This window comes from Onychomys torridus, chromosome 18 (assembly GCF_903995425.1).
Source record: "Onychomys torridus chromosome 18, mOncTor1.1, whole genome shotgun sequence".
Taxonomy (NCBI): Eukaryota; Metazoa; Chordata; class Mammalia; order Rodentia; family Cricetidae; genus Onychomys; species Onychomys torridus.
The window spans coordinates 65,808,259-65,879,584 of record NC_050460.1 but is presented as its reverse complement, the minus strand read 5'-3'; the positions used below and the strand labels follow the sequence as shown (position 1 = coordinate 65,879,584).

General features: G+C 47.0%; 3 protein-coding genes across 3 annotated transcripts; 1 reads left to right on the top strand and 2 right to left on the bottom strand.

Moving 5' to 3' along the window:
- The first annotated feature begins 7,274 nt into the window (after positions 1-7,274).
- On the top strand, positions 7,275-12,060 carry LOC118569891 (H-2 class II histocompatibility antigen, E-U alpha chain). The gene is made up of 5 exons (XM_036168148.1): positions 7,275-7,385; positions 9,454-9,699; positions 10,160-10,441; positions 10,984-11,152; positions 11,737-12,060. The coding sequence occupies exons 1-4, from the start codon at positions 7,304-7,306 to the stop codon at positions 11,139-11,141; spliced, it is 768 nt and encodes a 255-aa protein (XP_036024041.1). The 5' UTR covers positions 7,275-7,303; the 3' UTR covers positions 11,142-11,152; positions 11,737-12,060.
- A 5,724-nt stretch (positions 12,061-17,784) lies between these two features.
- Positions 17,785-41,849, bottom strand: LOC118570068 (H-2 class II histocompatibility antigen, E-D beta chain-like). The gene is made up of 4 exons (XM_036168443.1): positions 41,753-41,849; positions 23,155-23,421; positions 19,291-19,572; positions 17,785-17,891 (listed from the first exon to the last, which is right to left on the bottom strand). The coding sequence occupies exons 1-4, from the start codon at positions 41,847-41,849 to the stop codon at positions 17,785-17,787; spliced, it is 753 nt and encodes a 250-aa protein (XP_036024336.1).
- Positions 41,850-43,900: 2,051 nt separating this feature from the next.
- Positions 43,901-54,475, bottom strand: LOC118570018 (H-2 class II histocompatibility antigen, I-E beta chain-like). Its single transcript, XM_036168368.1, has 6 exons — positions 54,356-54,475; positions 49,051-49,320; positions 45,630-45,911; positions 44,855-44,965; positions 44,425-44,448; positions 43,901-44,130 (listed from the first exon to the last, which is right to left on the bottom strand). The coding sequence occupies exons 1-6, from the start codon at positions 54,453-54,455 to the stop codon at positions 44,117-44,119; spliced, it is 801 nt and encodes a 266-aa protein (XP_036024261.1). The 5' UTR covers positions 54,456-54,475; the 3' UTR covers positions 43,901-44,116.
- Positions 54,476-71,326: the final 16,851 nt, after the last annotated feature.

Below are 71,326 nucleotides of genomic sequence, written 5' to 3'. Positions count from 1 at the left end.
TTCCCCCAAATCCCATGCCCGTCCTTCACTAGAGACTCTCCAAGCCACTCACCTGTCTCTCTCTCTTTTGGGGTGAACTCGAGGCTGTTGAGTTGTGTTGTCTCACCTAGCCACAGGTGTGTCCCTCATCCACACAGCAGGTGTCTAAAGACAGGTGAGCCCAGGACACGCTGGCTGGAGAGGCAGCTGTGGAGCAGTCGGGGGGAGTGGAGGCATCTTTGGGCTGGGTGAAGGGAGATTTGAGTGTTGCCAACCTGGAGGCAGAGCCAGGTCCCTGAGGTTCACTCTAAAATGAGACTCCAGTCAGAACAACACCCTCACCTCTGGCCCATCGCGATGTGCTGGCTCAAAAACGAAACCCAGAGGACAGGTGGACTTTGACTGGGCTCCGCTCTGATGTTGCTAGACTTCTAGGCACAGCTACTACACTTACCTCGTCAGAACACCAGCGCTCAGGCTGGACCCTGCTCCACATCCTGTTCAGCAGGCAGGACCTACCATCTGATAGCGCCCCACATCATGGCTACCTTTGTCCTGCCTGCCAGCTTGCTGAACATCTACAACTCCCCTTGTAGAACCAAGCTCACCTCGGAACATGGAGTCTGTGGTCCTGCAGCATTGGGAGCATAACTGTCTCTCTATACCCCCTCTTAACCCTGCTGAGGAGAAAACTAGGCAGGGATGTTCCTTCCCTGAGACCAGAGCATCAGGCCAAGGTGTCCTGTGAGCCAATTTACCTTTGCTTTTTCCTTCCTTCCTTCCTTCCTTCCTTCCTTCCTTCCTTTCCTTCTTTCTTTCTTTCTCTTCCTCCCTCCTTCCCTCCCTCCCTCCCTCCCTTCCTCCCTCCCTCCCTCCCTCCCTCTCTCCCTCCCTCCCTTCCTTTCTCACTCTCTCTTTCTGGAAAAAAAGTTCTGTTTTGTGTGTGTTCTTTTTTATACAGGGTTTTTCTGTGTAGTCCTGGCTGTCCTGGTACTCATTCCGTAGACCAGAGATCCACCTGTCTCTGCCTCCCGAGTGCTGGAATTAAAGGTGTGTGCCATTATTGCCTGACTTTGCAATGGTTAGTTTTAATCGTCAGCTGATCCAATGTAGAATCTCCCCTGAAGGGACTCTCCGTGAAGGATTGCATAGATGGGGTTGGTCTGTGGGCAAATCTGTGAGGGAATATCTTAGTCGGGTTAGTAGAGGTGGAAAGACTCAGCCCTGAATGCTGAAGGCACCATTTCATGGACTGAGCTGCATGAGAGTGAAGAGGCAAGGTGAGCTGAAGAGACATTTACAAGAGCAGAGCAGCCATGACGTCACAGGACCTGAGCAGCTATGACATCACAGGACCTGAGCATCCATGACATCACAGGACCTGAGCAGCCATGACATCACAGGAGCAGAGCATCCATGACATCACAGGACCTGAGCATCCATGACATCACAGGACCTGAGCATCCATGACATCACAGGAGCAGAGCAGCCATGACATCACAGGACCAGAGCATCTATGATATCACAGGAGCAGAGCAGCCATGATATCATAGGATCAGAGCATCTATGACATCACAGGAGCAGAGCAGCCATGACATCACAGGACCTGAGCATCCATGACATCACAGGATCAGAGCAGCCATGACATCACAGGATCAGAGCAGCCATGACATCACAGGAGCAGAGCAGCCATGACATCACAGGACCAGAGCATCTATGATATCACAGGAGCAGAGCAGCCATGACATCACAGGACCAGAGCATCTATGACATCACAGGATCAGAGCATCTATGACATCACAGGACCTGAGCAGCCATGACATCACAGGAGCAGAGCAGCCATGACATCACAGGAACAGAGCAGCCATGACATCACAGGACCTGAGCAGCCATGACATCACAGGAGCAGAGCAGCCATGACATCACAGGAGCAGAGCAGCCATGACATCACAGGAGCAGAGCAGCTATGACATCACAGGAGCAGAACATCCATGACATCACAGGAGCAGAACATCCATGACATCACAGGAGCAGAACATCCATGACATCACAGGACCAGAGCAACTGTGACACCTCAGAAATTCTCAGCCAATCCAGCTTTTCTTAGGAAAACCTTTCAGAAGAGACTTACCACTTGAAGTCCTGTAGAACTGAAGAGAGCAGGGGTTGGGGGTGGGGCAAGGGGAAGGGAAGGAAAGAGAGAGAGGAAAGGGAGAGAGGGGAGGGAGAGAGGGAGGGGAGAGAGGAGGGGAGAAAGGAAGGGAGAGAGGAAGAGGTGGAGGGAGGAGGTTAGCAGTACTCGACCCCAGGCATTTAGGCCTCAGCCCGGGCACCCTCGTCTGCCAGCTACAGAGAGAGCTCTTTGCCCTGTTGGGTCCATCAGGGTCCGAACATCCAAAAAAGCTCTGACAAACCAGTTCCTCTGAATGTTTATTTTTTCCTTTATTTATTTATTTATTATATTTGTGTTTTAATTTTACACATCAGCCATGGGTTCCCCTGTCCTCCCCCTCCCACCCCCGCCCCCACCCTTCCCCCAGCCCCTCCCCTCCATTCCCATTTCCTCCAGGGCCAAGACTCCCCTGGGGATTCATTTAAACCTGGTGGATTCAGTACAGGCTGCCTGTACTGAATGTTTAACTTTTTCACTTAAAATTTTAACTTACTTTCAAGTTGACTTTAAGAGATTTTACAAGTATGAAATTATTGTTTTCAACCTACCAATCATTGTTTTCTGAAAGTGACAAAATTGATTTTGCTGCCAAAACAAGAAGATGCCTCCGGGGGACTGGGAGGACTATGGGGTGCTCCCCAATCCTTTAAACTCCCCAGGACCACAGAGACCCAGACCCCAACCGAATGCTTCATTCCTGTTCCAACAACTATGAGCATGCCCATCTACTGGCCACTTGGTGCACACCACCCTGCGAGGTAAGAGCCTGCAGGAGCTCAGGGCTCTTCACTTGCTGGGGTCAGGCTCAGTCAGGCCGTGTGTCCTTCTTGGGTTCCCAGCTCCCCTCACCGACCCGGGAACGTCCAGCCTGAATCTAGAGCTTCAGGGGGAAATGTCGTCTAATGAGTCAGCTGGCCCCCTCTTGCTCTCTCTCACAGCCAACTCACGACTGCCCTGTCTGGAGAAGACGCATTCCCAGAGGAACAGCTGGGCAAGTGTGGCCTTCAACATTTCAGACACCAGGCTCATGTCACACTGGCGATAAGAGGAGCATCCTAGTTGAGAAAAGAAATTGAAAGTAAAGCTTATTGGATACTAGCACCCGAGCATTTGCACCCCGAAACCCACCCCCGTTCTTTTTGGTTCTCTTCCCTTGCTGTCTTGATCTATCTACATGGCCCCTTGGCTCCAACTCTGTGAAATGCACCCAATGATGACAGTTCCACTTGTGACCAGTGGGTGGCGGATTTGTCCAAGACAAGATGCTAGTCTTTCAAGGTGGCCGAAGAGACCCGCATAGTTTGTCTAAGGTCTGAAGAGCTGTGCCCTGAAGACTCACAAAGGCTTTCAACCTATCATTGTATCTAATCGTGTGTGTGTGTGTGTGTGTGTGTGTGTGTGTGTGTGTGTGTGTGTGTGTGTTTTATTTCATAGCAGACTCAATTCCGGGCCTGGCGGTTGAGGGCGGGAGTAAAAATAATGAGCTGCTGCCACCAACTATGGTCAAGTCTCCTAAGGACCCCAGAGGCATTCCAGGTCCAAAGCTTTGTTGTGGGGTGGGGAAGATGGAACTGCAGAGAGGTTGCTTTATCAGCTTCAAAGCTGCTGCCGTGTTTCCTTGCCTGGCACCTTAGAACACACCTCAAAAATGATCACTTCTCTCAGAGTCAGCTGAAATTCTAAGGGTAGATCACTCAGGCATGAGTGCTCCAACCGTCCAAAGGCTTTGGAGGGTCAAGGGCATCGTCAGAAAGGGCTGTGCTGGAAGACTGGGCATGGGTGGCTCACAGTTCACTTAGGGCTGTGGGGGGAGGGGGCTGAAGTATCAGGGATGCTCCAGTATTAGGGTGAAAGTTACTTGTAACTACGTGGAAAACGTAGTAGTCAACAGGGAGAGATGAAAATTACGTCTCCAGAGCTCTAATCCCCTTACTTAGTTCGTACCACTGGAACAGGAAACAACTGGCAACTGTTAAGTTTCATAAATACTCGTGGATTTAACAGACCGCGTCTGGGTCTAATTTAATTCTGCAAATAGGAAAGCCTGATGATTCCACCTAAAGACCCTATAACTGATCAGTTCAGTAACGTGGTTGGACCCAGAACCAACAGACAAAACCACATCAGCAACAGATTTTCTAAAAAGAACTTGGGAAAGGAGTTAAACCTCAATCGTCACGGTTCTCTGCAAACTGAGAGAAACTGAAGAAGCCAGGCTTGTGACCTCCTGTAACCCTGCCTCAGCATGATGAAAACCGTAAGTTCAAAGTTGACCAGGGGTGCAGAGCAAGTCCTAGGCCAGCTAGCCGAGACCCTGTCTTAGCAGTGTACTACGACTTCATGCTGGGGTTATAGTTTGCTGTAGGAGCACATCCCTGTCAGGAGGTGAGGCCCCAAATTTAATCTCTAGTATTAAAAGAAATTAAATGAAAAGAAAAAGAAACCAAAGAAGATACAGAAATAAAAACACTTTCCATGTTCGTTGTTTAGAAGAATTAATATTGTCAAAACATTCTATTAAGGACAATCTAATGATTCAATGTCATCTCCACCAAAAATAACAGTGACATTGTTCACCAAGGTATCAAAATCAATCCTAAAATTTACACAGAATCATGAAACTCCAATAGCTGTGGCACTCTAAAGAAAAAAAGAGCAGATTGGGATGTGATTGGGATGTGATACTGAGCAGCTCAGGGTACAGAGGGCGATGGGGGAAGGGATGCTAAAATGGCAGCTGGGGGTTGGCAGAACTCAGGCCACACAAACCCAGAATGCACTGAAGCCCCAGAATTGACCTGGGGCCATGTGGAAGCACTCTTATGCTCTTATACTCTGTAGGAGAGTGAAGACATGACGGCCAGGTCTGGAGCTAGATGACAATTATATTCACACACATCCAGTAATCTTTATCCAGCTCCCCTTCGCCTCTGAGGCCCTGTTTGGCTCCTGGGGAACGTGTGACAACCAAGTTCTCCCATTTTCTGAACACACATTTTGGAGGGTGGGCCTAAGCTTTGTGGTCTGGGTGGTAGAGAGTATGCTGGACCTGCATCATGCAGTGGGCAGGCTTGGACGTGAGCAGTGGACATGTGACATCCTCACTCTGTTCCTTGTGTCCTATGGCTCTGTGGGAGCTGACATCAACGGGACTTCCCAGAGGCCTCTGACCACTTTAAGTTAAAAGTCCACCCTGACCAATGCTCCGCCAGCTGCAGGGTGTGCTTCTTGTAATCTGCTCGATTCGATTCTGTTTTCTGAAGGAACTATGACTGATTAATGTCACCGAGGAAATGCCATTCAGGTGGCTTCAGAAATCCCCTCGGACACATGGGAAGCTAGAGTTGAGAGAACAGGAAACCATAAACGGTGCTCAAATAGAAACTTCCCCACATCACAGGGAAGGGGAACTGAAAGTCATTTTCTGAAGTCTAGTTTAACAATCTCATGAGCAGAACCAATCAGCAGACGGGAACTGGGCGACATCATATGCTGCTAAGCAGCACCATGTATTTGGAAGGACTTTAAACCTAGTATGCACTTGCCAAGAATATGGCATTACAGAAGCTAGCAAAAGATAGAGGCGAAAATTGTGTTTGGATTTGGCTCTGAGAAAGTTCTGGCCTACATCAGAGAACTGTAGCATCAACCTCTCATCTGGAATGATCCCATGGGATGCTCCTGCCTCCAGGAAAGGGATACCTAACTCTCTGTGGACAGAACTGCACTGTTGGTCTCCTCTTAGTGACCTGGGGTTAATATCAGATGTCCAAAGCCCCTGGCGTGATCAGACCATCGGCAGCCAGAGGATGGCTGCCCTCCTGGTCTGTGGGGGTCTTTGCTCAGGTAGATAGGACCTCACACAACAGTACAAAGATCCACCCTGAGCAGTCTCCATCCGACTGACATTAAACAACTAATTCAGCACCAGGTGGGCAGCCTGGCTGCCCAGCGGATTTTAGTCCTTTCTGTGTGTGACTAAATATTTTTCTGTGTATTAGATGATGTTTTCAGAAATAAGGGATGTGACATCTTTTAACTTTCAGCAGCCTCTATGGAGAGTCTCAGAACACACATTTGGCTCAGGACTTCAATCCTTATAAAACAGGAGAACTTCCACAGCCCGTTGACACAGGGTGGTAAGGCACTGCTTTACCATTCCCAGTGGAATGAGCTGTGCCCAAGCTATTGTTTTTTGTTTGTTTGTTTGTTTGTTTGGTTTTTCAAGACAGGGTTTCTCTGTGTAGCTTTGAGCCTTTCCTGGAACTCGCTTTGTAGCCCAGGCTGGCCTCGAACTCATAGAGATCCGCCTGGCTCTGCCTCTTGAGTGCTGGGATTACAGGCGTGCGCCACCACCGCCCGGCCCAAGCTATTCTTTAAAAGTGATCTGAACACACAAATGAGGCTTCATCCTCAGGTTGCATTCTGGCTAGAGATCCAGGCCATGACATGGCGCTCCAGCTCTTTCTCGTCTTTGGGGCCTTGGGACTCAGTTTATTTCCTGACGTTCTCAGAATACAGTGGATGCCAGTGGTCTTGGATCTCGGGCTGAGCTGACCGTGTTGGGGTTCAGCACACTGGAAATGGAGATGCAGCCAGCAATAGTGGATTCTTGAATGACGTTCCTTCACCAGAATCCAGGCATTCTCCGTGGCCCAGTTGTTCAATTGCTCTTTAGATGATTCAGTGTACTGCAAAAGCAGCCTTCCCAGATGTCATACCCAGAGCTACAATCTATATTTTCACATTAGTGATTTTTAAAAATCTATTCTATCCTCACTAATGTGTTTCAGACAGAATTTAGACTGGGACAGGAGAGTTTGTGTTTGACCGACATTCCCAAACTCTTAAAGTTTTTGTTGTTGTTGTTGTTGTTCAGTTTGTCTAAAGACTCTGCTTTTTGAATAAATGGAGAAATTTCTTCTTGAAGAGAATCATTTCTTGAAACAATAAGTAGAGAATATGATATTAAATAGTGGGCTGCATAGAACCTGTTTGTTGGAGTCCTTTCCCTAGCAACAGATGTGTCAGCCTGAACAATTTTTCTGATTGGCTAAAACTAAAGTGATTGGATTTTAATCCCTTTTTGTTCTTGTTAATTCTGCCTCAGTCTGTGATTGCTTCTGACCCCACCAAACACCCAAGAAGAAAATGGCCACAACTGGAGCCATGGTGTTAAGACTTTTCTTCATGGCTGTCCTGATGGGCCCCCAGAAGTCATGGGCTATCAAAGGTAAGTGCTAAGGGACAGGAGACTATGAGGCTTTGGAGAAAGGTACAATGGGCATCTGTAAGACATGACATGTGCAGTGGGCATCTGTAAGACAGTCTTTGGACTGAGAAGTAAGAATGACAAGCGCCGGTAAGTTCGAATCTGAAGGTTACAAAGCAGTTATAGTTTTGGGGAAATTCTTCCTTCCAAGTGAAGTAAGTCAGACTTAGTTGAGCAAGACAAACCGAGGCCTGTGTGGCTGAGGACTACCATTTCACCAGAGGCCAGACTTTGGCGGCTATGGGGAAGTAGTTTTCCAAAGGCACCAACAAATCATATATCTGGGTTTTAATTTTTTTTAGGGATATAATTAGAAGTCCCACACAATGTTGTGAGGATTAATTGAAAAAAAATATATGAGGAGCCCTGCCTGAGTGCTGTTCTTGGCTGGGTACACGGCAGTTCATTGTTGCCATGTGAACCCTGTTGTATGCCAACCACAGACACTGTATTGAAGATCATTAGAAAGAAAGGTCACCCCCCCCATCCCCAAATCTACCTAGGAGGATGGGCAGGGACCACAGGCACACTGTTATGAAGTGTGTTTAATTCACTGACTCTTGGGGCAGGGGTGGCGACACCATCCCTCTGTGTGACACAGCGGATGCAACAGCAAGTATAGCTTTCTATTGCCCAAGGACTTAGAAAGGCAGATGCTCTTCCTGCGGGGCATCCAGAATATATGTGTGTGCATCGAGGCAACTTTAAAATAAATACCTTGGTCAGACATTAAAATCGTCACCTTATTCCTAAAGACGACAGAGAAGCAACGGTCTCCTCATCTCCCTTGTTGCTGTTTATTCTCTTTGTCAGTTATAATAGACCATGTCACAGAAAAGCTCTGTCACAATCTAAGTAGTGTTTACATCCAGGTCAAGTGTCAAAGCTATACCCTTCTCACAGAGGAAGCCACAGAGTGAGTGTAAGTGGTCCACAATGTTGCAAGTTCTCTGTCTCAACCTCTGGGCACCTCGTCTCTAAGGGTCTATCTAGTCTTTGGTGCTTAAAGCAGTTTCTGCCCACACAATGTCAGCAGTGTTTGTTAGAGGCCTGATGAGGTGCTAAGGAAGTTCCTGTCTCAAACCTGTCCCGGTAGAAGGACTCAGGCAGAGCTGTGCTTGTAAACACACAGGTTAAGTAGATAGAGATCTGCTCTGATCACAGGGTATGCCAAGGGATCAGGTGTCAGGTTCCAGAGTTCCTAATCCATGCTTTCAAATAACTCCTCTCTCTTCAGAGAGTGCTGCATCAGGAGAAAGAGACACTGGTGTGCTGACCTAAGGGGTTTACACCCACACCACAGGGATCCAGGAAAGGTTCTTTCTTATGCAATGCCGCTGGATTCCCAAAGTCATGAAGTCATTAAACACCCACTCAAAACTGTCTTCTGCATCAACCTGCCTCTCCCTCAAGGCTCAGGGGACATTGTAGAAGAGGGGACAGAAAGAATCTAAGGGCCGGAGGATAGAGAGGGCTGCTGTGCAATACCATCTGTCAGACATGACACGGCTGTCCCACACATGAATGAACGTGCAGTGGCTGTGGTTACCTGCACAAGCCAGTTCAACTATCCAGCACGGATGGGGGAGGGGCTCTTGAGGCCCTGCCCCTAGTTGAGGAGCTGTTTACAGTTGATATCAACTGATGGAGAGTTATTTCTTTTTTGGTGTGTGTGTGTGTATGTTGGGAGTGGCCACTGGTAGGTGGCTCATGCTTCAGTGGGTGACCTCATATGCGTGCACGCAGGGACAACATTAATTTGACCTGGTGGGTTAACAAAGAAGACTGTGTCCAAGACTGTGTCTTGCGTCCCTCATCCACTCACCCTCTCTGACACAGCTCCCTTCTTTCTTACCTCCCACTTTGCTCAGCACGGATGTCCATCACCCAGACCCGGTCTCCTAACCTGCACTTCATCCTCTGCTAATGTACTTGTCCAGTCCCAATCCACCACCTTCAACGCAAACACACGTGGGTTTTTCATCCCCTCTCCCATTTTCCTTGCTAACTTCCTTTCCTTTCTTTTCAGAGGAACACACAATCATCCAGGCGGAGTTCTTTCTTTCCCCAGACCAAAAAGGAGAGTATATGTTTGATTTTGATGGTGATGAAATTTTCCATGTGGATACTGAGAAGTCAGAGACCATCTGGAGACTTACAGAGTTTGGACAGTTTGCCAGCTTTGAAGCTCAAGGTGCATTGGCCAATATAGCTGTGGACAGAGCCAACCTGGACATCATGACAAAACGTTCCAACCACACTCCAGATGTCAATGGTACTCACTTTTCCTCCTCCCAGATGTGGGAACTCATAGCTTTAAAACAGATGCCTTGGAAATCTGTCTCAGGGTGTTCTGACTTTCCCTCCTGAAACCTGAGCTTGCTCGGCACAGCAAACCCAATTCTCAGGCCACAGGCCCAGGGATTTTAAAACTTTAGGCCTTTTTTGCTGTTTTAGTTTTGGTTTATTCATCCACAATCACTCACAGAATCATTGCCCTGAGTCTGTCTACACAGGGGAAGTTAGGAACTGGGGTGGGTGTGGGTGGGATGGTGGGTGGGTATCACATACTTCAATACTGACTCCAAAATGTCAGAGCTGGATATTGGATAACATGACTCCTCAGGGCAAAGCTTTAGAGTCCTGAAGCAGAACTGTACCACAGGCCAGCGTGGGGAGGAGAGGAACTCACTGAGAGAATGAAAAGCTGATTTATGTTATGTCTCCTCCCACAGTAGCCCCAGAGGTGACTGTGCTCCCCAACAGACCGGTGAGCCTGGGGGAGCCCAACATCCTCATCTGCTTCGTCGACAAGTTCTCCCCTCCAGTGGTCAATGTCACCTGGCTTCGGAACGGACAGCCCGTCAGCACGGGTGTATCAGAGACAGTGTTTCTACCCAGGGAGGATCACCTCTTCCGAAAATTCCACTATCTGACCTTCCTGCCATCCACCACAGATGTCTATGACTGCATGGTGGAGCACTGGGGTTTGGAGGAGCCTCTGCTCAAGCACTGGGGTATGGCACATCCGTTGGTTCACTTTAAGACTTCCTGCTCTGATGCTGGATTCCGGACCCTTAGCATTCATAGTGTAGGGATGGGAACACAGCTCAGTGGTAGCACACTTGCCTTACATGTGTGGCGCCTCAAGTTCAATTTCCAGAACCAAAAACTAACAGTTTACAGTGTTTTATAACACTGATTGCAGTTCATACGCCTCTGTTCTCTCCCTAATCAGGATCTCACTAACCACTTTTGAGAAAAAAATATGTGTATGGGTGTTTTGCATGTGTGTATGTCTGTACACCATGTAAGTGCCTAGTACCCTCAGAGGTCAGAAAAGGAAGTCAGATCCCCTGCAACTGGAGCTATGGACAGTTGTGAGCTGCCATATGGATGCTGGGAAGTAAACCCAGGTCCTGTGCAAGAGCAACCAGTTCTCTTAAATGCCATTTAAGAGAACTTCCCCAGTCCCAGAACTCACTTTCTTTATTACATTAGTCACCAATGCTACCCCCACCACAGTAATTGACAGCTGCTTTGTTTCATTTTTCCCCAGAGTTTGAAGAGCAAACCCTCCTCCCAGAAACTAAAGAGAACGTGGTGTGTGCTCTTGGGCTATTTGTGGGTCTAGTGGGCATCATTGCCGGGGTTGTCTTCATCATCAAGGGTATACAAAGACGCAATGCTGCAGAACGCCGCCAAGGAGCCCTGTGAGATGCCTGGAGGTAGGTTAGACGTGGTCAGAGACTGACAGATGTGCAGGTATCTGAGGAAAGAAAGCAGAGGCGAGGGTGTGCGGTGTCTTTAAGAAAAGGGTGGGGAAACGGTACCTCTTAATCCCTTTTGTTGGAAGGGATCGAGCCATAGCATTGGCTGGTATCCAAACCTCCATCCAGGGTCTGTGATCCCTTCCACGGCTGCTCCTGGACCACATCTTGAGTCTTAGAAATTTTCTTCGGCTCCCAAGACCATTGACTCATATGAGAACCGTGCATCCTGGTGACTTGGGGAGACTAGTCTCTGAGCATGCAGCAGCCTCTGCTCCAGAGTCTGAAGTTTTTGGATCCATGGCATGAACTGGAAATGAGTAGTATTGATCTTTTAGTCTGAGAGACGCTTCTAAAGGGAGCCATGGGAGAGGCAAGGCATATTGACCTTTGTGCAAAATAGGGTTTGCAGTTCCTGTTGGGAACCCAAATCAACAGTTAAGGACTTTCCCAGAGTCAAATGATCAAGAGGGATGAGGAAGGAAGCGAGGGGCTCCGTACTTGTCCTGAACTCTCTGGTAACCATGTGTGTCCCACCACAGGTGATGCCTTCAATAGGTGCTCAGTGAAGAAACTCGCTGTGACACTGACTGAGGTCCCTTTCCTCAGATGTTCGCCTCCGTGGGGAGATGCACACCTGCAGCTTCCAGCCTTGAGCCTGGAGAATGGCAGCAGCTCTCTGGTCTAATGTCTGTCTGGGGCTGTCTGCCGCCTTCCTGTACCTGTTCTCTATTTTCCATCATTTACAGTCACTATGTAATTCCTGTGACGAATATCATGGAGTTCTTTCTCTTCTGTGGAACTTTCTGAGCACTGCATGGAGGTATCTTCTATCTACCTGTGGCTTGCTGTTTCTCCAAACTGTATTTTTTTTTTCTACAAATAAACATCTTGGATGAGTTGTGAAGTGGTTTTGTGTGTGTGTGTGTGTGTGTGTGTGTGTGTGTGTGTGTGTGTGTGTCTGAGCAAGTTCTTGGCGGGGAGGAGGAGTCTGAGGAACATGTGTGTTCCCTCCAAGTCTGCATGTTGAGTACCTTTTACAAGCTCAGGGGTTAATCAGGAATCCCAGGTTCACCAGGGTTTTAAGTATCTGCGGATGCTTTTACTTGAATTCATGTCCTCACCTAACAAACCCCAGAGCAGGGCTGCTGTACTACAAACTCAGAACCAATGTGGGGGGATGTGTGGGGAGCAGGAGGGGGACATGAAGGTGAATGTGACTCCCTCCCATTTTATCACATGTGAAATTCTCAAAGAAAGTTTAAGGACAACACTAACTGGACTCAGTATATATATATCTATGTGTGTGCATTTGCGTGTGTGTGTGTGTGTGTGTGTGTGTGTGTGTGTGTGTGTGTGTGTGTGTAGAAGTCACAAATACTAGAAGTGGGAGGAAGAGGTTGAGGGATCATAGGAAGAGCTGGAGGAGAGGGGAAGATTGGGAATGATGTAAATACACAGATATAGTATACTTATGTATAAACTCCCCAAATAGATTTTTTAAAAGGAGAGATTCAGAATCAATATTTGGCTCTTGAGATGGCTTTTATCCATATCTTCAGGAAAATAAATCTCAAATCTGAGGGCCAGGCCTCAGATAATGAGTGAGAAAGAGAGAGGGGGACAGTTGTGGGAGCAAACTGAAAAGATCCACACACGTTACAGAGTGCAGCTACTGATCAGTGACCCTTGCTGCAGAGTCCTTTGCATTAGGGGATGGCCAGGAGACGCTGAGGGCCAGGGCGGGATGCTGTGGCTTGAATCTCAGTAGTCTCATGTTTTGGAAACTGTTCTCTGGATGATGGTGGCATTTTGGGAAGTGGACCAGGTGAGTCTGGCCGCAGAAGTAGGTCGCTAGGCTAGGGCTGTTGAAGGCTTCACTCCGTCTGTCCCTTGTTCCAGCCTCACAGACTCTGCTTTCTGGTCTGGTCCATTCAGTTCATTTCTGTTTCTGTAACAAGCACCAGACAAAAGCAGCTGATGGAAGATGGAATTTATTTGTTGACAACTCCAGTTTCTAGCCATTACTGTGGTAAAGTTGGGGCAGAAACATGAAAGTGTTACATCCACTGTTAAGAGCAGAAAGATCAGATGTGTAAAGGAGGTGCTGAACTGTTGAGAGAATGTTAGAAACTTCAATCAAGTGACGATATAAGAATTTGTTTAGGAAGGCCAGAGTGTAATTGATGCAATCCACATTAATTGAAAGATGGAGAAATTTGATCACCTGGATAGACTCAGAAAATAGACTGTGGCAGAATTTAGCATTTGGTCTTAAAGTTGTTTTCTTTTCTTTTTCTTTTTTTAAAAGAATTGATTTCTTAGGAAATCTGTAATAAAAATCAATTTATTTGACCTGGGAAAGACAGCTGTCTTGCTTTGCACATCAGATACTGGGGCAGAGCATTTGAAACTCCCCAAGTGATATCTAGGGCATTATGGTGTTGGGCAGTGAAAAAATGGTAAAATAAATCAACAAAAAGGTATTAGTATGTCAAAGAATACAAAATTTAATTGTTTCATTTTTGATATAACCAGATACTTAGGAAGTAAAAAATAACAGACAAATGCATAGTATTAATAAGAAAATTAAAAATGTAGGGTACAAAGCCATTGTAAAAAAAAATTCTGCCAAAAACAAATGAAAACTAAGTCGAGAAGATGATACTACAAATGCCAAATATTCAGCCAGCACTAATAGCACACCAGGAAGGCTCTCATTTGGAAAACTATAAAGCACCATTGGGAAAAATGGGTACAGGTAAACACATGAAGGGATAGACAGAGACAGTACGACTAAATATATTCAAGATGTTTCCTCTAAATCACTCTGCAAACAGAAACATGCTCCAGAAAACCAGAGTAAGTCTTTACTTATTTGTTTTATTTGCTGGTTTGTGTCTATTTCTTACCTATATTTAGCAATCTGGGGACTCATTAAGTTATATTTAAACTCCACATGTAAGCAGTGAGGTTTCATTAGATAAGAAAATTATTGGGGGAAAGGTCAAGGTGCAGGTGTTGTCAAATGCAACCAATATCACACCCAGAAAATCTACTTTATGCAAATAATACATAATAAGGCTTAAAATATGCATAGCAGAGACCTTGAGTTTGTACTAAAATGAGTCCTTGGTGCTGGCGTGTAAATTCTGCAGTGATCACTGCACTGAGATCGTCTGAGCTGATGGTTCACTTCTTGGGTTTACTTTTGAAACTAACTCTTCAGCTCTGATTGGAACCAAACTTAGTGTCTAACAAGGACTATTGGGGTCCAGCCCCTGGTATCTGAAAGTTTTCCTGTGTCCTGCCTGGTCCACAGCCACTCAGACCCAAATAAACACACACAGGCTTATATTATTTTTAATCTATGGCCATGGCAGGATTCTTGCTAGCTAGCTCTTTTATCTTAAATTAACCCATTCCTATAAATCTATACTTTTGCCATGTGGCTTGTGGCTTATCAGTACCTTTACATCTTGCTTCTCCTGGTGGCTAGCAGCATCTCCCAGCTCTGCCTTTTTTTCTCTCTAGTTAGAATGTCCCACCTAACCATATCCTGCCTCACCATTGACCAAACAGCTTTATTTATCAACCAATCAGAGCAACACATAGTCACAGTATGCAGGATGACATCACCCATCAGCCCCTCCATAGCCCTCTCCCAGGGTCTGTGGAAGAATCTACAACCAGCTGATATATTAATACTTGATGATATTGAATGAATCTATGTACACGAAACTCTTTAATCCATTCACTTTATTTTTCTGAGAGAGTTCTCCCTGTACATGGCTCCTCCTTGGCTCCTTTCTTGCCTGAGTCTCCCCGCGTCTTTCTGCTGTTCCCTCTAAGAGCCATCTTAATCCTTCATCTTAGTTCTGCCCATCCAGCTCTTCCTGGCCTTCCATTTCATCTTCTAGTTCTATTTTCTACTCCTCCAATCTAGTCCCCCCAAGTCTCTGGGGTTTACAGTTATAAACCCATGCAATAGCAATGCTCTGACGAAGGCGAGGTCACCAGGTTTGAATTCTTACAGGGTCATCAAGGAGGATAAGATTTCTTCAGGCAGTGACTCTCAGGCTTTCTTTTACAACCCAAAAAGGGAGTGGTAAAGGAGGAGGTCAACTAAGAGCTAAAATCAGTTAATATATCAGAAAAAAAGAAATTTATGTGCTCAAACTACATTCCTGGAAGTGGTTAAGTAAAATATTAGGAGTCTATAATGTTAGTATAAATCATGAGTAAAATAAAGCTGCACATATATAGGCTTTAACTGTCTCAGTAACACTACTGTGTCGTTTACTGACAGGGCTGGGGTATCTAGGCAGCTGTGTCACAGTTTGATGTACCTGGTATGCAAAAACCCTTTTGTTCTAAGTTAAATGTCAAAAGGGGAGTTCTAAAGGCTGTGTAAGAAAGGGTCTGAGGTGACCTGGGTGGTGTCTTCACATGGATATTTACTTTAACTCAGGGGCTCTATTCTATCTGGTCTTTGGGTGTAGATAGGTGTCTCAGATGCTTTTGTCGGGAGCTAGCTCTGGCCTTGGGTGTAGCGAGAGGAGATATCCGACTCTAACATTAAAAAAGGAGAGACAAAAGACCTGGAGGAAGGAGGTCTTGCCTGAGGCTGTCATCCAAATGCCTGAATTGTGTGTATTCAAGGAGAGGTCACTCCACACTGTTTAGTGGTTCTTAGGGAGAAGAGTCAGTTGGGAAAACTATAAAGGCGCACATGAAATCCATAGCAGAAAACAGCTCATGTATTTACAAAGCCGAGCAACACCAAGGCTCCCTGAGGCTCGGCTTTTTCCTCAGGAAAAGCTCTGCTTCTTCCAGGTATTAGCTTTCGCTATAGTCCGCTGAATCCCTGCGTCACATTCCTGCGACCTGCAGCAAGAGTCTTGCTCTGTGCAGGTCCACAGGGGGGTGGGCATCATCCTGTGAGCCAACCCTCAGGCTTTCTCTAAACTCTTTTCTAGCTGTCATTATGATGTCTGTGAGTCTCTGGCGAGCCACGTGCTGCATCTTAGATAAGAGGCGGGAAGGTCTGGTTACTTTTACAGCCCGAGTCCTGTTGCATACTTTATTATCACACTTGTTTCAACCTCCACGGTTGTTTTGAATGTGTAGGAACTGTCTTTGAATTTTTTAAATTAAAAGTTCAAGCCAGCTGGGTGTGGTGGCATGTAGCTGGAGACCTTCTCTCCAGCCCCGCCAAGCCCTGGCAGTCCGACAACCCACTTATAAAATAAACACACAGATGCTTATATTATTTAAACTGCTTGGCCATTAGCACAGGCCTGTCATTGTCTAGCTCTTATTCTTGCATTCAGCCCATTTCTAATAATCTATACTTTGCCACGTGGTTTGTGGCTTACCCATACCTTACATGGCGGCTGACAGCTCTCTCTGCCTTCCACTTCCCAGAATTCTCTTCTCTGCTTTTCCCACCTATACTTCCTGCCTGGCTACTGGCCAATCAGTGTTTTATTTTAACCAATCAGAGCAACACATTTGACATACAGAACATCCCACAGCAGTGGCACACTTGTTTAATTCCAGCCATCAAGAGACAGAGGCAGGTGGCTCTCTGTGAGTTTGAGGCCAACCTAGTTTACAGGCCAGTCAGGGATATATATGTAATTACAATGTAGAACATCATGTTGATTTACACACACACACACACACACACACACACACACACACACTCACGGGGTGTCTGAATTCAGAATTCAGCATATGCATTACCTCACATACTTGTAACTAAATGAAAGTTATGTTGTGGTGATGTAATCTTTCCTTTCTGTTTTCTACATCTTGTCCTTAAAGCTGCATGCTTATTTGAGGAAATACACGATAAGGGGTAGTGTCACAGGATGGGCTCAGATGCACCAGATAAAGGGCAGGGGAATCCATGGGGGACAGGACAGGGAAGAGGAGAGGACTTCTGTCCTGGAGCTGCAGGCCCAGGCAGGGGCTGAGCAGCCATCAGGGAGCACAGGTCTGCAGGGTCCAGAACCAGGGGGAGCCGGGTCCTGGGGAAGCACTGTCAAAGGAGGAACTGGAGCCATGGAGACAGGGGAGCTCCTTCCTTCAGCCTTGTCACCTCTCCTCAGCTCAGGAGTCCTGCAGAGCACAGGGACAGTGGCCTTTCCAGACCTAACCCTGCAGAGGCTTCTCTCACCACCCCAGGCCTCTCCTGACAGCATGACCTGAGCAGAGGGAACTTCTCAAGCCCCAAGTCAGCGCTGCTTCAGAGCACAGGCCTTCAGTGAGTGCAGGAACAAGGCTCAGTGCAAACCGCCTGGCCAGACCCTGGCAGTGCCCAGAAGCTCTTTCTTCTCTGTGATTCTCAACCTGTTCTTCCAGGCTGGTTAATCGTTCTCTCACCTGCAAATCACTGTCCCTCAGGTTGCACTCTAGCAGCCATAGACTGTTGAGTTCAGAAGTTGCTTAAAGTTTGAGGTCACCTAGGGGATGGCCATCTTCACAGAAGTTCTATTGACTGCCCCATAACTACCCTCAGCAAAGCCACGACTCTCCCCTGAAATGCTATGGAGACTATCGACCACCACCAAGCTCCTTACCTGTCAGTTCCTGAAGTAGATGAACAGCCCCCCTGCAAGGGACAGCAGACCCAGCATGCCAACCACAACTCCACTCAGTGTCTTGCTCTGTGCAGACGTGGACTGAGCCCCTAAGGAGGGAAGCCAGGCGTGGATTTTATTTCAAATTCAACACCCCTCATTGGGGTGCTGATAGTCAGAGCACTAGGGGAGCCAGAACTGGCCACTCCTGGAAAGATATTCCAGAGTCACACAAAGCCGCCTAAGTGGAAGACTGCAGCTGCAGCCATGGATAGGAATGCAGATATCTGCTGTTGCTTTATCATCTACTCCAATCTCATAATGGAACTTGTGACATCATTTCTGTTCGCACAGTGGCAGCAGCCGGTGGCTGGGTAGTGCTGCATATTACACATGCTGGCCAACAATATGGTACCCACAAGTGGTCTCTACAACCAACAGACCAACAGAAGGAGCACATCAGACCGAGACGCCAACTGTGGTGCCGCAGGCATTTTCTGAGGGCACCAGCCACAGACACAGGGTCAGAATGGGACAAGACCAAGAAGAACCAAGAACATCGTGACCCAAACCCAGAGCGGCCTTTGTCTTTATCCTGCTACTGACTCATCTATACTTCACCCTGCACAGCAGCTGCAGGACTCTTGGGTCCCCTGCTGGACTCATCTGCGTATCAAACATCTTCAGGCGTGGAGCCCACCTTCTCCTGCACTTGTGAGATGACATGAACTGGGGCGGCCGCCTGGGGTTCATGAGTGACTTGGTCCAGTATCACCTGTAACAGCTCTGGAGAAAATAGCCTGTTGTGGAGGACATACATCTCACTTAAGAGTCCTCTGCACCGGAGAGAACTGAAGCTGGTGAAATTCATCATCCACTGATTTTGTTGTTGTTGTTTTCAGACAGGGTTTCTCTGTGTAGTCCTGGCCTTCCTGCAATTTGCTCTGTAGCCCTGAACTTGAACTCAGTTCAAGGCTGGCCTTGAACTCAGAGATCTGCCTGCCTCTGCCTCCCGAGTGCTGAGATTAGGATGGCGGGTAAAGCCTGGGCCAGGAGTTCCACTTTACTCTTGATAGCCGCGGTCCTGAGGAGGTGCATCTAATTTTAGTTCCTTTCTGGGGTCATGGCCTAAACCTTAGAGGTACACTTTCTTGCCAGAGAACCTCGCTCCTGCGGTGTGCTGTACCGATGACATTGACACATTTGGCAGAAGGTGCTCGCAACTTTCACCCAATCTTTTGATTATTTTATTTTTCAATGACTTTCTGTTTGGGAACATTTCCACATGGCTCCCTTCTTAATCAGCCAGTATAGTGGGTGTAGACATTGAACTAGGTAAGGAATAAAAGCCAATAACTTGGAAAGTCTATGCATCATTCCCTGTGGAATAAGCCATGCCCTCTACCTGGTGGGCAGGGATTCTCAGGGTCAGAGGGCTGATAGGCTGGGGTAAACCACGCCCCCTCCCCCATTGGCAGGGATTCTCAGGGTCAGGAGCTTCCCACTCACTCCACTCCACTGTGGCAGGGCTGGTCAGGCTGGGATGCTCCACCTGGCAGGTGTAAACATCCCCACTCTGAGGAACCATCTCCAGCATCACCAGGGTCTGGAAGGTCCAGTCTCCATTGGGGATCAGGCCCGTGGACACAACCCCAGTCTTCTCCTCCTGGCCATTCCGGAACCATCTCACTTCAATGTGTCCGGGGTAGAACCCGCTCACAGAGCAGACCAGGAGGTTGTGGTGGTCCAGGGGCCGCGTCTTTGTGGGGTGCACAGTCACCTGGGGCTCAACTAGAGGAGAAAGGGAGGTAAGAATAAGTCATGGGGGCGGAGTGTCCTCCCAGGTTGTCTGTCTGTCTGCCTCCCAAGGCTTCCTGTGACCTGTTGGATCTGAGGAACTCTAAGGTTTTATTTTATAGCTTGAAAAAAAAATTCATTATTGAACTGAAATCTTTTCAGTTTTTCAACTGAAAGCGGTGTGGCTGGATTGTGGGCACAGCACCTCAATGCACGTACACCCCCAAAGAGCTCAGGAATGGTTCTACCCCGGGAAACAGGTGCAGAGAGAGGTGATTCTCCAGTTTGTGAGGAAACAAAAATCTAAAAATTCATTACATTTAGGGCCAGCAAGATAGCTCATCAGGTAAAAGAGATTGCTGCCAAGATGGATGACCTGAGTTCAACTCCCAGGACCCATGTGGTGGAAGGAGAGACTCAGTCCTGCAAGCTGTCTTGTGATCTCCACACACATGACACGGCATTCTTTCCTCTGTCTGTCTCTCTCTCTTTCTCACACACACACAGACACACTATGTGACACTCTCCTTTGCAAAACAAATGTATCTGAAATCAGAATTGTCGTCATTGTACAACTGTGTCTCTTTCTGAGCTGACACTTCAGGCCCAGCTAGGGTCTGGGGCTCACTGTCACCAGGGCTTGGTCTTGGGACAGTCCTTCATACACCAGCCTCTATGGGGCATTTATTTTAAAGGAGGAACCTGGGGAAATGTTTCCTCTCAATCCCGAGAAGTGACACTTCTAGGACTGATTGGCACACACTAATATTTTTTCAGAAATGCTTGTGAATAAAAATGTCTTCAAAGAAAGCAATGAAAAATAAAAATATAAACCCTAAACTGGGGAAATTACCAAAGCAAATGTCAGTGAAGTGTCAGCAGAGAAATTTCATATACAGTCCATGGCTACACAGCCCTGAATAGGTCCCATCTCACCTCAGAAGCTAAGCAAGGGGGCTGGGGAGGTGGCTCAGCAGTTAAAAGCACTTGCTGCTCTTGCAGAGGACCCGAGTTCCTTTCTGGGGGTTCACAACCACTTATAACTCCAGCTCTAGGGGATCCAGCACCCTCTTCTGCTGTGGGATGTTCAAGTATGTCAAATGTGTTGCTCTGATTGGTTAAAATAAAACACTGATTGGCCAGTAGCCAGGCAGGAAGTATAGGTGGGACAAGCAGAGAAGAGAATTCTAGGAAGTGGAAGGCGGAGGGGAGAGAGCTGCCAGCCGCCATGACAAGCGAGATGTAAGGTCGAGGTAAGCCACAAGCCACATGGCAAGTTATAGATGAATAGAAATGGGTTAATTTAAGATATAAGAAATAGATAACAAGAAGCCTGCCACGGCCACACAGTTGATAAATAATATGAACGTTTGAGTGATTATTTTATACGTGGGTTTTGGGACCTTGGGGGCTTGGTGGCACCTGGAGAGAAGCTCTCCAGCTACACTCTTCTGGCCTCTGTGAGCACTGCATTCACATGCACGCATACACATTTACGTGTAATTAAAAATAAAATAAGATATTTTCAAGAAGCTAAGCAGCATCAGGCCTGGTTAAAGTGTGGGTGGGAGATTCTGGAAAACACTGGAATTCAGGGTAGCGGACAATGGGTGAAGCTTAATGTTTTAGTTAGGGTCTCTATTGCCGTGAAGAGACACAGTGGCCATGGCAACTCTTACAAAGTAAAACATTTAATTGGGGTGTCTCACTTATAGTTCAGAGGTTCAGTCCATTATCATCATGGTGGGACATAGTGGCCTGCAGGCAGACATGGTGCTGGAGAAGTAGCTGAGAGTCTACATCTTGCAGGCAACAGGAAGTGTTGTGGCACTAAGGGAAGCTTGAGCACAGGAGACCTCAAAGCCTGCCCCCACAGTGACACACTTCCTCCAACAAGGCCATGCCTCCTAATAGTGCCACTCCCTTTGCGGGCCATTTTCTTTCAAACCATCACACTTAGAACAGGAATGGACTCCTGTGGTGGTATTGTGTTCCCCCAAATATTGTGCACCCTAATAAATTTATCTGGGGTCAGAGAACAGACAACCACTAGATACAGAGCCAAAAATGGTGGCTAGAAAATGGGTCAGAGCAAGCTATAGCAGAAGCTGGGCGGTGGTGGTGTACGCCTTTAATCCCAGCACTTGGGAGACAGAGCTAGGTGGATCTCTGTGAGTTCAAGGATACAGCCAGCATGGAGAGACACGCCTTTAATCCCAGGGAGTGATGGCAGAAAGAGAAAGATATATAAGGCGTGAAGACCAGAAACTAGCAGCATTTGGCTGGTTAAGCTTTTAGGCTTTGGAGCAGCACAGTTCAGCTGAGAACCATTCTGGATGAGGACTCAGAAGCTTCCAGTCTGAGGAAACAAGACCAGCTGAGGAACTGGCAAGGTGAGGAAACTGTGGCTTGTTCTGCTTCTCTGACCTTCCAGCATTCACCCCAAACTGGCCTTAGGTTTGATTTTATTAATAAGAACTTTTAAGATTCCTGCTACAGATTGCCCCCCTCCAATGTGAACCAAGTGACAGAAACACAGAACTGAAAGAAAAGGGCATTATAAATGAAAGAGAGGCATGCTTTTGTATAAGTGTAGTTACGTGTTTTACATAATAAGTTAAACTTGTTCTTACACAATTTCACACAGGTACATAATACATTCTGTTCATCCCCATCCCACTATTTCCCATCACTGCTCCCCGCCATGAGTCTCTCTTTCTTGCACACTTGTGTCTATTTGTTTTGTTCTGAACTATTTGGCAGCACAGAAAACAACAGTCTAACAGAGAGTGTGTGCTAAGCCACCTCAGCTGAGAAGGAATCTGCCACCACTGTATTATTAGCAGTACTATATAAAACAGCAACACAGTACATTAAGAACAAACTTATGCCTTAAAAGTCAGCTTCCCAATCATTTAAAAACTATTTATTTTCATTTGTTTATGTGTGTGTTGTGTTGTGTGTGTGTGACATGTGTGTCAGTGCCTGTGGAGGCCAGAAGAGGCTGTAAGCCCTGGAGCTGGAGTCACAGACATTTGTGAGCAAGCTACCTACTGTGTGTGCTGGAACCTGAACTTGGCTCCTCTGGAAGAGCAGCAAGCATTCTTAACCACTGAGCCATCTTCTTAGACTGTCTAACCATTTCAATGATTTAAATACATACGCTAAGAAAGAAAACAAACAAAAAGAGGAATTTTAAAAAAGATTTTGTTTTTATTTTTAATTATGTGCATAATGAGTGCATGTATATATGTTTCCGTGTGTGAGTGTGTGTGTGTGTGTGTGTGTGTGTGTGTGTGTGTGTGCGCGCGCGCAACACTCATGGGGCTGGTAGAGGGACTCAGATCCCCTGGGGCTAGAGTTACAGGCTTCTGTGAGCTGCAAACGTGGGAACTCAGAACAGTACTTGCTCTGAAACACTGAGCTCTCTGCTTCCCCTGGAGGACCTTTTGACCAACAAGAAGCCTCAAGAAGATCACAAGTGCCTCAGTTTCACACACACACACACACACACACACACACACACACACACACACACACTCTCTTTCACCTGTGCACCTCCAGCCCAATGTTTACCTTTCAACTTCAACAGGAACCACTCAACAAGCGCATAGTTATTTCTGCACCTGTCCACTGAGGCCCGATAGTTGTCCAGGACGTCCTTCTGGCTATTCAAGTCCTCAGCTATGGGCCGCCCCAGCTCAGTCACTGCCAGAAACTTCCCAACGTCACTGTCAAAGTGGGCAAACTCTTCTTGGTTATAGATGAATCTGGTCACACTCCTCACACGCTCTGTCCCATTGAGGTAACGGCACTCAGCCTTCAACTGCAGCAGAAAACGTGCTGTGGGAACAGGAACACACTCCATTACAGCTGTCTGGGAGGAGACTCAGGCAATGCCCCAGGCTGGGGGTCAGCAAAGGGAACTATGACACCTGCAAGGAACTCACCTCCTGCGCCCTCTAATCCCCGACTACCCACACCACAAGTCCATCTTGATCACCTGAGGCAGAGGGAAACTGTTGAGTTTTGTTACTGTGATAAAATATCCTGACAAAGACAACTTAGGGGAGCAGGGGCTTATTTGGATGATAATTTCAGAGTACAGTCTATGACTGCCAGCAAGTCAACACAAGAACTTACAGAATCGTGTCCACAGTCAGGAGCAGAGAGAGAATAAACACGTGGATCCTCATGTTTCTCATCTAGCTTCCTCCTCTCTTATGCTCTTCAGGGACCCTGCCTAGGGAATGGAGCCACCCACAGTGGGCTGAGCCTACCTACATCAACTAACAATCAAGACAGTCCCCTACAGACATGCCCACAGGCCATCCTGATATAGATAATTCCTCACGAGGACTCTCTACCCAGGTGATTAAATTCAAGTTGTGTCAAGTTGAGAGTTAAAACTAAGCAGCACAAAAACAATGCAGGACAGGGAAATCCTTCTGATCCTGCTCCATCCACTACCTGCTGCCCCTTCTCATGACCACAGGTCTTCACCCTCACCTTAAATAGCACTGATCTAGAACAGTCAGTCTATAAAACACCCCCGTGTACTGATCCTGTGTCAGGCTTCCTGCCCCTGGGAACCCTAAGAGGGGAAATTCAGTCTCTCCTTTCTACTCTTGGAGCTTGAAATTGTGCAAGTAAGGGATGAAACTATCCAAGGATGAGAAAATCCCAACAGAGGCATGTCTGTTAACAGAGAGCAACCGGGCAGACGCTAGAGACGCACGCGGCACAGGACGCTAAGGAGTGGCTTCTCAGAAGGGTAAGTTGATGTCAGCTAGAAGAATGAGGGTGGATAAGGGGAAGGAAGCAGGTGTGGCGACAAACGCCCTTGTGAAAAGTCGGAAAGACTTGATGAATTTCAAGGAAACTGAGGACATGGGGCTGAGAACGCGAGGGTCAGAGGCGCTCAGCGATCAGGCTGCAGGGGTCATGGGATCTCAATCGCTTCGAAGACGTGACATCCTGAGCAAAAGGAAACTGTAGGAGGAGGTCTCGGTGGGTCTGCTGTTGTGGAGGAAGAACTGTGGGGCCAGTGGCGGGATGGTGCCGGCTGGCACAGAGGTGAGCGCAGTTGACGGGCGGGCAGAGTTCCTGTTGTTGCCCAACCACGCCCCCCCCCCCCCCCCGCTGTCATTCTTAACAAATGCACAGTGGAGTCAAACGCCATGGCAGTGTGAGGAAGAGTTAGGCAGGGATGTCATGGTGTATTACAACCCCACACACCTCAGGTAAAACTTCCTGGGGAGATACCAGCCAAGAGGCGGTACACGGGGCTTGAGTCTAGCTCAGAGAGGAACTGGGAAGACAAAGGGGAAGCAGTTGAGGGAGAACTCTGAACATCAGCCAATCAGTGACGGGTACTCCAAGCCAAACAGCGAGTTGCCATGGTAACTCAGGAGAAAAAAAAAAACAAAATAACAAAGTGAATCACAACCAGCATGGTGGTGTTGCTTTAGTTTTAGCTGCTTGGGAGGCTGAGGCAGGAGGATGGCAATTCAAGGTCTACCTGGTCTATGTGATGAGTTTGGTGCCAACCATAATAACTTTGCAATAATTTGTTTCAAAACATTTTTTAAAAAATGAAAATATAGGGATGATGTAGCCCAGTGGCAGAGAACTTACCAAGCACCCCAAGGCCATGAGTTCAATCTTACTAGAGAAAAAGAACAAAGGCCAATCTCAGTTCCTTGTTTGGAGGTGGGTGTTAGCTGCTTCTCACTGCTGTAACCAAATAACTAGTTAGAAACAATAGAGTCCTTAGTTTATTCTTAATTTTTATTTTGTTTTGACTTATGACTTGAAAGGATAAAAGATACAGTCTGTCATGGTGGGGAAGGCACAGAGGTGGGAGCACAAGATGGGAGCACCAGACAGGAGCATGAGATAGGAGTACAAGATGGGAGCATGAGACAGGAGCAGGAGGAGGAGCAGGAGGAGGAGCAGGAGGGAGGAGTAGGAGGGAGGAGCAGGAGGAGCAGGAGGGAGGAGCAGGAGGGAGGAGCAGGAGGAGGAGCAGGAGGGAGGAGTAGGAGGGAGGAGCAGGAGGAGGAGGAGGGAGGGGCAGGAGGGAGGAGCAGGAGGAGGAGCAGGAGGGAGGAGCAGAAGGAGGAGCAGGAGGGAGGAGCAGAAGGAGGAGCAGGAGGAGGAGCAGGAGGGAGGAGCAGAAGGAGGAGTAGGAAGGAGGAGCAGGAGGAGGAGGGAGGAGCAGGAGGAGGAGCAGGAGGGAGGAGCAGGAGGAGGGAGGAGCAGGAGGAGGGAGGAGCAGGAGGAGGGAGGAGCAGGAGGAGGGAGGAGCAGGAGGAGGGAGGAGCAGGAGGAGGAGCAGGAGGCAGGAACACCAGACAGCTTGTCACAATGCCTGTGCAGTCAAGTGTAGGAGCCCACAGAGATTCCCTAATAAGACCTTACTCAAGGTCAGAGAATCTGAGCTTGCTTTACCCAGCAGGGCTGCATAATAGGATAGTTTGGCCAGGGGTGTGGTTACCAGGTGTTTTGAAGGCTCTACACTTGGTTGTATATTGTGCTTTGATCTTGAAATCAAAGGTCTTTTGCGTCTCCCCTTGGTAGTATATAAAGGGCCCATTATGAATAAAGTTGGGGCAGCTAGGTATTGACCCAGAGCCCTCCCAAAGCTATCCTGGGTCTCTGTCTTTCTTGCTATCTACATCTATATTTGTGTCTCATACTTCCTCATTTCTCTCTCCTCCTTCCAAGAACCCTTCAACAGGTCAAAGCTGGACTCCCGCCGTCAGGAAGCAGAGAGATATCAGGAGTGGTCCAGCTATAAAGCTGCAAGATCCACTCCCCAGGACTTACTTCCTCCAGCAATGCTCCACCTCCTAAAGGTTCCACAACCTTCAAAAACAACAATACTGCAGGAGACTGAGTGTTCAAACACAGGTGCTGTGGGGAACACTGCACCTTCAGACCACAGCTGGGGAAAGCCCACTGTACGAGAAAAGTAAGCAGGAAAGGACCACCACACCTTGTCATAAACACAGACCAGGGCCTTCACAGCAGGAGAGTGACAGCCCTTTCACACATGACAGTCTGGGAAGCTTGGTGGCCTAATAGTGACTGTTCAGCTCTAGAGAAGGGATTTGCTTTGGTTCATATCATACCAAGAACCCATGCTGGTGCCCAGTCACTGATAGAAGATGTCTTGCAGAGGCTGACAGCCAGCTCCCTGCTACTCTGGCCAGCAGAAGCCTTGTGTTGGTATGCACCTCACCTGTTAGTAGCCCCTTCAGCATCCCACAGGACCAGTTGCTGCCATGGGAACAAACTCACATCCCATCCTACTTGCTCTTCCCGGGCCAGGAAAGGCCTCCCCTCCATCCCACAACATCTGGGGTGTGGCAGCTGGTGCAAAGTGCTGACTGTATTCTCATGTGTCCAGCTGTTTCCTCCTACAGTTGCATGCCTGTGACTCCCAGCATCCCTGATCTCAGATTCATCCAGTCTTAATTGGCCTTGGGAATGTGGCCTCTGCTACAAAAATCCTTGGCATCATTCAAATTGCCCCAAGGCCCGAGGACAGACTCATCCATGTCCTGTAGCTAACAGTGCCACAAGCCCTGTCCTTACCACAGCTCTCCATGGGTTACCACAGGCTCCCTAGGTAATCCACAGACATTCCTTACCTTTCTTTCTTTTTTGTTTTTGTTTTTTTGAAATAGGGTTTCTCTGTGTAGTCCTGGCTGTACTGGAACTTGCTCTGTAGACCAAGCTGGCCTTGAACTCACAGAGATCTGCCTGCCTCTGCCTCCTGAGTTCTGGGATTAAAGGTGTGCAATACCACTGCCCATCTTCCACAGACATTCATATCCATACCCTACAGTTCCAGGATGGCAGAATAGCCCAGGTCTCTGCACTACTGCGTTTTTTTTCCTACCTTTCTGGAGTGTGGATAACCATGCCACAAGCCTGAACATTGTCTTCCTATGGCCTAGGTAATTCAGGAAAGGTCTTCACACCTTAGGACTCTAGATCACAACTTCTGGTGCCCAAATTCCTGATCACAATTTGCTTGTCCCTTCAGACCTACTGGTAGATAACTCCACCAGTGTTGCTGAGAGTGCCCCAAACCTCAGTACCACTGCAGCCACATGACAAAGCACAAAGTCCTGCTCTGTGTTCCACAGCCTTGAGCCTGTGGTTACTGATGCCACGGCCCCCAGAACCATGAGACCGACTATGTTCAGTTCTCAGACCTGCGGAAATACCATTCACAGCTCTACAGCTGTGGCCACTCAACCTTAAGAGCCAGTTGTCTCCATCCTGAGAGTCCTCAGGGGTCTGCTATGTCTGGAGGGTAGGACTGCTGGTGTCATATTCTTTGTGTTGCCTGTACTTGTGCTGAGAGATTTCAAGCCAGTGTCCTTCATGTCTTACACCAACACTGCCATCAGGGCTGGACTTCTGAGTAGACTCAGACACACACCACTGGATTCCAACATCTGCTATAAAGTTGCAAACCTTTATGAATCACTGAAGGTTTCTATTGCTGTGATGGAAAACCATGACCAAAGCAACCTGGGAAGGAAAGGGGTTCTTTGGCTTCTACATCACTGTTAATCTCTGCAGGAAATCAGGACAGGAACTCAAGCAGGGCAGGAACCATAAGGCAGGAGCTGGTGCAGAGGCCATGGCGGAGTGCTGCTTACTGACTTGCTCCTTATGGCTTGCTCAGTCTGCTTTCTTATAGAACCCAGGACCACCAGCCCAAGAATGGCACCACTCACAATGGGCTGGGCCCTTCCCAATCAATCACTAATTAAGGAAATACTCTACAGACTTGCCTACAGTCCAATTTTAAGGAGGCATTTCTCAACTGAGGCTCCCTCCTCTCAGATGACTCTAGCCTGTGTCAAGTTGACATGAGATTAGGCAGGACAGTGCATGCAGATGATGCTTAACCAAAGATGAAGAAATCATGCCAAGTACACTTTTAGTTCTACCACAACCAAGCTCCAAATATCCAATCCATTGACTTTCTATAGTCTATTGTCTTAGTTAGGGTTTCTGTTGCTGAGAAAAGATACCATGACCATGGCAGCTCTTATAAAGAAAAACATTTAATTGGGTGGCTTGCAGTTCAGAGGTTCAGTTCATTATCATCATGATGGGACATATCAGTGTGCAGGCAGACACGGTGCTGGAGCTGAGAATCCTACATCTTGACCAACAGGCAATGGGAAGTGTTCTATCTCACTGAGTGTGGCTTGAGCATAGGAGACCTCAAAGCCCACCCCCACAGTGACACACTTCCTCCAACAAAGCCATACCTCCTAACAGTGCTACTTCCTATGAGTTTATGGGGCCAATTACATCCAAACTACCACACACAACTATCTAAGTGAAAAAAAATACTTATTACAAAATCCAGTAACAGTGGAAGAAGCAAATGTTACACTAGTTGCAAGTGCATGAGAGAGGGGGAGGGAGGGAGGGAGGGAGAGAGAGAGAGAGAGAGAGAGAGAGAGAGAGAGAGAGAAAGAACAAGAACCATGTAAGGAAATGCAATACCTCTAAAATCACAATTCTCCATAAGCAGACATCAGTTTGAAGAAATGTCTGCAATGTCTGAAGAATTCAAAATAATGACACAATTACAAGACACATTCGAATACAAGAAGCTCAAAGAACCCCAACTAGCTCTCACCAAAGTATTCCTTCACTCAAATAAGATTGTTGGAAGTACCGAAAACATAGACTACTACAGCATTCTTAAAGATGGGGCTGAGTCACCAGGAAGAGGGAATACAGTGGGACAAAGAAACACACACACACACACACACACACACACACACACACACACACACACGGTGGTGGTAGGGGAGATGGAGACAGAGACCAAATCAGAGAAAGAGACAGAGACAAAGAGACACACACAGAGAGACAGACAGAGAGAACGAATCCTAGAACAACAGACAAATACCAGTTTATCTAAGGTGAATGCTCATTAGATTTATATCATATGTCTTAGAAGAAACCTTATAGGCCTGAAGAGACTAGGAAAAAATATTGAAGGGAAAAAACTCCCTGTAGTCTAAGACTATTATATACAGAAAAACTGTCCTTGAACTATGAAGGAGAATAAACTATTTCTCAAATAATTAGAAACTGAGGGAGTTTACTTTTGCTGGACCAGCTTTATAAGAAATACTAGAGTGAGTCTGACATTAGAAAGAAAGGATGATAACTGCCGTTATGAAGTGTGGTGATACTTTATTTGTATGTTAATAAATAAAGGTTGCCTGGAGATCAGAGATCATAGCAAGCCACAAACAGAAGTCAGCGGTGGTGACACACACCTTTAATCCCAGTACCAACCATAGAGACCTGGAGGTCTGTATAGACAGGCAGTGACAAGAAAGTGATGTGGCTGGGCTTAGAGATGAAGCATGAATCTTAAGTGTTCTTATTAATGAAACTCAAACCCGAGGCCAGTTATTGGGGTGATTGCTGGAAGATCAGAGACACAGAACAAGCCACAGTTTCCTCACCTCGCCAGTCCCTCAGCTGGTCTTGTTTCCTCAGATTGGAAGCCTCTGAGTCCTCATCCAGAATGGGTCTCAGCTGAACTGCATTGCTCCAAAGCCTAAAAGCTTAACCAGCCAAATGCTTAACTAACTACATGCTTTTCTCCTGAATTTTCTGTTCTCTCTGTCTTTTGGCTTGTTCTGTGTCTCTGATCTTCCAGCAATCACCCCAATAACTGGCCTCAGGTTTGATTTCATTAATAAGAACTTTTAAGATTCCTACTACATCTGACGCCCAACGTTCGTGGTACGAATTCATGAAAAAGCCTCTTGCCTGTGGCCTTGTGAGCCCTAGCTCAGACCCGAGCTACACTCGGCCGGCTGTGGTGGCCCATGCCAGTAGGATTTACTGAAGAAGGCAGAGGCAGGAGGATCCTGAGTTTGAGGCCAGCCCAGGAGGTTTGCTAAGGAGAAGTTTCAGCCCAGGACCCAGCCACAAACGTTTGTGGTGGAACCATGGAGGCAGCGGCTGCTGCTCCAAGTTGCAGGCTGCTTCTCATCGTGTTGGTGACTGTGATGCTGCTGCCTGGGACAAAGGGTTTACTGCTGCTTGTTCAGAGAATTGCCTGGACCATCATGTTACAAGAAAGCATCGACAAAGGTCAGTTTGGAAAAGTTTGGCAAGACAAATGGTGGGGAGAAATTGCTGTGAAGATTTTCTCTTCTAGGGAAGAACATTCATGGTTCCGAGAGACAGACATTTATCAGACTATGATTACTCCAAACCACAGAGGAGGCACAAAAAAAAAAAAAAAAAAAAAGTCTGCAGGGAACCATGACCATACCTAACAGTGACTTTGAAATCTTCAAGAAGATGACAGGATCCCACAACGATAATTGCACATGGACTATGATAAAGCCATTAGCTGATTAACACCATGGAAAGATCGACTTTGGACTACAAACTGCTTAGGACAATTTCAAGATGATTGGCTGAGATGATCCAGCCTGACAGAATACTTGAACAAGGACTTGAAACAAGCCCTGCACTTCCTCATTATGCAGCAGCTGGACAAATGATACAGGACTTGACAATTAACCCAAAAATAGAGTTGAGGTTTAAAAAAAAAAGAAATAAAGAAAGAAAAAGGAGAATATAGATATGAGGTAGATCACTGAATCTATTCTGAGAAAAAAGATAAAGAAATAATAGGATAAATGGGTAGATCATTGAATCTACTCTAAAAAGAGAAAGAGGAAGATATAAAAATGACAAAAGGTAGATTATTGAATCTTTATGAAAAGAAAAGAGAGAGAATATGGATATGATAAGATAAAAAGGGAGATTATGGAATCTACTTTTAAAAAGGAACTATTTGTTTTAAATAGGATAGGTAATGAAATTTTTTTTTGTCTGAGTTTATCAAATGTTACTGGACTGGACATTGTTATATATAGTGGAGTTTTTCACCTGAATCTGTCAAATGTTAATGGACTAGACATCATTAATGTAATCTTGACTGTGAATATTGTATATACCTATTGGATATGATTTCTCTTGTATTAGTTAACCTTTTTAAATTTTAGACAAAAACAGGGGAAATGTGGTGGGTATTGTGTTTCCTGAAATATTGTGTGTTCCCCAAAATAAACATATCTGGAGAGAACAGACAGCCACTAGAACAGAGCCAGAAATGGTGGCTAGAAAATGGGTCAGAGCAAACCATAACAGTAGCATGGGGCCCCACAACGACAATTCCACATGGAAAATAATATCACTAAGCTGACAAACATCATCTACAGATCAGCTTTGGACAACAAAGTGCTTAGAGCAATTCTGAGATGGCTAGCTGAGATGATCCAGTTTCAAAGACTACTTGAATAAGGACTTGAGATAAACCCTGAACTTTGGCATTATGGATAACAAAGAATATAGTTACCTTTCCTAGAATTTGACAATTAACCCAAAATTTTTCTTTTCAGAATAAAGATAACTTCACCCATACCCAGCAGGAAGCAATTTTAAGAATACGACGCCCACATTCCCAAAGGGGTGGTGTGGGGTGGGTGGTTTTTTGGTCTTTTTATGGGTTTTGGGTCTGGGATAGTTTTCATTGTTTAGGAGGGTTGGTTACAAGTTGTTATTAAGGGTTAAGAAAAGGGCTAGGCAAAAGGTGCTTGTTAAAAAAAAAAGAAAAAAGAAAAAGACAATTACTAGTTTTAAATACTTTACATTGGATTGGATTGTTTTATATTGTATACAAATTATTATTATTATTGAGATTGAGATTGTTAGAATATACCATATACGTATTTCTAATCTTGTTTGAGATATTGTATTTATACCATTCATTTAACAATGTAATGCAATTTGCTAATCCTTGAATGTTAGTATTACCAACTATTAGGATATATAGAAATGAAAATTAGTGGTTAGACATTACAATTGAACTTGTAGTCATATTAGGTATGTTTTCAAGATCAAACAGATATATTTTAGATAGACAGGTCATCTTCAAACCCTTCAAAGATCTACAGAATATGGCATTTAAAAATGTTTTAATAACTTAGGAATTTTTCTTTTTTGCTATGAATATGAGACATGTCGGCTCCTGGCAGTACCAATCTACTTCAGAGAAAATATGGGCATTGAAGAAACTGCATATGGAGTTAACTTTCATTGTGGCAAAAGTTAGCCACTGGACAACAAAGTATCCTCGAATCAACTGCTGACAAACAGGACAGACAGGATATGAAACAAAGGACTACTGATTCTTGCCAAAACAAGTGTGGTTGTGGCTTTAACAAAAGGCATCTTCTGAAGCCAGGACAATATGGCACCATCCCTGAATTGAGTGGCCTTTGCAATCTGGGAAAGGTACCGTGCCCGTTTCTTCAAAGGCAGCTGAACAGGGAGTGGGTCAATGGCTTCTGATGTGCAATGGAACAGCAGATGAAACAGCTATTCTTGAAGAATAACTAAGCTCACCCCTCTCAATAGTAGACTGGCATTTAATAGAGGGATGCAGAGAAGAACGGGATGCTGAGATGAAGCCACATATACACAGCTAAGAAAAATGGACAGCTGAATTGAAAAAACATCAATAATTTCCAGAATTTAAAATCCTGACATGACACTAATGGAATTCAGGTGTTTCTGGTACATGGACTGCTCTCACCAAATGTGAGGTCAAACTGTTGACCTTGTATACATCCTAGTTCACAAAAGAGTCTGTCAGATACGCTAAGCCTATATATAGGCTGAAGATGATGCCCCAACACTGTGGAGAAACCTCAGGTGACTGTCCAGGCAGCTGGCTGTTTCTGTCAACTCACATTTTTTTTTTTTTTGGAAGCTGCTTGCATGCACTTCCTGTTTTTATTTTTTATTAGGTAGTATTATTTCCTTCTTGGGTCTCTGAGGGAGTTGAAGATCAGTTAGTTATAGTTATAATTATCTTTGTTAAGGATTTCAGAAAAACTCACTAAGAGCTGTAAGTGTATAAATTTGAAAGATGTTATAAGACAGTTCTGTTAATAATATAAGTTAGGATAGAAAGTGAATCAGGTACATTTTGGACTTACCAAAATAGGATAGATAATGGAATTATTTTCTCTGAATTTGTCAAATGCAAATGGACTAAACATTGTTTAGGTATTTATTGTTTGTATATGTGGTATATATAGTTATTGTACTTTTATATATAGTTTTTCTTATATTAGTTATACCTTTTTTCCTTTTTTTCTTTTGATTAAAATAGAAAAGGGGAAATATAGTGATATTTTATTTGTATTGAAATGTGATTTTATTTGTATGTTAATAAGGTTGCCTTAAAGTCAGAGCAAACCAGAGCAGAAGCCGGGCTGTAGTGGTGCATGCCTTTAATCCCAGCACTTGGGAGGCAGAGCTAGGTAGATCTCTGTGTGTTCAAGGACACAGCCAGCATGGCAGACACACGCCTTTAATCTTAATACCAACCATAGAAGACCTGGAGGTCTGTACAGACAGGCAGTGACGAAGAGGTCATGTGGCTGGGTTTACAACCAATGAGAAAACAGAACAGAAAGTCTATAAATAGACAGGACACACAGAAGTAGGTCTCTTGCGGAGAGGAAGGATAGCAGAAACAGTGAAGGGTAAGGTTTTCCACTCTTGCTCTGACCTTGTGGTTTTAACTCTGCAACTGGCTCTGTGTTTCTTATTTAACAAGATGATTACATCTACATAGAGCCAATGAGAAGGCAGAACAGGGAAGCAATAAAGGTGCAGATTAGACAGGAAGAGGCTGGTTCTATGGCGAGGTGGTGAGCTAAGGTTAGTTGGCAGCTATTTCTCTGATCTCTACAGCTTATACCTCTGTATTTAGCTCTGTATTTCTTATTTAATAAGACTGTTTAGAAATTCGCCTACAATGAAGACATGTGAATACATACAATCAAGTAGGACATGTACATGAAAGAGAATAAAAGCTCTGAAAGAGAGAAAATCGCAGCTACAAAACTAAATATTAAGAGAGCTGGAAAGAAACAAGTAGAAAATACAAACAACACAATGAAAATTGTACAGGGAATTCATACCTCATGATGAGAACCTTAAGTATTGGGTGGGGAAGGTGCCTCAGTAACAGAGTAACACTGAGTAACATCAAGTAACAGTGAGTAATAGCTCCTGCTGGCAAGTCTGATGACCTGACTTTAATCCCCAGTTCGCACATGGTGAAAGGAGAGAATTTACCCTGCAAGTGGTCCTCTGACCTCCGTATGTGCTGTGGCATGCAAAAGAAGAAAAAAAAAGAAGAAAAAAAAAGAAAGAAAAAGAGGAGGGGAGAAGAAGAAAGGAAGGAAGGGAGGGAGGGAGGAAGGAAGGGAGGGAGGAAGGGAGGGAGGGAGGAAGGAAGGCTGGAAGGCAGCCTTGAACATAAATGAATTAAATTCACCAATCAACTGATACAACTGGCTGAAAGGATAAAAAAATAATACTCAAGTGTATACTGTCTACAAGAAACTCATCACATTCACAAACACATATAGAGGCTAGAAATGAAGGCTGGGGAAAGATACATCACACAAATGGAAACTAAAAGTGAGACAAAGTAACAATACTTATACCAGGTTAAGCAGACTTTACACTTTAGAGGGTGAAAGAGACAAAGAAGGCGGTTGCATGTTGATACAATGATAAACTTAACAAAATGACTAAATAGTTATAGACATACATCATGCACCTGACATGGGAACACCACAATATATAAATCAAACATTAACAGGTCTAAAGAGAGAAATAGACTTTAACACAGTAATAAATAGGGTTGTCAATACCCTATTATCAATGACCAGAGAATCATCAAGGAAACTGCTGAGTTAAACTACAAGCTCAGCAAATGGACCTAAGGCACAGTCATAGAACATCCCATCCAAACAGACCTAAGGCACAGTCACAGAGCATCCCATCCAAACAGACCTAAGGCACAGTCACAGAGCATCCCATCCAAACGGACCTAAGGCACAGTCACAGAGCATCCCATCCAAACGGACCTAAGGCACAGTCACAGAGCATCCCATCCAAACGGACCTAAGGCACAGTCACAGAACATCCCATCCAATGGCAGCAGAGCACACAGCTGTCCAGGCAGCGTGCACATTCCCCAGGACAGAGCACATGTTGAACCGTAAATTAAGGCTCAGTAAATTTTGCATCAAAATCAGTTCATGCATCGTCCCAGACCATAATAAAGTAAAACTACAATTAAAAAACAATTAGTAAAGTGGAAACAATACAAACAGGGATGGATTATACAACATGCCCCTAAAAGGCCGACACATAATTGAAGAAACTAAGAAGGAAAATAAAGAACTTTCCAGAAAGAAGCAAAGATAACCACATGACATATTATCTGTGGGTATCAGCAAAAGCTGTTAGGATGGGAAGTTTGGGTGGTTTTTGTTGTTGTTGTTTTAGAGTTATACACCAGAGTATGCTTATTGTACAAAGTGGTGGGTTTCATACAGACATCGATAATCAAGTATAGCATGTACTGCAACCATGTTCATGACCTGTTTCCCTCTTCTGCCTGTCTGCCTCTTTCAGTAACACAGACTTGATACAGATCATAAATTAATAACGTAAAACAAAAATATGTGGCATAAGCAATTGGCAAATCAGACAACTGTTTTTAAAGGGATTATCAAAACTGACAAACCATTAGCTATTCTAACCAAGAAACAAAAAAGAGAAATCCCAAGTCAATACAATTAGAGATTAAGAAAGGGCATTATCAGTTAGCTGTGTAATACAAGGGTTGAGAGACACTGCCTTGAAGAAGTCTATGTCAAACATCAGGCAAGCCTGGAACAGGGGGGTAAGTCCCTGAACAAATACAGCTCTCAGTAACTGAATCAAGAAGAGATATAAAAGCAAAATAGGCTGATCATAAAGGAGACTCTAGGTTTTGATGGTGCTGCCAGATTCCATGGAATATTTTAAGAATTAATTCCCATTGTAGTTACACTCGTCTAAAAACTGAAATGGATAGCTCTTTGTCAACCCTTTCTCAGAGATCAAGCCAAAAATAAACCAGTTATAACCTTTATAAACAAAGGTGCCAATAAAACTCTAGCAAATCATATTCAACAGCACATCAAAAATCCATAGGCCATGTCCAAGTATGATTCATCTTCCAGATGCAAGGATGGTCTGAAATACATAAATAAATAAGTGTGAAATAACACATCAACATGAATGAAGGTTTAAAACAACGTGTCATTTCAGTAGACATAAGGAAAGTGTTTGATAAAATTCATGCTGTTTATGATAAGCAAAGCTCAAAAAAAAAAAAAAGGTGTAGAAGGAGCATACATCAAAATGATAATGACAATATATAAAAAACCACAGTCAATTTCAGAGTGGGTGGAGCTAACGCCATTTCCTCCTGGACCTGGTAAGACATAGGCCATCTATACTCACTGCCCTTGTTCAGTGCATTCCTGGAAGCCTTTGCAAGGGCTATAAAACAATAAAAGCCAGAATTATCCAAATCGGAAGGGAGTTATCCATGTTTGCAAGCACCATGATTTTAATACACAGAAAAACCTAAACGAGCTACGGAAAAGCTGTTTGCTGATACATTCAGTGAAGTCGCAGCACACAAAAGACAGCAGAGCAGCACTTTCTGCAGCAGTCATGAGCCTGCTGAACCCAGGGCTGCAGAGGTGGCTCATCGGTAGGAACATCTTACTGAGGACCTGATTCCCAGCACCCACACGATGGCCCACAACTGTCTGTAACTCCAGTTCTTGGGCATTTGACGCTGTTATCTAGCCTCTGTGGGAACTGCATTCTCATGGTGCACACATACCCATGCAGTTAAACCTCCCATATACATAAAACAATTTTTTTTTTCAAGATAGGGTTTATCTGTGTAGCTCTGGCTAACCTGGAGGTCGATTTATAGACCAGGTTGTCCTGGAAACACAGAGATCCATCTGCCTCTGCCTCCAGCATGCTGAGATTAAAGATGTGTACCACCACTGCCCATAAAACAATCTTTTTAAACGTGAGCACTGGAAAACCAAATAAGCCAATTAAAATACAGGGAAGGGAGCTAAAAAGACACCTCTCAGAAGAAGACATAGGGTGCAAGCGGCCAACAAGCATTTGAGGACTAGTTTCACCAACCATGAAGGAAACCAGAAGCACAGTGGAATATTGTCCCAGCAGGAAGGGTGGCTCAGCAAAAATTAAGAAGCACTGGTGAGGATGAGAGAAAGGGAAAGATCCCACACTGTCAGAAACAAATACTAATACAGACATCACAGTGAACATTGGAGAATCCTCATAAAACTAAATACTTGTGAGTATTTACCCAAAGATGAAATCTTTGTACCCAAAAGAAATCTGAGTCTGTTCGCCGCAGAGATACTCTCCACAGTGAAGTGTGCAGTCAGCCGTGATGCCTACCCATGGATGGATGGATAAAGGAAGTGTGTGTACACAGTGGGATCCTACTCAGCCACGAAGGGAATGAAGTCTCATCACTTGGAGCAACCTGGATGCAACAGGAAGCTCTTACGCTAAATGAAATGAGCCAGACTCGGAAAGACAGACGGGGTCCATATTCCCACTCGCTTGTGAACTGAAAAGTCAACCCAGATGAGGAACAAAGCGGGGAGGCAGAGGGAGTCTGTTGTGGGATATTTTGTTTGTGTTCTAACAAATAAAGCTTGTCTGGAGACCAGAGAGCAGAGCTAACCACCACTTAACCATCGAGGCCAGGCAGTGGTGGCACACACCTCTAGTCCCAGCACTCGGGAGGTGGAGACAGGAATATAAGGTGGATGGAGACAGGATCTTGGCCCCCCTTTGGGTCTGAGGGTTCGTAGAGGTAAGAAGTCACTAGTGGCTTCTCCTTTACTTCTCTGATCTTTCAGTTTTCACCCCGATATCTGACTCCTGGTTTTTATTGATAAGACTAATTAGGATCACACTTCAGTGGTCACTGGAGCCTGGGGATGGTAAAGGAAGGTAGATGACAGAGTTGAAAGGGGACAAAAGGAGGTCAGAGGTCGTTCCTGCTTTTCTACAGCATAGTGGGGTTATTCCAGAGTTAAAGCAAATCCACAGTGCACATCCACACGGCCAGAAGAGTAAGGAATTCAACACACAAACGGCTGGTGCTTGGGAAGATGGCATGCTTAGCATGATTGCCAGCCACTGTACATACACTGATATGTCAGGAGCTGAGAGACAGCTCAATAGTTAAGAGCACTCACTGCTACTACAGAGGACGTAGGTTTGGTTCTCCAAACCTACATCAGGTGGCTCATAACTGCCTGTAAATCCAGCTCCAGGGGATCCAATGTTCTCTTCTAAATTCTGTGGGCACCTTCACACATGTACACACACACACACACACACACACACACACACACACACACACACAATTAAAAGTAATAAAAATAGATCTTAAATATTTATCAACACAATGTAGCCCAGAAAGATACACTGATAACATATTTTAATAAGTTTTCTGTTTGTTTTTTATTGCATCTTATTGTGTGTGTGTGTGTGCGTGTGTGTGTGTGTGTGTGTGTGTGTGTGTGTGCCATGACACACGTGTGCAACCGCAGTTCTCTGCTTTCACCGTGTGGGACTAGACTTCTGACTCAAGTTGTCGGGATGGTGGCAAGCCCTTTGACCCACTAACCCATGTCACTGGCCCTCAGATAAGCTTGTTTTCTTCTGAATTATACATGCTTATTTTTATCCATGTGCATGTGTGTGTGCTGCTTGTCTGTATGTGCACTACTTGTGTGCATTGCCCACAGAAGCCAGGATAGGGTGTTCAGTCTCCTGGATCTGGAGTACAGACTGTTGTGAGCCAGACCATCGGTATAGACCTGCACCCCAAAACTCTCTTTGCCCAGAAGGAATGCTGACACCGACGAGTGAATTCCAGAGCAGACAAAGCTGATCTCACTACCCACAAGTCCCCGAGGCCTTCCTGAAGGAGAGAGGGTTAAAACATATGTGCATACAATTGCTATTCTCTGTCATCCTGTGGTTAGCAGCATAAGCCTGCTCTCACTCTGTCTGGGTGACAGCCTTCTGCGGCCCTTTGCTCAGCACAAGGGTGCAGGACACAGCAAATAGGGAAGTGAGGTGCCCAGCCGAGCGCTTGTTTGCTGTCTGAATTCAGATTTTCAGACTGAGCTTCTCACCTTGTGCTTTACTTAGAAACCCTGACTGATGAGGAAGGGATACACCTGATGTTTCTTCACTTTCTCCCGACCTAGGGCCCCCTGCCCTCCCAGGCCACAGCACAAGGAGGCCCAGGTGTGGCTTACCAGCCAGTCCAGAGGCCACAGCCGCTAACTGCGGAGGCATCAATGAGCTGTTAATGCTGCAGGAACACTGAGAGCGAGGGCTGTCGGCCACGGGGGTTTCCATCCAGATTCACGTGAAGCATGACCCAGGTTTTGTTGCAAGGGCTGGGCCACCACAGAGACCTCACCCAGGCGCCACCTGGGGACCACAGGACTAAGGCCACCACAGAGTCCCCATGAGGCAAAGCCAAGTATATCCATGTGAGAGGTTGATCACGGGCCTAAACAGAGAAGCTGCTTGGTGGGCTGGGGCCGGAAAAGCCATGGAGGAGGCTCCTGATACCTCAAGGGACCACTCCCTCATATTCTGCAGGAAAGAAGGACTCGGGTTTGGAGTCCTGGTGCTCTGCTGTGTGAATGTCCTCTAGTGTTGGAAACACTGTCCCCCTTGCAACAGAGACGAGAAGTAGAACATTTAACAAGTGACCGTGTCATGGGGACTTATTGTAATGAAAGGGATAAGGACTTCGTCGTGGGGTTTGGATCACTACTGTCATTGTGGCCTGTGAGAGCAGCTCCCCCCCCATTTTTGTGTCCTGTGATCATGAAGCAAATATACACACAGTAGCTGTGAGCCCTTGAATACTGTATTTCCTAAACTCTAGAACTGCAGAAATCAGCCTACACACACACACACACACACACACACACACACACACACACACACACACATGCATGTACTCACGCACACACGCACACATGCACATGGACATACATAATATATATATTCATATTTACATCTTGGGTTTTGCATCATGGCACTGGGAAGGGCCAGAGAGGAATTGTAAATACCAACAACTCAACATGGATGATCGAGAACAGACAGCAAGATGAAGGAATCTACAAGATTTGGGGGAACACTGGCAGACCAGTGGCCTTTAGTTGCTGACTGGCTTCTACCCTGGGAGATGTTAACAGCCTTCACGCTGTCTGCACCCTTGCTTGGGGTGCACAGATTGAACCATATGAAATTGTTGATTCTGGCCACTGTTGATATATGAAAATAGAATTTCATATCTAAAACCAGTTGAATCTTCTGCTTTACACTCAGGAAGGAAGGTGGCTGGTGCTGGAGAAGTGGTGTGGGATGGTTCTGAGCTACAGAGGATGCCATCCTGTGCTAGGCTGTCAGAGGAATCGCTCAGTCTTCAAGACACTGAAGAGCACACCATGGATGCTCCTTGTCTAGGAGGATGACTCAAGCATTATGTTCCAGGGTCAGCTCCTGAGTCCCTCCCACAGTAGAGAGGGAACACTGACTACTTCCTATGATAGCACCCCCACCACAGGGGCACAGGGATCATGAACACTGGGGTTCAGGGAGAAGAGAAGATGCCCTTGATCCTTCCTGGGATATTAGCCAGATGTACTAATGCCACAGACCCCAGTGAGGGGACAACACAGTCTTCTAGCATAGTCTCTCAATTCTTCTATATAGCTCATAAAATCTTCAGAGAAATATCCCCTTGTTTCTATCTTAATGTTTTAGAGAGGTTCTGGACAGCTCATTATTTTAACACTCTGATTTCTTCATCTTTTCCAGATCCTAGGAACTGTGATGTCAGGCTGGAGGAGTCTCAAGAGGAAGGATGGGGACAGGACCCATGTGTGATGCCATTCACTGGTCTCAAAGGAGCAAGATCCTTTCATATGGAAATAATTTGAGATGCATGTGATTAAAAGAAGTGGTAAAAAAAAAATGACAAGTTTTAAAAGGCTTAGTGTAGACCAAATGAAGGTAGCTCTCTGACTTCCCCACCCACAGCAGCTCAGCCCCTGAGGTGTGCACTTACGTCGGGGGTCCCTGACCAAAGCCACGGGAGGACTCAGCACCATCAGCATCAGGACCACAGCTGCCACACAGGGGCCTCTGGGGAGCCACAGAGCCATCACGGGAGAGGAGAGGATGGTGGCCAGAGAAGCAGGCCAGCCTGCCTGACTGGGGACTGTGATCAACTCCACCCATTGGTGCTGGGCTGGGTACCTTCAGTGCTGAAGAGCCAATCAGCAGCAGAGGCGGGCAGCATCATCAGGTGGTGGGCAGAGGTTCAGGATGAAGGTCTTTCTGAAGTTTCCAGTTTCCTTTGTTAAGCAGAGGGCTTCAGCTCAGGGTTGTAAAGTTTTGATCAGTTTGCATCTGCAGCACCTGAATGGACACCATGCTGAGCCACCTCTTCTGAGGCAGGTCAGCCTTGACACTGTGCATTAGGACAGTTGAGCCTGTGGGAGTCCAGCCCCTACTGTGACTCCTACAGTGACTTCCCTGTTTGCTGAGGGAATCCCTCTAGTACTTACCCCTCCTACTTTATCCTAAGAAAGGACAGGAGAAGTCTGCTCATGGATGTATTATAAAGTGTTTAATAGATACACTAAACATAAAGTGTGAATGACAGTATATAAACCCAGTCATTTGGGAGATATGAACCATTATATCCTTGCCACCAAAGCTTCGATGATTTGAGGGGACTTTTATCTTCACATGTGTTTACAGTGATGGTGATAATGGTGGTGATGGACACATTAACATGTGGTATGTTTTCATTTTTGTTTTAATTTTATTCATCAGATACTTTTTTTACTGACAGAACTGAACTGGGAGTAGATTTTTCTATCCAATTCAACCTCTTCTTGTTCTTACATTGGTCTTAGGATTCGGGGTCCTGTTTCTGACCTCAGTCCCACTGCACATTAATCAACAGAAACTGGATATCAAATGTGTTTATTGAAATAGATGCATACAGCAGGAATCATGACTCCATCAGTAAGTACAAGTGTGAGGATCTGACCTCAGGGTCCCAACACCCACATAAAGAGCCAGGCCTGAGGTGGTGTGACCTGGAATCCCCCTGCCTGGGAGTCAGAGACAGAAGGATCAACTGGTGCCTTCCAGGTTCAGAGAGACTGTGTCTCAAAAAGAAGGTGGACAGTAACTCAGGAGAACACAAGTGTGAGTCTGCAGCTTCCCCTGCATGTTCACACATGAGCGCATACATGCAAGAAAGAAAATAGATATATATGTTCTAGCATCCTGTAAAAACAACCCTTAAACTCCACATTTCCCCTTTTTCTATTTAGTTTAAAAATTCCATTTAAAAAAATGTGTGTCTGTCTGTCTAGGAGGACAACTCTGGAAAATTGTCCCTCTAACCTTTGTGTGGGCTCCAGGAGTGAGATCAGGTCCATTGGATCACACAGCCTGTGCTTTCATCCACTGAGCCGCGTCCCAGATCCTCACAGGTTTGTTTTCTCTAGAGATTTCTCTAGGAAACATGTTTTCCTCCGGAAGTAACTGACCAGCGTATAAACGTTGAAAGCCATCATGTTGTTTCGTTTCTTTGTTTCATCATAATTGAATTAATTGCTGTATTTAATGGTTTACTTTTTTGCTTTGCTGTTTTGTTTTATTGTGAGTCTATGTGTGGAGGACAGAAGAAAACCTCAGTGACATGAGACTGCCTCATCAGGTGGAACCCCACAGCAGAACCTTCCAGATTCTCAACCAATGCAAACATTTCTCTTCCCATCCAGCTGCTCCACAGACCAAAGGAAGGAGCTCATGGGACTCAGAGCATCGCCCTGACTGTTCTCACCCACACTGTGACAAGGACCCCAGCAGCATCTCCCTCCTCTGACAGTGTCTCACAGATTCCCTTCTTGTGTGCCTGAACGACTGTGTATGATCTGATTGTGTGTTGTCTTTCAAATTCAATCCAATTCAGAAAAATATTCTAATTAACAAGAAATATATAATGCTGAAGTTTTATTTCTTATATACAATCAGCCATGCTTATCCTGTACAAACAGCGTCCTACAGCAGGTCATTCCTTTCTCTTTGCTGTTTCTTCTTAAAAGTCAACGAGGCAGGTGATTTTCATTTTTTGTTTATTTGAGAAAAATGTGAGAAAACATCATGACATCAGCTGGTTCAGAAGCTCCAGACAAGCAGCAGGGAACAAAAAGCAGTGGACAAGGTAGGCAGATGAGGGGACTTCTGTCCTGGAGCTGCAGGCCCAGGCAGGGGCTGAACAAGCCATCAGGGAGCACAGGTCTGCAGGGTCCAGAACCAGGGGGAGCCGGGTCCTGGGGAAGCACTGTCAAAGGAGGAACTGGAGCCATGGAGACAGGGGAGCTCCTTCCTTGAACCTTGTCATCTCTCCTCAGCTCAGGAGTCCTGCAGAGCACAGGGACAGTGGCCTTTCCAGACCTAACCCTGCAGAGGCTTCTCTCACCACCCCAGGCCTCTCCTGACAGCATGACCTGAGCAGAGGGACCTTCTCAAGCCCCAAGTCAGCGCTGCTTCAGAGCACAGGCCTTCAGTGAGTGCAGGAACAAGGCTCAGTGCAAACCGCCTGGCCAGACCCTGGGATCTACACCTTCCCCAGTGTTTCTGTCTGGGGTCCATCACACCCCAGCCCACACTGTAGGGAAAGCAGATCTGTCTCTGAGGGAAGACTGAGGGGGTTACCTGTCGGCTGAAGTCCAGACTGTCCTGGGAAAGAGAACAAAATAGACATGTAAGTGCATGGAGGCAGATATGTCTACAGACGCATGTCCCCAGACTCTGAGCTGCTACCTGAGATTCCTCTGGCACCACAGCCTACAGTAATCAGGGGAGAGGGGAGTGTGGACAGAGAGAGGGGCCCAGGAAGCTTCAGCCACACACCAGCCCAGTGGCTCTTCTTCATTTTTGCTCTGTTCCCAGTTCTCAAGTCAGAATCCCCTTAACTTCCCCATCTCCATATGTTATCACTACTTAGGGTTCAATCCAGTAACAACAGACTGTTGGGTTCAGAGTCCACTGAAACCTTAGGTCACAGGGCTAGTGACATCCCGAGAGCAGAGCCACGGTCTTCCCTGAAATGCTGTGGAGTCTTGGCCCCCACCAGGCTGCTTACCTTTCTGATTCCTGAAGTAGATGAACAGCCCCAGCCCGAGGAAGAGCAGACCCAGCACGAAGCCCCCGACTCCACTCAGCATCTTGTTCTGTGCAGATGTGGACTGTGCCCCTGAGAAAGTAGGTCACATTTAGAGGTTTGCACCCCAAATCCCGTTTCCACTTGAGAACTTGGGATTCAGAGCTTTGAGACCGGGGAAGAAGCAAGTTCTAGAAGAGCTGGACTCGAACCCTCCTGGCGATGTTTGACATCAATCAAACATCAGAGGTTCACAGCATGAAGAGACTTAATATGGCTGCCTGAGCTGAGCTGACAGGAAGCCTCTGAGCTCTGAGACCCCACAGTCCTGAGGGTGACAGACCTAAGCAAAGGCAGAGCTGAGATTGGACGTCCCTAAAGTCAGCCATGACCTGGGCTGCTGCTTGTCACCATGAGCAACAGTGGAAACAACCCAGCCAGAGGCAGAGGCTGCATCCAGGGCCACGCGGTGATGTCACTGGAAGGCTCAGAAGAGTGTGTGGTGGCATAAGTACCTCCCAGGGGGCAACAGTGCTTGTAAAGCATCACACACCTGCCCCTGTGAGCCATGCTGAAGGAGAGGACAGCACAGACCAGTGGAAACAGTGTATGGGCAGACAAAGCTGACAGGCAGGGTAAGCCATGCCCCTCCCTAGTGGGCGGGGATTCACAGGGTCAGAGGGCTGACAGGCAGGGTAAGACAGGATATGAGACTCCCATGGACAGCGATTCACAGGGTCAGGAGCTTCCCACTCACTCCACTCCACTGTGGCAGGGCTGGTCAGGCTGGGATGCTCCACCTGGCAGGTGTAAACATCCCCACTCTGAGGAACCATCTCCAGCATCACCAGGGTCTGGAAGGTCCAGTCTCCATTCCGGATCAGGCCCGTGGACACAACCCCAGTCTTCTCCTCCTGGCCGTTCCGGAACCATCTGACTTCAATGTGTCCAGGGTAGAACCCGCTCACAGAGCAGACCAGGAGGTTGTGGTGGTCCAGGGGCCGCGTCTTTGTGGGGTGCACAGTCACCTGGGGCTCAACTAGAGGAGAAAGGGAGGTGAGAATAAGTCATGAGGGCGGAGTGTCCTCCCAGGTTGTCTGTCTGTCTGCCTCCGTCCACCCAGGGGAGTCCAGACAGGACTAAGAGTCTAACACAGTTGTCCCAGGACTTAGGGTCTGTTGTCACATGTCAGCTGTCAACTCCACTCCCTGGAGGAATCGGCAGCTGGAGGTGAACGTCCTGGCAGGGAGAGAAAGGCTCATCTCCCAGATGTGGTCATTTTCCCAACAGGGGAAGTATACCCGCCTGTCCCTGGGTTCTGTCTCTTCTTGTCTATAGATGGAGACAGGTCTGTGTGAGGCAGGACTCATCTGTTTCTGCCAAACTCTACATAAATCAGCTTTGCCATATCTTGGGTCAATGTTCTCTTCACCTGTTACCTGGGGATTCACAGTCACCTCAGCAGGGGCCTGTCAGTTGTGAGCTGCAGGACTGTGGGCTGTGCTGGGGTTTGCTCCTGACCCTTGCAGAGCAGTGCATGAGCAACTGGGGAGAATCCTCTCTGACCTGAAGAAGCCGGGCCGTTTTCCTCTTGGTTTTGTCTAGACAGCACAGTGTACCAGCCATTCTCATGGCTGCTATTGTCAATCTCTCCTGTCCTTTAAAACTGGTTTAAAGAAGCCTTCCTTTTCTTTTCTTATGTTCAGTTCATTTCTCCACAATCTGCTCAAGCTGTGTCAAGAGACCCTCCCCACCTTGAGATCTGGAAATGGGGTTTTCGACACCACACAAGGTTCTGGATGGTTTTACTTCAACTTTTCACAAGCTGAAGCCATCTGAGGGGACAGAACCTCAGTTTGTCAAATTCAGAACTTTGTCTGGGCAGCCAGTGACATCCTGAGTAACCCAGACATGGCTAAGTATCCAGGAGTGGGTACACAGGTCTGCTGTGGAGTAATGCTCTTATACACTGTAATGATCTGTCACTCGAATTGGTTTAATAAAATGCTAATTGGCCAGTAGTCAGACAGGAAGTGTAGTCAGGGTAACCAGACTAGGAGACTTCTGGGAAGAGGAAGGACAGAGTCAGGAGTCCCCTGGCAGATGAAGAGGAAGCAAGATGAGAATGTCGGACTGAGAAAGGGTATCAAGCCATGTGGCTAAACATAGATAAGAATTAGGGTTAATTTAAGTGTAACAGCTAGTTAGTAATAAGCCCGAGCCATAGACCAAACAGTTTGTAATTCATAGACCAAACAGTTTGTAATTAATATTAAGCCTCTGAGTCAATTATTTGGGAAGCGGCTGCTGGGTGTTTGGGAGTTGCTAATGGGACAGAAACTTCCGCCTGCACAGGTCACATGCCAAGCTGGCTCATTTTATAGAAGGGGCTTGAGTGTCTGGATGTCAGGTGTCCCTGGGGTCCTGGAACCACAGCCTCTGCACACCAGACAGGAGAGCAGATCTAACAAGGGATCATGAGGCAAACATGTCACATGACACAGAGAAAGAACATGGGACCTGTAAACACATCAGCTTCAGGACAGTAATGTGAGCAAATTAATCAAGGAAATGATGAATTAAAGGTGGATCATCCCATAAGGTAAAATATGTAAATAAGGAAACTGACAAACAGCATCAGGGAATTTAGACCTAAGAAGCCTCAGAAAAACCAGAGGCGCCCTTTAATGGGTCAGTGTGTGACTCAGGTGTCACCTCAGAGGGGACAAGGGTCAGTTGAATCTAGAGCCAAATATGTGTAACCTTGGCCCAAGAATACAGAGTAGGATGACCCCAAATTCCATGTTTTGATATGATGATTGCTCTGCGATGTTTCCATAGTAACAGAACAAAGGAGTTGATGAATAAACACTTTCCAAGTGCTTTGTGGAAGCATCAGGTGGGCGGGTCACAGAAAAGTGGGGAACATGGCCATGAGCCTCAGGTACTCTGTGATGATAGTCTTGGCTTTTGAGTGGGGAAACTGTGTATCTGAAAATTCCACACATCCTAAAAGGTTTCACTCAGTAGTCAAGGATGTCAAGGCACAGACAGGGGTGGGCAAAGAATGGCAATTAAGGGGACTAATGATAGGCCAAGTTTAATTATAATTAGGCTGAGGATCTGCAACATTCTAACCTCCTCACATCGCTGAAGCCCTTGTGAGTCCCCAGCCCTATAGAGGTCCAGTTCTTTCTGGAATCTTCCTTCACAGATCACGCCCCCCTCCACACACCCCCCCCAGCTTAGTCTGACTCTGCGTTCTCAGTGAGCTGCGTTTGTGAGCACAGCACACTTTGTTTCACCCCAGGCTGGAGGGAAAGTCCGGGACACCCGGGGACATGAGAGGAGAGGGACCCCCACTCTGGGGTCTGGCTGGAGCCTCCAGCTAACAGAAGCCACTGCTCAAGGCCTTTCTCTTGCCCAGCTGTGACCTGCAGTTTCCCGGGAATCTCACTCACTCCACACCCTCTACAGGGAAGGAACACAGGGCTCGTCCCTCATGACACAGCAGCGGCTCCTGAGTTCACTCCACCCAAGGCACCTGCAGAGCCACCTCCTGGGTCTCTCATCCAATGAGAGGAGAGAAAAGTAGATTTCTCAGAGAAAATTCGAGATGTCACCCGAGAGTCAAAGGCTGTATATGGCTGACGCCAAGACACCCACCCCTCATACACACACACACACACACACACACACACACGAACACATACACACAAACGTGCACACACTCATGCCAATGAACACACACACATGCACATGCACGCACACACCTGCTACATACATGCACACATGCACAGGCACACATACACATGCACACACACATACCTGCTGCACACACATGCACGCACGTATGCATACACATACACATGCAAGCACACACACAAACGTGCACACATGCACACACACACATGCACCCACACACACCTCCTGTACACACACGCATGCACAGATATACACACGCATGCACAGACAGGAACATACACACCAGCTGTACACACACATGCATGCACACATACCCATGCATGCCCACACACGTACACACACACACGCACACTCACACACACTCATGCACGCACATACGCACACATATATGCACCACGCACATGCACACACCCTCCTGCTGCCCCCTCACAGTCCCCCCTCCCCTCCCCCTCCTCACTCCTGTCACTTCTCACCTCTCCGCTGCACAGTGAAGCTCTCCCCGACCCCGTAGTTGTGTCTGCACACAGTGTCCACCTCGGCCCGCCTGCTCTCCAGGAGCTCCTTCTGGCTGTTCCAGTACTTGGCGTCGGGCTGCCCCAGCTCGGTCACCGCAATGTGCTTGCCCACGTCGCTGTCGAAGCGCGCGAACTCCTCCTGGTTGTAGATGAATCTGACCAGAAGCCGCACGCGCTGCGTCCCGTTGTAGAAATGACACTCGAATTTAAATTGTTCCAAGAACCGAGCTGTGGAGACAGGAACGATCTTCTCTGGTGACAAGACGCCGAGTCCCCGCGTCCCTCAGGCTCACCCAGCCACCGCGGACTTCACCACGCCACGGGGCAGAAGTTGACGGGGTGAATAGGGGAGAGGTGGAGGAGCTCCGGGGAAATCGCCCCAGTTCCTAGGAGAGGCAGGGCAGTCCTCCCTAACACCGCCCAGCCCTTTCCTTTCCTTTTTCCTTGCTGTTTCTTGGTTTTTTGGTTTTAGTCTTGGTTTTTTAGTTGTTTTTTTTTTTTTTTTTTTTTTTTTTTGAGACAGGGTTTCCTGTGTAGTCCTCCCTCCCTCCCTCCCTCCCTCCCCCTTCCCTCCCTCTCTCTCTCCCTCCTTCCTCCCTCCCTCCCTCCTTCCCTCCCTCCCTCCCTTCCTTTACATCCTGACCACAGTCTCCTCTCCCTCCCCTCCTCCCTCCCCTCCAAACCCCACATCCATTCCTCTACCAGTTTAGCATGGAAAAGGGGAGACCCCATGGACATCAACCAATCATGGCTTCTCTAGTTTACCTCATCCAGCCTTAACAGGCGAGGAGGTGCCCACACTTGTCCCTAGCCCTGACCTATGACCTCCAGATCCCGGGTAGATGCAGAGGTTGATGGGTCATTTCATCTCCCTCTGCATTATTATTATTATTATTGTTATTATTATTGTTATTATTATTATTATTATTATTATTATTAAATATATACTTCGCTCATACAATATATTCTGATCACAGTTTCGCCTCTCTCAACTCCCCGCAGGTCTTCCCCACCTCTCCACCCATCCAAATCCACATTCTTCCTTTCCCCTAGAAAACAAATGGGCAACTAAGACACAAGAAAAAATGGGACAGAACAACACACACACAACATACATATACATACAAACACACACATACATACACACACACATACACACACACACATACATACACACACACACACACACACACACACACACACACACACACAAATAACATTAAAAAAAACCCCACAAAATCTGAAACCATACAGTATAAGCAAAAGACCTGTAAGACATCACACAAAATACTCGGAGATACCGCTGAGTTCTGTTTGTGTTGGAACATCTACTGCCGCACACGGGGCCTGTCCTAAGACGTGTTTACACGGCCGTGGGACTCTTTGTTTTTGAGATTGCAGTATAATTACGTCATTTATCCCTTTCTTTCCCTCCCCATTAGTCCTCCTCCATCCCCCTCCTTGCTCTCTTTCAAATTCAAGGTCTCTTTTGTCATTAACTGTTGTTGTGCACATATATGTATAGGCACATACATTCCTAGATACCTGAACACACCCTTCTCAGTCTCTGAATGTTGTTTGCATGTATGTCATCAGGGCTGACCCTTTGACATTGGATAACTGATTGGTGTGCTCCTCCTGGGAAGACTATTTCTCACACCCTCAGCACTGCTCAGTGGTTCCTGTGTAGGCTACAGCCTGTGGGCTTTCCTGTCACACACTCTTGGTGAAGGCAAGTGTCCCCTGCTCAGGTAGGGCTGGATGCTGCTGTTGGATCCAGGACTCCAATGGAAAAAATGTCCCATATGGGTATAAAGTTGAGAACACAACAATCCCTCACTGATCCCACACCTGCCCTCTCTTCCCACACCTGCCCTCTCTCTGATCCCACACCTGCCCTCTCTCTGATCCCACACCTGCCCTCTCTCTGATCCCACACCTGCCCTCCTGATCCCACACCTGCCCTCTCTCTGATCCCACACCTGCCCTCTCTCTGATCCCACACCTGCCCTCCTGATCCCACACCTGCCCTCTCTCTGATCCCACACCTGCCCTCTCTTCCCACACCTGCCCTCTCTCTGATCCCACACCTGCCCTCTCTGATCCCACACCTGCCCTCTCTTCCCACACCTGCCCTCTCTTCCCACACCTGCCCTCTCTTCCCACACCTGCCCTCTCTGATCCCACACCTGCCCTCTCTTCCCACACCTGCCCTCTCTCTGATCCCACACCTGCCCTCCTGATCCCACACCTGCCCTCTCTCTGATCCCACACCTGCCCTCCTGATCCCACACCTGCCCTCTCTCTGATCCCACACCTGCCCTCTCTTCCCACACCTGCCCTCTCTCTGACCCCACACCTGCCCTCTCTCTGATCCCACACCTGCCCTCCTGATCCCACACCTGCCCTCTCTCTGATCCCACACCTGCCCTCTCTCTGATCCCACACCTGCCCTCTCTCTCTTCCCACACCTGCCCTCTCTTCCCACACCTGCCCTCTCTCTGACCCCACACCTGCCCTCTCTCTGATCCCACACCTGCCCTCTCTGATCCCACACCTGCCCTCTCTCTGATCCCACACCTGCCCTCCTGATCCCACACCTGCCCTCTCTCTGATCCCACACCTGCCCTCCTGATCCCACACCTGCCCTCTCTCTGATCCCACACCTGCCCTCCTGATCCCGCACCTGCCCTCTCTCTGATCCCACACCTGCCCTCTCTCTGATCCCACACCTGCCCTCTCTCTGATCCCACACCTGCCCTCTCTCTGATCCCACACCTGCCCTCACTGATCCCGCACCTGCCTTCTCTGATCCCGCACCTCCCACCTGGAGCTAAGCTGGAACCCAGCACTCAGCTGCTCAGAAGACACCAGTCCCCCCACCCCTCATACTCCTGACCCTTCCTTAAACACACCAGGTAGAAGACAGGAAATCTCCCTTGGCCTTGACCCTGTACTACCCAGGGAATCCAAAGAGGGAAGACAGATGCCCGCCCCCTCCATTTGGAGCTTAAAATTGTGAGACTGAGGAACAAGCAGGAGAGGGTGGGGCTCCACGGACAGGGAGGCTTGAGTGACAGGGGACAGAGAAGCACTCTGGGGAGTGACAATGAAGGTGTGTCACAGATGAGAGCCAGAGGAGGAATGTGTGACTGCCAGTGTGTGTGTGGGGGCACCTCAGCTGAGGTGACGCCTCCAGCCAACAGAGTTCATGAGCCACAGTGCCCAGGGCGTGAGGGCGGCAGCTGAGAGACCAGGCTGTGGGATGAAGAGGAGCCGCACTCAGCAGCCTTGGGGTTGACGGGAGCTTCTGGATTGTTACTAATCGGAAACGGCTGGAGAAGTTTTCAGAAATGAAAACCACGACCATAACACTGACCCACAATCTCTTATCTGAATGACAGCTCCAGAGAATTCACAAACCAGATCTTTTTAAATTCAATGCCCAGTGCGACCCCAGGGACCGGTGAGGGTGTCAGTCAGTCACGTGAGCCTCTGTAGTTTCTATAGGTAGAGATGTTGTACAGTTGTCTACTTTTTCATTTTCATATTTAATCTAACTCAGTGACCAGGAGATCTGTTAACAGTGACTCAAGTCCATGCGAGCACCAGGCTTTATCATCTCCCCGAATGCACTGGAAGGTGAGGAAGCTTTGTGCATCTCGTGGGGAAATACTTGTGGCAGTCACTGACACCAACAATAACTTGAAGAGAGGAAGACTGCTGAGAGTATCAGAGGAGGAATCACTGGTCTCTGCGTTTGGAGACTCCATGACCATAGTGAGGAGAATGGGTTTGATTTATATAGAAAGACCAAATGGAGGAAAACAACAGTGTTGGAAGCCATCAGAATAGTTTGTGAGAAGGAGGAGGATGCAAGGGCAGGAGCCTGGTCTGTGGAGTGTGACAATGAGGTGAGAGGCACTCTGGAAGTCTGTGTGTCCTTTGATGAGTGAGATGATAACACAGAGAGGAAGCACAGTGTGGCAGCAGGCCCTGGTCTCTACAGGCCATCCCTCCCAATCCCATCCCTCCCAATCCCCAAACAGCTGTATGAAAAAGATCATCTCTTCCCATTTGACATCAGTTAAAGCGCAGAGGGGTCAGATGGCTCATCCACAGTCCCAGCATTTGGGGGTCACGCTCTTAGCAGTGTTAATAACACCGCCTTCATATATATGTGTGTGTATGTATATATTTGTTTTGTTTTGTTTGTTTATTCAGAGCTGAGAACTGAACCCAGGGCCTTGTGCTTGCTAGGCAAGCACTCTACCACTGAGCTAAATCCCCAACCCCAGGAACCCCATCTTCTATATCCCACATGCAGATCCCAGACTTTGATTTTCCTGTGTGTGGTGTATATTTGAATCTTGAAACTAGAAGCAGGTCACAAGATGCAAAGTCAGGTCCTTTGAAGGGGCTCAGGACAGAGGATATAGGAGAAAATGAAATACAGATAGATTCAAATCACAGACATCAAATAGGCTCTAACCCACCCTGGGTTCTCAAAAGTGGCCTCACGTTCTTTAGGACAGCCCACAGATGCCCATCGTCCAGAAAGCTGTTTCCAGGTCTGAGAACCTCTGCCTCAGCTGCTGTGTCTCCCAAGGAGAAAGGGAACTCACCCCCACCCCGCAGAGCTCCCACACCAGAACAGGCTGCACAGACACTGGAGTCAGGGAGGGAGAAAGACAGAGTCCTGGCTCAGCCTCCCAGGTGCCCAGGAAGTGGCCTCACAGCCTGCAGAGGACACACACAAATTGTCCCTGGCACACCCTCCCTGTTCCCGTGACTTCATGATGCTTTAAGAGGAATCTTTTGATACTTCAATATTTGACTGTTTTTGTAGTTAAAACAACAGAAACACACATACAATATAGAATACTAATGCACACATGCAGTTCTATTTTTAAAGAGAAACCTCATTGTCTGGCATAGCTCAACACAATGAAGACAAGTCCTGTGCAAGAGGTTAATTTAACATCATGATTATCAGTCCTCCCGAGGTCCTGAGGGACTATGTCACAAGGATGGAGATGTTACTAGAAGAAACTGGAAAGCAATGGCTGACATCGGGGGACTCTCACACAGATCTCAGAGCACAGGCAGCCAGCCTCCTATCTGAGGAACAGTTTGGATTTCATGTGAGGACTGTGGGTGGTCACAGAAAATATCAGCAGATTAAGTGACTTGACCTGGACAGTGAGAAGTCAGCCCCTTCCTCCCCGACCCCAGCAGCTCAGCCCCTGAGGTGTGCACTTACGTCGGGGGTCCCTGACCAAAGCCACGGGAGGACTCAGCACCATTAGTGTCAGGACCACAGCTGCCACACAGGGGCCTCTGGGGAGCCACAGACACACCATGCTGGAGGAGATGGGAGAGCAGAACAGGAGGAGCAGACAAGCTCACTCAGTAGAAACTATGTCCTCTCTTTACCCATTGACAGGAGAGTAAGAGCCAAGGGATTCACTGCTCTGGTGCTGAATGGGTAAAGACAGTGTGAGCAGCCAATCAGTGGAGGAGAAGACCAGCATCATCAGTTGCTGGTTAGAGATTCAGTAGGAAGGTCCCCCTCTGAAACTTGCTATTCTCTTCATTAAAAACACACCCAGCCTGGCCTGGTGGTCCAAGCCTCCAACCCCAGCACTTGGGAGGCAGAAGCAGTTGGGTCTCTGTGAGTTAGAGGTTAGCCTGGTCTACAGAGTAAGAGCCTGTCTCAAACCAACCACCAAACCAAGAACCAAATAAAGGAAGGGATAGTTGTTTTGGGGGGCAGGGTGGCTATTGGTTGGTAGCTCATGTCCCCTGGTGGATAGCCCCACACTCACGTGGACATGGACAGTGCTAACTGGACTCAGTGGGCTGTTAACTTTTTTAGTAGAGGAAATGAGGTGGGTAGGGAGAAAAGTGAGAGAGCCCCAGAAGAAGGTGAAAAGAGGTATCGGTGGTGAATAGGATCAAAATATATTGTGTACATATATAACTTTTTCAAAGAATAAACACCATATAAAAAGTATACATGTATACTTTTTTAAAAGGATTTTTTATTTGCTATTTTAAATCTTGATTCACTTGCCACTGAAACATTAATCAGGCCGCAGCGCTGAGCCAGCTCTGAGATGGGCTGACATTCACTCACCAGTCTGAGCCCCGGAGGAGTGTTCACCTCTCCTACACAGAGCTGATGGGACAACTGTGTGTTTGAAGCTTGTAAGAGTAAAGGAGGTGAAGGAAGATGACCTTTAACCTGGCGCTTACTGCCCCACAGCCTCCCCTGGTAACTGATGATGTGGCAGAATGCCAGCTCTTGATTGGACAGTGGAATCTGCTCTTCTTCAGCTAGGGAAATCTCTGACAAGCTAAAGGGAACTGAAGATTAGTCATGGAATAGTCCTGACGCAAGGGGCATTTCCAGCTCAGTCCCTGAACCATTTCTGATTCAGTGGTGCCTCCAGAAGTTCAGATGAGGGTCCCTGTGGTTATCCACAGCCCAGTCCTCAAGGGAGAAGCTCAAAGCTGAGGCAGGGCATCCTGGGGGAGGAGGGTGGGATCCTCCCAGGTTTCAGTTGAAGTCCTGAGAGCAGGAGTCTGGGGAGTGTGGAGTGTGCCACAGACCTGGATCCAGACCAGAGCGGTTCACTGACGTGGTGTGCAGCCATAGAAGACATGCTCATCTCTGTGGGTGTCAGCTGGAGGTGAGGCTCCTCTTCCTGATGTCGTTGACTCAGCTTGCCTGGTTTTATATCCTTTAGCACAACACACTGAAGTCAGGTCCAGAATTGCTGTGGATGCACAGGGAGGGAACTGGAATTCTCACAGCTTTGAAGATTAATACCGTACAGGGAATGGTTTGTTTCCTTTCCCATCTAGATCTGTCTTCAGCTGTGTCATGGCAAAGCATCGACCTCCTTAGAGTTCAGAGCTCACACTGGACAGATTAAAGCCCTTGGGGTTGGACTTATGATCTCATGCATGCTGGGCATGTGTCTGCCATGGATTTACAGCCCCAGACCTCTCTTCACTTTGAGGCAGGATTCATTAGTTGCTCAGGTTAAACTTGAACATTGACCCTCCTGCCTTAACATCTGTACTAGTTGAGATCACAGACTTATGCTAAAAGGCCCAGATGGGAAGATTAATAATGTTTTACATTTTTATTGCATGTGTCTGTCTATCATGTGTTTATGTGAGTATGTTTCACATGGCACAGCATGCCTGTAGGTAGAGTTTCTGTATCTCGGCAGGCAGCGCCTTCTCAAATAACCACTCAGAGGATTAATATTAATGTAAATGCTTGGTCAGTAGCTCAGACTTATTACTAACTAGCTCTTACATTTTTTAGTTAGCCTATATTCCTTATTTATATCCTGCCATGTGGTGGCACCTTTAATATCATGGCATGTTCATTTCCTGCCTCCAAAGGTCAAACCACGGCTTAAGAAGTCTTGGTGATAGACTGGGCAGTGGTGGTGAACACCTTTAATCCCAGCATTGGGGAGGCAGAGCCAGGCAGATCTCTGTGAGTTCGAGGCCAGCCTGGACTACCAAGTGAGTTCCAGGAAAAGGCACAAAGCTACACAGAGAAACCCTGTCTTGAAAAACAAAAACAAAAACAAACAAGCAAACAACAAAAAAAAGAATTCTTGGAGATATTTTTGCTTTTGTATATATATTAGCTTGTTCCTACAATGATTTTCTTGTATGCTATGTACTTCCAAGAACTCCTAACAGTGTATTTACTTAAAATACCTAACAAGCATCCAAGGCCAATCTATCTCCTGAACTAAGGTAACACATTTATGGAAACAACACCTGTCTCCTAGGTCAGGTGGATAGCTTCATTTCTTGGGCAATTTAAGCTGAGACCTTTCTTCCTTATACAGCCTTACTAACATTGTAGACTTCTAACTTCTTACCTAACCACTTCTAGGAATGTAGACTGAGCACATAAATTCCCTTTCTGATATACTAACCGATAGTAGCTCTCAGCTGACCTCCTCCTTTACCACTCCCCTTTTGGGTTGTGGACGAAAGCCTGATGGTCACTGCCTGAGGAAAACTCTTGTCTGCTTTAAGACCCTGTAAGAATTCAAGCCTGGTGACCTTGCTTTAGCTACAGCACTGCTATTGATGGGTGTGTAACTGTAAACCTCAGAGACTGAGAGACGATTTGGAGGATTTTGACCGGAAAACTAGATGGAGAATAGAAGAATGAGATGATGAGGAAGAGCCAGGTGGGGAAGACGGGAAGGGTCAGAACGAGATGAACAAGACCAAGATGGGGCAGAACCAAGATGAGAGAATGAAGATAGAACTTAGAGGGGACAGCAGAAAAATGTAGAGAGAAATCAGGCAAGAAAGGAGCTAGGCACGAGAGCAGAACTGTAGCTGTGTAGACAGAATCTTGTCCAGAGGAATAAAGTAGATGGACTAAGAGCTCGGTGTACTTAGATTCTTTTCCTGAAAATAATTCTCGCCATTTGTAGTTTCTCTTCTGGGCTCCTGGGAAGAAGATTATTAAGGCTGGTCTTTAATAATTTTGAGATGTTTTAGTATTTACTTCACTGAGCATCCATCCCAGATGATGAATAGGCTTCCGATAACATAAACTTCATAACAGGTATTCACATTAATGACATTTTACCTAAATAAAAGAAACTGAAATATGAAATAAAAGTTTATGGGGGAGTAAGGCCCTGCCATGACAATGGCATCCTCTACATCACATGTCAGTCAGTCCAGCACGCACCCTCTGACACTGTGCAGTAATCTTTGACAGAGTCATTAGAAGTTAATTGGGATCCTGAAGTGACTGAGTTGCCATGTTCTGACATAAAAAGTGTCAGTCAAGCCAGTTGTGTCTGTTCCTCATTGTGTTGTGCACACACACACAAACGCATACACACGCACGTGTGCGTGCGCACACACATGCACACATATACACCACATACACATGCATACACACATGCGCACACATACATGCAAAAACATGCATACACACTCACATAAACACCCGCACACACACACACGTATACACACACTCACACACACGCATACACACACACGAGCATACACACATATCACACATACACATACACTCATACACACACACACACACACACACACACACATACACACACGCACTCTCCAATGTGCTAGACCTAGTCCAACTCACTTCAAGGACTTCAAGTGCCAAGCCAAGAGTCTGAGGCTACTTGTTCGGCTGGGAAAGCTAACTATCTTTTGCAGGAATGAATGTCCAGTTTTCAATGCAAGATGGCCAGAAGGGGTTACCTTTGCCCTCCCTGTCACCTATCAGCTTAAAGATATCATGTATGTGAACCATGGATGCCCTGTCCGGGTCTCCTACATCACCACTTGTCAATATTTGGTGAGAGCCCTCCTCCTGGTTGAAGCACTTCCTGTCACTGGCCCAGGGATCCTGCAAGGAAAGGAGGCGGAGCTGCAGAAGGATCATACCCAGGGGTCCTACCCCGTTCTGGTCCAGAGGAACAGTTTTACCCGCCTCCTTATGCTCCAGTCTCAGTATCCAGTCTCAGGTATCTGTGGCTGGGCCGGGCTCCTGGGAAGGGGAGGGAGACATGGTGAACCCCTCTCTCACCTGAGCCTGGACAGTGCAACAGACTCCAGAAGCAGATTCCACTGTAGTGGCCCTGGCCCTGCAGATGATTGGGCCATCAGACCAGGCAGGTTATCAATATATGACCTGCATACCCTTTGCTACTGGTGATTTGTACAATTGGAAAATGTGAAACTCTAAGGTTTCAGAGAAATCCTTTGCCCTGCTAGAGTGGTTAGACTTTGTAATGATCACTCACCAGCCCACTTGGGATGATCGTCAGCAGCGTTTGTGGGTACTGTTCACAACAAAGGAGAGAGAGCGGATCCTAGCAGCTGCCTGGGACTTGATTTGGGGGTGAACTGGCCAATCCACGGCTCTCAGGCCAGCATTGATGAAGCATTTCCCTTAAGCCACACAGAATGGGATGATAGTGGCCTTGCAGGTAGGGGGAGGCTGAAAGTCTACCTCCAGATTCTGATGGGGAGTCTCCAGGAGGCAGTGAGGAAACCCATAAATTTATCCAAGGTAGGACAGGAAGTTCAAGGTAAGGATGGACTCCAGGAGCTTTCCTCGAGTGGCTGCTGGAGGCTTACAGAACCTTCATTCTCACCCAGAAGCAAGAGAAAGTTGGGCTGCTGTTAATGTGGCTTCTGTGAGCCAAGCAGCACCAGGCATCTGAGGAAAGCTAAGGTGTCCAGATGGTTTGCAGGTGAGCGACCTGCTGAGCTCGTGGCAACAGCAGAAAAAGTTTACAGACAAGGGGTTTCCCAGAGTGTTGCTGGCAACCGCAGGGAAAGAAAGACCAAATGCAAAGGAACTTAAAAACGAAGCACACAGGAAGAGGGGGTGAAGGCAGCCCCCTTCCTGAGAGGAGTTGCAGTGCTCCCTTCAGAAAGGCCAGTGTGCCTATGGCGGGGAGACGCGGTACTGAAAAGTGAATGCCCACAAGGACAAGGAGAAGAGAGGTTCGAAGCTCTTAGAGACAGAGGAGCTCAGTGACCGAGGAAGTCAGGGTTCACATCCCCTCTGTGAGCCCCAGGTAACCTTGAAGGTGGGGGAGAGTCTGACATCGGGGGCCTCTCACACAGATCTCAGAGCACAGGCAGCCAGCCTCCTATCTGAGGAACAGTTTGGATTTCATGTGAGGACTGTGGGTGGTCACAGAAAATATCAGCAGATTAAGTGACTTGACCTGGACAGTGAGAAGTCAGCCCCTTCCTCCCCGACCCCAGCAGCTCAGCCCCTGAGGTGTGCACTTACGTCGGGGGTCCCTGACCAAAGCCACGGGAGGACTCAGCACCATTAGTGTCAGGACCACAGCTGCCACACAGGGGCCTCTGGGGAGCCACAGACACACCATGCTGGAGGAGATGGGAGAGCAGAACAGGAGGAGCAGACAAGCTCACTCAGTAGAAACTATGTCCTCTCTTTACCCATTGACAGGAGAGTAAGAGCCAAGGGATTCACTGCTCTGGTGCTGAATGGGTAAAGACAGTGTGAGCAGCCAATCAGCGGCAGAGAAGACCAGCATCATCAGTTGCTGGTTAGAGATTCAGTAGGAAGGTCCCCCTCTGAAACTTGCTATTCTCTTCATTAAAAACACACCCAGCCTGGCCTGGTGGTCCAAGCCTCCAACCCCAGCACTTGGGAGGTAGAAGCAGCTGGGTCTCTGTGAGTTAGAGGCTAGCCTGGTCTACAGAGTAAGAGCCTGTCTCAAACCAACCACCAAACCAAGAACCAAATAAAGGAAGGGATAGTTGTTTTGGGGGGCAGGGTGGCTATTGGTTGGTAGCTCATGTCCCCTGGTGGATAGCCCCACACTCACGTGGACGTGGACAGTGCTAACTGGACTCAGTGGGCTGTTAACTTTTTTAGTAGAGGAAATGAGGTGGGTAGGGAGAAAAGTGAGAGAGCCCCAGAAGAAGGTGAAAAGAGGTATCGGTGGTGAATAGGATCAAAATATATTGTGTACATATATAACTTTTTCAAAGAATAAACACCATATAAAAAGTATACATGTATACTTTTGTCAAAGGATTTTTCATTTGCTATTTTAAATCTTGATTCACTTGCCACTGAAACATTAATCAGGCCGCAGCGCTGAGCCAGCTCTGAGATGGGCTGACATTCACTCACCAGTCTGAGCCCCGGAGGAGTGTTCACCTCTCCTACACAGGGATGATGGGACAACTGTGTGTTTGAAGCTTGTAAGAGTAAAGGAGGTGAAGGAAGATGACCTTTTACCCGGCGCTTACTGCCCCACAGCCTCCCCTGGTAACTGATGATGTGGCAGAATGCCAGCTCTTGATTGGACAGTGGAATCTGCTCTTCTTCAGCTAGGGAAATCTCTGACAAGCTAAAGGGAACTGAAGATTAGTCATGGAATAGTCCTGACGCAAGGGGCATTTCCAGCTCAGTCCCTGAACCATTTCTGATTCAGTGGTGCCTCCAGAAGTTCAGGCGAGGGTCCCTGTGGTTATCCACTGCCCAGTCCTCAAGGGAGAAGCTCAAAGCTGAGGCAGGGCATCCTGGGGGAGGAGGGTGGGATCCTCCCAGGTTTCAGTTGAAGTCCTGAGAGCAGGAGTCTGGGGAGTGTGGAGTGTGCCACAGACCTGGATCCAGACCAGAGCGGTTCACTGACGTGGTGTGCAGCCATAGAAGACATGCTCATCTCTGTGGGTGTCAGCTGGAGGTGAGGCTCCTCTTCCTGATGTCATTGACTCAGCTTGCCTGGTTTTATATCCTTTAGCACAACACACTGAAGTCAGGTCCAGAATTGCCGTGGATGCACAGGGAGGGAACTGGAATTCTCACAGCTTTGAAGATTAATACCGTACAGGGAATGGTTTGTTTCCTTTCCCATCTAGATCTGTTATCAGCTGTGTCATGGCAAAGCATCGACCTCCTCCTTAGAGTTCAGAGCAGATTAAAGCCCTTGGGTTTGGACTTATGATCTCATGCATGCTGGGCATGTGTCTGCCATGGATTTACAGCCCCAGACCTCTCTTCACTTTGAGGCAGGATTCATTAGTTGCTCAGGTTAAACTTGAACATTGACCCTCCTGCCTTAACATCTGTACTAGTTGAGATCACAGACTTATGCTAAAAGGCCCAGATGGGAAGATTAATAATGTTTTACATTTTTATTGCATGTGTCTGTCTATCATGTGTTTATGTGAGTATGTTTCACATGGCACAGCATGCCTGTAGGTAGAGTTTCTGTATCTCGGCAGGCAGCGCCTTCTCAAATAACCACTCAGAGGATTAATATTAATGTAAATGCTTGGTCAGTAGCTCAGACTTATTACTAACTAGCTCTTACACTTTTAAGTTAGCCTATATTCCTTATTTACATCCTGCCATGGGGTGGCACCTTTAATATCATGGCATGTTCATCTCCTGCTCCCTCTGCCTCTGGTTGGCAACACATCTGACTCCGTCCTTGTTCCTCCCAGGGTCCTCTGTGTCTGGCTGTCCTGCCTATACTTTCTGCCTGGCCATGGGCCAATCAGCTTTTTATTAAACCGATCTGAGTGACAAATCTTTATAATATACAAAAGGATTATTGCACAGCACATCCCCACCACAGAGTACACATAGCATCAAGGTACAACTTTGAGCATGAGTTCTCTCTACGAGGGACCTGGGGCTGGAACTCAGCTTATCGGGCTTGGCAGCAAACACTTCACCCACTGAGCCACCTCAGCAGCCATTGGGAAGATTTCAAATTGTTCTTTCACTATTTGACAAGTAATTACTGTCCATACCAAGTTACTGTCCAGTAATTCCATGTAGTGTGGATACCATAGAAACTGACCAAACCTGGGCCTGGGAAATGGCTCTGTTAATAAGGTGCATGCCATACAAACATGAGGACCTGAGTGGGGGACCCAGCACCCACACAAACAACAGAGACTGAGTGTCCTCTTCTAGTCCCAGCACTGCAGTGGCTGAGACAGGCGGGTCCCCAGGGTCAGTGGCCTGCCAGCCTAAAAGCTCTAGGTCTCTGTGACAGACCTTGTCCCAAGAGACCGAGGTTAGGTGCAACTGAGAAACAACACCAGATTCTGACCTCTGACCTCCACATGCTGAGACACATACACACACACACACACACACACACACACACACACACACACACACACTTGTTCACACATCTGCATGTACACACACACATATAGCCACACACATATTCATACATCTGTACACACACATGCACACATAGACACATCTGCACTTGTACACACACAGAAAGTCATAAATCTCTTGACCCTTCTTTTCAATCCACCTTGTAAATTGGGCCTTTGAAATATTATTTATTAAACATACATGATAAAGTGATTTTGCTGCAAGCCACAGGAAAATGTAATGGAACTCGGCTACTATCACAAAAGCTACTACTTGGAAAAGTCAAGGACTTCTCCAAAGGTCAAACCACGGCTTAAGAAGTCTTGGTGATAGGCCGGGCAGTGGTGGTGCACACCTTTAATCCCAGCATTGGGGAGGCAGAGCCAGGCAGATCTCTGTGAGTTCAAGGCCAGCCTGGGCTACAGAGTGAGTTCCAGGAAAAGGCACAAAGCTACACAGAGAAACCCTGTCTTGAAAAACAAAAACAAAAATAAACAAACAACAAAAAAAGAAGTCTTGGTGATATTTTAGCTTTTGTATATATATTAGCTTGTTCCTACAATGATTTTCTTGTATGCTATGTACGTCCAAGAACTCCTAACAGTGTATTTACCTAAAATACCTAACAAGCATGCAAGGCCAATCTATCTCCTGAACTAAGGTAACACATTTATGGAAACAACACCTGTCTCCTAGGTCAGGTGGATAGCTTTATTTCTTGGGCAATTTAAGCTGAGACCTTCCTTCCTTATACAGCCTTACTAACATTATAGACTTCTAACTTCTTACCTAACCACTTCTAGGAATGTAGACTGAGCACATAAATTCCCTTTCTGATATACTAACCAATAGTAGCTCTCAGCTGACCTCCTCCTTTAACTACTCCCTTTTGGGTTGTAGACGAAAGCCTGATGGTCACTGCCTGAGGAAAACTCTTGTCTGCTTTAAGACCCTGTAAGAATTCAAGCCTGGTGACCTTGCTTTAGCTACAGCACTGCTATTGATGGGTGTGTAACTGTAAACCTCAGAGACTGAGAGACGATTTGGAGGATTTTGACCGGAAAACTAGATGGAGAATAGAAGAATGAGATGATGAGGAAGAGCCAGGTGGGGAAGAACGAGATGGGGAAGAAACGAGATGAACAAGACCAAGATGGGGCAGAACCAAGATGAGAGAATGAAGATAGAACTTACAGGGGACAGCAGAAAAATGTAGAGAGAAATCAGGCAAGAAAGGAGCTAGGCACGAGAGCAGAACTGTAGCTGTGTAGACAGAATCTTGTCCAGAGGAATAAAGTAGATGGACTAAGAGCTCAGTGTACTTAGGTTCTTTTCCCGAAAATAATTCTTGCCATTTGTAGTTTCTCTTCTGGGCTCCTGGGAAGAAGATTATTAAGGCTGGTCTTTAATAATTTTGAGATGTTTTAGTATTTACTTCACTGAGCATCCATCCCAGATGATGAATAGGCTTCCGATAACATAAACTTCATAACAGGTATTCACATTAATGACATTTTACCTAAATAAAAGAAACTGAAATATGAAATAAAAGTTTATGGGGGAGTAAGGCCCTGCCATGACAATAGCATCCTCTACATCACATGTCAGTCAGTCCAGCACGCACCCTCTGACACTGTGCAGTAATCTTTGACAGAGTCATTAGAAGTTAATTGGGATCTAGAAGTGACTGAGTTGCCATGTTCTGACATAAAAAGTGTCAGTCAAGCCAGTTGTGTCTCTGTTCCTCATTGTGTTGTGCACACACACAAACGCATACACACGCACGTGTGCGTGCACACACACATGCACACATATACACCACATACACATGCATACACACATGCGCACACATACATGCACACACATGCATACACACTCACATAAACACCCGCACACACACACACACGTATACACACACTCACACACACGCATACACACACACACGTGCATACACACATATCATACATACACATACACACACACACACACACACACACATACACACACACACTCTCCAATGTGCTAGACCAAGTCCAACTCACTTCAAGGACTTCAAGTGACAAGCCAAGAGTCTGGGGCTACTTGTTCAGCTGGGAAAGCTAACTATCTTTTGCAGGAATGAATGTCCAGTTTTCAATGCAAGATGGCCAGAAGGGGTTACCTTTGCCCTCCCTGTCATCTATCAGCTTAAAGATATCATGTATGTGAACCGTGGATGCCCTGTCCGGGTCTCCTACATCACCACTTGTCAATATTTGGTGAGAGCCCTCCTCCTGGTTGAAGCACTTCCTGTCACTGGCCCAGGGATCCTGCAAGGAAAGGAGGCGGAGCTGCAGAAGGATCATACCCAGGGGTCCTACCCCGTTCTGGTCCAGAGGAACAGTTTTACCCGCCTCCTTATGCTCCAGTCTCAATATCCAGTCTCAGGTATCTGTGGCTGTGCCAGGCTCCTGGGAAGGGGAGGGAGACATGGCGAACCCCTCTCTCACCTGAGCCTGGACAGTGCAACAGACTCCAGAAGCAGATTCCACTGTAGTGGCCCTGGCCCTGCAGATGATTGGGCCATCAGACCAGGCAGGTTATCCATATATGACCTGCATACCCTTTGCTACTGGTGATTTGTACAATTGGAAAATGTGAAACTCTAAGGTTTCAGAGAAATCCTTTGCCCTGCTAGATTGGTTAGACTTTGCAATGATCACTCACCAGCCCACTTGGGATGATCGTCAGCAGCTTTTGTGGGTACTGTTCACAACAAAGGAGAGAGAGCGGATCCTAGCAGCTGCCTGGGATTTGATTTGGGGGTGAACTGGCCAATCCACGGCTCTCGGGCCAGCATTGATGAAGCATTTCCCTTAAGCCACACAGAATGGGATGATAGTGGCCTTGCAGGTATGGGGAGACTGAAAGTCTACCTCCAGATTCTGATAGGGAGTCTCCAGGAGGCAGTGAGGAAACCCATAAATTTATCCAAGGTAGGACAGGAAGTTTAAGGTAAGGATGAACTCCAGGAGCTTTCCTCGAGTGGCTGCTGGAGGCTTACAGAACCTTCGTTCTCACCCAGAAGCAAGAGAAAGTTGGGCTGCTGTTAATGTGGCTTCTGTGAGCCAAGCAGCACCAGGCATCTGAGGAAAGCTAAGGTGTCCAGATGGTTTGCAGGTGAGTGACCTGTTGAGCTCGTGGCAGCAGCAGAAAAAGTTTACAGACAAGGGGTTTCCCAGAGTGTTGCTGGCAACCGCAGGGAAAGAAAGACCAAATGCAAAGGAACTTAAAAACGAAGCACACAGGAAGAGGGGGTGAAGGCAGCCCCCTTCCTGAGAGGAGTTGCAGTGCTCCCTTCAGAAAGGCCAGTGTGCCTATGGCGGGGAGTCGCGGTACTGAAAAGTGAATGCCCACAAGGACAAAGAGAAGAGAGGTTCGAAGCTCTTAGAGACAGAGGAGCTCAGTGACCGAGGATGTCAGGGTTCACATCCCCTCTGTGAGCCCTGGGTAATCTTGAAGGTGGGGGAGAGTCCTGTGGATTTTTTGTGGACACGGGGGCACAGCATTCCATCCTAAAATAGCCCAGGGGACCCTGGTCTAACAAAAGGACCTGGGTGCAAGGGGCCACTGGGACTGACTGATATTCACGGACCCAAAGAAAAGCGGACTTGGAAGCGGGACGGTAACCCACTCATTCTGGTCACCCCTGCATGCCCGTACCCACTCCTGGGCCATGATCTCAGGAAAAAATGGAAGCATAGGGCTGCTTTGGCCCTGAGGAACTGGAGGTCCCAAGGGAAGGTGGCCCCGAACATGGTTTAAACATGGCACTGGAGGAAGAATATAAGCTCTATGCCATGACCCTCCAGACACTGACAACAATCCATTTCTGGAGAGACTATGGGAGGAGATTCCAAGGGTATGGGCAGAAAAGAATCAGATGGGACTGGCTAAACACTGGGCCCCAATTGTGGTGCAGCTGAAGGCCAATGCCAGCTCAGTCAGGGTCAGCCAATACCCTGTGCCCCCGGAGGCCAAGGTGGCAATAGCACCACACATAAACCAACTCTGGGAGCAAGGGAAACTGGTCCTCTGCCAGTCAGCCTGGAACTCTCCCCTTCTCCTAATCCATACACCTTATTAAGTGGTCTGCCACCTGAATGGGTTGTTTATACTGGGCTGGATCTCAAGGATGCTTTCTTCAGTCTGCCACTGGCCCCAGCCAGACAACCTGTTTGCCTTTGAGTGGAAAGTCCCAGACCATGGCTTTAAAGGACAGCTGACCAGGACCAGGTTGCCACAAGGATTCAAGAACTCACCCACCATTTTTTATGAGACTTTCCATGAGGATTTGGGTGAATTTAGAGGATCTCACCTGCATATAAATCTCTTGCAATATGTAAATGACTTCCTCATAGCAGCACTGGATGAGGAAACCTGTCCTGTGGCAACCACTGACCTGCTTAAGGAGCTGAACCAGATGGGGTATCACATGTCAGCCAAGAAAGCACAGATTTGCAAGAGTGAAGTGATGTGTCTTGGGTACACACTCAAGGGGAGCCAACGTCTGTTGTCTATTATCCCAGGCCTTGAAAGAGACAATTCTATTTTTTTTTCAAATATATAAATTTTGTATTTGAGAATATCTTTTAAAAAAAATTTTGTAAGTAATTTAATTTTACATATCAGCCATAGATTCCCCTGTCCTCCCTCCTCCCACCACCTCCCCCTCCCCGCCCTCCCACCAATATACCCTCCATTCCCACCTCCTCCAAGGCAAGGACTCCCCTGGGGGATCTGCTCAGCCTGGTAGATTCAGTTGAGGCAGGCCCAGTTTCTTCCTTCCTTCACCTCAGCTGAGCAAAGTGTCCCAGTATAGGCCCCAGGCTCAAAAAGCCAGCTCATGCACTAAGGACAGGTCCTGGTCCTACTGCCTGGGGGCCTCCCAAACAGTTCAAGCTAATCAACTGTCTCACTTATCTAGAAGGCCTGATCCAGTTCCATGGAGGCTCTTCAGCTATTGCTTCATAGTTCATGTGTTTCCACTAGTTTGGCTATTTTTCCCTGTGATTTTTCCAATCATGGTCTCAATATCTCTTGCTATTATAATCCCTCCTCTCTCTCACAAATTGGACTCCTGGAGCTCCACCTGGGGCCTGGCTGTGGATCTCTGTATCTGCTTCTATCAGTCACTGGATGAGAGTTCTATCATGACAGTTAGGGTGTTCGGCCATCCAATCACCAGAGGAGGACAGTTCGGGCTTTGCAAGTAGTCTATTGTGGAGGTATCTTTGTGGATTTCTGGGGACCTCTCTAGCACTTTGCTTCTTCCTCTTCCCATGGGGTCTTCATTTATCATGGTATCTCTTTCCTTGTTCTCCCTCTCTGTTCTTGATCCAGCTGGGATCTCCCGCTCCCCTAAGCTCAAAAGAGACAATTCTTAACATTCCAAACCCTAAGACAAAGAGACAGATTCAAGAGTTCTTGAGGTCTGTAGGATTCTGTAGGCTCTGGGTGCCAGGATTTTCAGAGATCACTAAGCCCTTCTATGAGGCCACTAGAGGGCAAAACACCTCCTTGGACTGGCCCCCTAAAGTGGAAGAAGCTCTCCAAAGGCTAAAGGAGGCCCCCCTGAAGGCCCTGGCCCTACCAGATATCTGCAAACCCTTCCACTTATATATGGACAAGAATTAGGGCATAGCTGAAGGGGTACTAACACAAACACTGGGCCCCTGGGAGAGACCTGTGGCCTACTGATCCGAGAAACTGGACCCAGTAGCCTGAGGATGGCTGGCGTGCCTTCACATTGTGGCAGCTACTGCATCATTAGTTAAGGACACAGACAACATCGCCATAGGACAAGAGCTCATCATTACTATCCCACAGGTCATCAAGGGGACTCTTTAAAAAATCCATATTGACGGAGATCCAATGCCTGGTTAGCCCATTACCAGTCACTGCTCCCGAATCTACCCAGAATCTGATACAGTGCCTCTTCTGCCCTTAACCCAGCCACCCTGTTGCCTGACTTGGATGTAAACCATGACTGCTTGGTGGTACTGAGTCAAGTTCAGAGCCAGAGGCCAGACCTGACAGACATCCTGTGGCCAAATGATGAGGTGGTATACTTCACAGATGGCAGCAGCTTCATAAGAATGGAATCAGGTATGCAGATGTTGCAATGGAAACTTTGGGCTCCATAGACTCGGCCTCTGCTCTGCCACCAGGAACTGCTGTCCAATGGGTGGAACTAATTGCTCTAACCCAGGCCCTTGGGATGGCCAAAGACGTAATTGCCAAAATTTTCATGGCCAGCTGGTATGCTTTTCCTACAGCTTTTCCGTGGACTTCTCTATAATGAAAGGAGGTTACTTATGGCAGGAGGAAAGCTATCAAAAACAAAGATGAACCCTTAGCTCTGCTAATCACAATATGGCTACCTGCTAAGGTAGCCGTCACCCACTGCCCAGGGCACCAAAAGAGGCCAGAAGACAGAGCCAAGGAAAACAGACTGGCAGACACGGCGGCTAAGAGGCTCACTGGACACTAACACAGCCACCCTGCTAGCCATGATCACATAGAGCTTCCTCTGCCCTTACTATAGCCAGACAAGCAAGACAAGTAAAAATGTCAAGGGCTTTATTAAAAGGACAGATGGCCCCAAACAGCAGGTGGCCACATAGTCCTTCCGCAGGTTCTGCTGGACAACTTGTTCATTAGATGCACGTGAGTACCACTTAGGACACAGGAAACTTGAGTTGGGAAAGATGCCAAATACAAAACTTTCACCTGGGACCTCCTAGTGGACGAAATGATCGCTCTCTGTCCAACTTGTACGGCACTGAATCCCCTGACTGCGGGACAAGGCGCCCCAGGGACCAGGCTGCTCAGATGAATGCCAGGTGCCAACTGGGAGATAAGCTACACAAAAATCAAACCTGGCTTGTATGGATATAAACATCTCCCGGTCTTGACAGATACATTTTCAGATTGAACTGAAGCCTTTCCCACCAAGAAGGAAACAGCCAACATAACAGCTGATAAGTTGTTGGAAAAATCATACCCCGGTGCAGATCACCTACATATTGGGATCTGACAATGGGCCTGGACCTGTCGAATGGTTCTGAAGGGGGAATGTGGAATTGAGAAAGAATAGATATGAAATAAAGACGTAGATGAAGAAAAGGAGACACAGGATAGCTTCTGGAGGCCTGTGGCTGGGTCAATACCACAGACCCTGACTTTATTGCTAGCAGCCTTTATATACTCAAAGCAAAGGGGGCAAAAAGTGCTCCCCCCTTTCAAGGACATCACCATTCAAGGTACAAAGTACAATCGAGTGTAAACACCTCCTTAGTACTCTAGACATCTTGTGACCATGCCTTACAGCTAAGCATCCTGTAATTAGGCCTTGAAGTATAAGACACCTGGTAATCATGCCATTGGCCCTAAACATCCCATTAAGCAGTCTTGCAGGAGAAAACAAGCTCTGACTCTCTGACCTTGAGTCAAGATGGAAACGAGCCACAAGCTGGGGTCTCTGTGGGTCCCCACAGCCTGCCTTCATCTCTCAGTAATACAGCCACTTGTTAAAAGTATGGGAACAGATTGGAAACTTCATTGTTCATACCATCCCGAAAGTTCTGCATGGATAGATCAAATGAATTGGACTTTAAAGGAGACCTTAACCAAATTAACCCTAGAAATTGACCATGAGTGGATGGCTCTCTTTCCCCATGCCCTATACAAAGCAAGAAACACCCTTAGGGCCTGACCCCATTCAAATTACTCTATGGGGGGTGCTCCTCTTTTCCCTAACCTCCAATCTGAAATTCTTGCAGAATTCAACCACCAAAGGTTCCTGAAATCCTTACAGGCCCTACATAGGGTCCAAAACCAGCTCTGCCCTGATATATGCCATATCTACGAATCAGTTCCCCCTCCTCATGCCCACTGCTTTGAATCAGGTGAAGAAGTCTGGGTTAAGAGACACAACCACCAGAGACTTGAGCCTCACTGGATCGGCCCTGGTACACCTATGGTTGTAAAGGTTGATGGGACAAGGACTTGGATCCACCACTCCACACCAAGTCTTCGGGGTAAGACATGACCCAACAGTCAATCCACAGACATGAGAGGGACAGACTATCAGATCAGCCCGGGATGCTGAGATGGAGAGCCCAGCAACATCCTGAGACCCATTAAAACCAAGACTCAAGTGTTTCTAATCCCCCTTATGCTATGTTATATGCTCATAGCCCCAGCTAATGCCAACCCCCACCTTCTTGTCAACACCAGTAGGACACTGTTCAATGTGAACACAGGGACAATAGACCCTCCACTTCAAAGGTAGTCCCCTCAACGTATGGTTTTCTCATTTCAAATCTGACCTATGCATTCTGACAGGGAAAATGGCAGGCCTCTTACTTAGAAAGACCTATGAATGTGGTTGAGGGATGACCATATGTGCCTGAATAGAATTCCACTGATGTTTGCCCTGGGAATGTGTAGCTAGAATCTTAAAAGGTCTTATTAATTAAC

What these genes read in the sequence shown, in the direction of transcription:
- LOC118569891 (XM_036168148.1), top strand. Translation starts at nt 7,304, where the DNA reads ATGGCCACAACTGGAGCCATGGTGTTAAGACTTTTCTTCATGGCTGTC. An exon ending in GAAGTCATGGGCTATCAAAG is followed by an intron (nt 7,386 to 9,453) that starts GTAAGTGCTAAG and finishes CTTTCTTTTCAG; the next exon opens with AGGAACACACAATCATCCAG. An exon ending in CCACACTCCAGATGTCAATG is followed by an intron (nt 9,700 to 10,159) that starts GTACTCACTTTT and finishes CTCCTCCCACAG; the next exon opens with TAGCCCCAGAGGTGACTGTG.
- LOC118570068 (XM_036168443.1), bottom strand. Translation starts at nt 41,849, where the DNA reads ATGGCTCTGTGGCTCCCCAGAGGCCCCTGTGTGGCAGCTGTGGTCCTG. An exon ending in GTTCCTGTTGAAGTTGAAAG is followed by an intron (nt 19,573 to 23,154) that starts GTAAACATTGGG and finishes TTTCTCCTCTAG; the next exon opens with TTGAGCCCCAGGTGACTGTG. An exon ending in CCCTGCCACAGTGGAGTGGA is followed by an intron (nt 17,892 to 19,290) that starts GTGAGTGGGAAG and finishes TTCCCTCCTTAG; the next exon opens with GGGCTCAGTCCACGTCTGCA.
- LOC118570018 (XM_036168368.1), bottom strand. Translation starts at nt 54,455, where the DNA reads ATGGTGTGTCTGTGGCTCCCCAGAGGCCCCTGTGTGGCAGCTGTGGTC. An exon ending in TTTGGTCAGGGACCCCCGAC is followed by an intron (nt 49,321 to 54,355) that starts GTAAGTGCACAC and finishes CTGTCTCCACAG; the next exon opens with CTCGGTTCTTGGAACAATTT. An exon ending in CTTCACTGTGCAGCGGAGAG is followed by an intron (nt 45,912 to 49,050) that starts GTGAGAAGTGAC and finishes TTTCTCCTCTAG; the next exon opens with TTGAGCCCCAGGTGACTGTG.